The sequence below is a fragment of the Centrocercus urophasianus genome, unplaced genomic scaffold (genome assembly GCF_019232065.1).
Source record: "Centrocercus urophasianus isolate 14NV4802_14NV808 unplaced genomic scaffold, USGS_Curo_1.0 seq_13, whole genome shotgun sequence".
Taxonomy (NCBI): Eukaryota; Metazoa; Chordata; class Aves; order Galliformes; family Phasianidae; genus Centrocercus; species Centrocercus urophasianus.
In genome coordinates, this window is record NW_024884475.1 from 51,325,354 (window position 1) to 51,397,442 (window position 72,089).

Below are 72,089 nucleotides of genomic sequence, written 5' to 3' on the forward strand. Positions count from 1 at the left end.
CTATAGCTGAATAATTAAAGTTTTCATAAAGAAAGTTGTATTCATTTTATAATACTGCTTGCAAATGACAAATATGTAAATATCTTTTCAATAAGTTCAAGTTCATGCTCTATTAAGTATAGTTAGAAAAAAAATTTTTTTTAGAATGCAGTTTGTGTCTAATATACTCTTGCTCATATATCCATGCATATTTACTTGTAGTCATTCTCTTATGACCATATTTGAATGCCTGTAGCAAAAGCAAAGCATATAAAAATATGTTTAGTCTGTATTTTTACATGGACTAAAATTCCTGGAAGGAAAAAGTTGATACGTTCAAGCATTAGTCCAGTGTAATGATAAATTTTGATTCCCTATAGATTGCTTAGTGCTGAAAGAAAAAATACCCTGGAATCCTGTTGGCCTTTTTCCCAAAGGGCCTGACCACATTTACTCCTAGTTTCTGGCTTCATACAGGACTGTCAGTGAGAATAACTGCTCTTTATTCTGTATAAATCCTTGCGATTTACCCAAAGAGCAGTGCACGGCTGTGAGACAGAGGCAGGCAGGGAGGACAAAGGAGCAAAGAGGAGTGACTGGACTTGTACTTCAAGAAATGGTTCCTTTTTTTTTCTGGAAGTGGCTTTGTATTTTTTTAGTATTCCTTACTCCACAGCTATTGTGTGGGTTTTTGGTTTTTTTGTTTGTTTGTTTGTTTTTTCATTCTCTAAGACGAGTAGTGTATAAAACAGAAGACAGACTATGCAATAGCCTAAGTTTAATGTTTGAAAAGAATGTGTCTGTGAAAGTGTGTTTTTTAATTGAAATGATGTTCAACAGGGGCTTAATTCAGGTAAAGAGGCTGATAGGGAAGAAAAAAGAAAGCTTTGCATGGATGCAGTAAATAAGCCCTGGAATTTTTACATGTTTTATTTGCTGGAGAAAGGGCATAGTTGTCTAATTCTTCAGAGATGGCTTGGGTGTGGTGGACATTTCTGGCTCCAATCTCGGTGGATGCAGCGTTGGGTGTCAATAGCACGCAGAGCAGCACATCTGCATTTTCTGGCTGGGGTTAGTTTATTTCATTGCTACATCCGTTTGAGGGGAGTAGAGAGAGAGTGAATCTGCTCCTTAGGGGAGGAAATCCAATGAAATGCTTGTGTCGGAGTTGTTCTGTGCTCAGTGCCTAAAGTACATAACGCTCGAAGCATATAATTGAGCGCTGACTTCAGTTCTCTTCCGTATTAAATTAATTTATGTAGGTTTCTACAATAGTGCATTTTAATTTTATGGTGTGAGAGTGAGAAAGTAGTCTTCAGAGTAAAAGTGAAGGCATTCAGCAAAACCTGAGAAGACGTGTGATGCTCTCCTACCTCTCTGGCTGTCCAAGGATGCAGTGCAGGGGCTGTTGAGCCTTGGTGCTGGTGCTTCCTGCAGAGACAGGGGACCTGCCAGGGAATGATTCAGACCACCTGAAGCAAGGGCTGAGTTCGCTCCCGGGGCTGTCAGGAGCCTAGCTTCCTAATGTGTAAGCACTTCTGCAGATGCCTATAGGAAGTATGGAGTCCTCTAATATTTCTGAGCCGAAGGCCTTGAGTTTGCAACTGGTGGACCTATGAATGTGTAGTAAATCAGCACAGATAAGCATCAGGTTTAGTACTGGATTATGTTTGCTTGTGTGTTTGTGTCTAGTTTACCCCTAGAGCTAAATTTATTGTTGGGTTTATCATGCAGAGACATTAGTGGAAATCCTGAGGACACAGAAGTTATGGGCATTATTTCTGCTGACCTAATGCCAGGGCATATAAATGACGGGGCTTCAATCTGTGCTTCACTTATATGGAGGTTAAGCTAATCTCCTGTAGACTTCAAGGAGCATGAGCTCTCATATCCATAGAGAGTCGTCATTCTGTTTTCCCTCTTGGCCTTCTCCAGTAACTTTTCTGACTTTTTTGTTCTCTCTTTTATAGCTTAACATCTTTACTGTGCTATCCCACAGAATGCCTAGCACTTTCAGTTTCTCAAACACAGAAGACCTGCCTTTGTCATTCAAATCTCCTTGAAACAACTTTCTTTTCTGCAAAACTTTCCCAGCCAAACTTTTCGGCTGTGCTGTGATGCTCCCACTGCTTTTCTTTTCTTGAATATTTTCTAGTAATGAGATATGACAGTAATTTCAATTTGAATATTTCAAGGCATAAATCTTTATCTTGCATCTTCCTGAAATATGAGATGCGGTTACATTTGTTTGTTTGTTTGTTTTATTTTTATTTTATAATTTTCACCAAAACCAGTTCCCAGTATTGAATCATAGCAAAAAAATGAGCACGTTATCTGTGAAGAAATATTATTCTAATACAGGATGAATTCCCGCTGCAATCAAAGGAAATATTTATTGTGTTATGTTGGCATGAAACAAGATAAAAAGATTGTATGATCTATGATTATAATAATAATTATAGATGTAGTCAAAAATACCATTTGATATTATAAGACCTGATCCTATGTTTGACAGCTCTTTTTCTATTCATTTTTAGGCACTTGATGGAGGATGAAAGTATTGGCTAATCAAAACAAGGTCAAGAAGAAAGACCCATGAAGTATAAGAAGAAGGAAGAAGATATTTAGTTCGTAATAATGAGGTAAGATTAAATTACACAAAAATTCAGTGATGATGAAGGTACTTCTTGAAATAACACAGCTGTCCAAGCAGAACAATGCATATTCCTTTCAGTGGTCAATACTATTGCTGTAATTGCTTCAACAAAACATTTTGTAGCGCAAAAGAAACCTTGCCCCTGTATTTCAAAGTCAGTACAAACACTCTGGGTGAAGTTCTGGCCCCATTAAAGTCAGTGGCGAAACTTTCACTTGCTTACGTAAGCCTATGATTTTTCCCTCTCTAAAATTTTGCATTTGTTTTTCTTTTCAACTGGATGACAAAGATTTAAAAACTAAAAACAAGAAATATTCCATTTTTTAATGGAAAACCAAAATGTGAAAATTGAGTTGCTGCTTAGAAGGTTCAGTTCAGAAAAGTTTGGTACTCCTATTTTATTCACCAAAATTACTGTAAATCTACATCATACTTAAATGCACGCTGGTATTTTCTTTGGCTTCATGAAAAGGTGTGCTTCCTTTGTGGATGTGTATTCATCCTTGAAGTAGTGAAAATGAACAGTGCCTCTTGGGTAACCAATTTGAAATGAACTGAATTTGATCTTAGTCCCTTGCATGGTTTTTCTCATCCCTGTTTCTTTCTGCACTGCCAAGTAGTGATCCAGTAGGAGTTGACTTGTAGAACAGTGGTGCTGAGGACCAGTTTTTAGACAGTGAGAAGTTACTTTAGGCAAGCTCCAATTTGCTCCTATTGACTTACTGCCCATTAGCAGCTGGAGCACATCTGCTGCTTTGGCTTCATCCAGAAGGAGTCCAGTTTGCATATTCTGAGGTTGTTCTTGGATATGAACTGAAGCATGGTAAGTGCTTCAAAAGCTTGCTCTTGATCCAGACTGCATAATGTATGTGTGTATGAAGACTAAGCAGACACACCTCTTGTTGCCATAGAAAAATTTTCTTTACTTAGAACTTTCCTTTGCTTCTGTCTTGTCTTTCTTTCTCAATTAAATTACAGTCCTCTTGTGCTGTAATATTTTCTCTTTCCTGCATAATTCCATCCTCGGTCTTTTCTCAATCCATTTGGGCTAGTGCTATATCCTTTATTTTAAAGCAAGACAAGAGGCTTTCTTTGGCATATGGCAGGAGATATATCATCTATTACATCATAGTCAATCATGCTAACAAATATTTCCAGTCTGTAAATTAGTCTTCTTTATTATGGTCATTAGAAGAAGCATCTATCTTCTTCTCATATATTCACTGTTTTTTGCGATGATGTTGATGACCATTAAAGTATACTGGACCTCAGATATTACAGAGATGAAACAATAAGTTGACTTGCACTTATGAGGGTAGGCTTGCTAGGTAAACAAATACGAAGAGAACAGCCTAAAGTTGTGTTGAGTACTTATCAAAATTTATATGGTTAGAATAGTCTATAGTTTATTAAACATCAGTTCTGTTTAAGTAGTTCATATGTTCTAAAGGTGAGCACAATACAGTGCAAAAAGCAAGTATTCAATGAACTTCAATGGAGGTAAGCAAAGAGACAAGTTAAAATAAAGGAAAACACTAACATTTGCACAGACAAAAGCGAAGTGCTGTGATTTATGATCAGAGAATATTGAAAATACTTTAGGAAAGAGACATTGCTGAAAGATAATTTGAGTAAATCGATAGACACCGGTATCTGATGCCTGAGACTGAGAGGAGAGCTGCAAATTGTTTTCAAGTTTTCTTTGACTATTGCTGTCTTCTGCAAGCTTGTGTTGTCTTCTATTCTTCCCACAAATTGCACAAATAGTTTGTAAACTAAGAATTTCCTCACCCAAGAGAGAAGAAACTTGAAATTATTTAAAATGAAGAAGAGCCTGAATGAATTAGCAGTGATAAGCTTAAGGTACAGTACTTGCAGATGAGTTTAACAGTTGGACTACTTAACAGCACTGACATGTATTTATAGCAAGGCAGCTAAAGGCACATCACCTGGGGATTTAATAGGTTTTTACTCATAGAAGTTTGCATTGACAATAATTTGGCCTGGATCAAGTATTTCTTTTACAGCTAATACAATGAGTAACTCATTAGAGTGACAATGAGCAGGCTTCTTAATTGGAGAGAAAGTTCAGAATGTGGCAATGTGTGCAAAGGCACAACTCTGCCATCCTCCTCATCTCAGGATATATCCTTACTGCTCTTGTAGTACCTTACCACGCATCACTATGCTGCCAGGAAGCAACTATTAGCTTATCATTATAACCAAAATTGATACGGGATGAGAATAAACTATACACCGGGGGACTCATTATTTGTCTTCCAGATGCAGGGGGTGAAGAATATATGGGAGTAACTGTTTGCCTTACAATAGTAGTATTCTAATGGCCACAATCCAGGCCCTGACTAATATCTTTGAAATGCTGAGGACAGAAGTTAAACAGGCATCTAGATCCCGGACCTCGCTAGGGAACCACTAATTAGCACATGGAGGGCGAAAAGTGAGGGAAGCACTGAAACTTGAAACCAGGCCAAGAGAATAAAACCCACAGGGCTTGTGGCTATTGCAGGTAATAACAAAGGGACCGTGTCTATAGAAGGGCGAAGGAGAGAGTCCAGGGAAGGGTAAATCAAGAAACCAGAAGATCTGAGGAGGCAGATTGCAATCTGGCAGGAGAGGGTTCTGCTGCATGTTTTGGTCATGACTAAGGGAAGGCACAGTCACCGAGTGATGGAGCCACACGAAGACTTGCCTCGGTCTTTGCTGCATAAGAACGTGCGGAGGAATGACTGTTGGTGCAAGGGGAAGCCATGGAAAGCCATGAGTGCCTGTCCAGAAATCCAGTGGGTAAGAACGTTGCAAAACCTGACAAACACTGTTGGGAGCTTGTTTAATAGCTTTGCTGAAGGAGATTTTCCAGATTTCCACAATGCTGTGTTCTTCTCATACTGTCTAATTTGTCATTGTGAATCTTTCTTTCTTTCTTTCTTTTTTTTTTTTTTAACTTGTAAACATCTGAACACAGAACAGAAATTTCTCCAACTACACACGACTCTGCTGACTTTGTAGGCAAAAGCTCTCAATTTTGGTGTAATCAGTTTAAAAATTATGTTGAGCATAAAAATGTGGGAGTTTGAGACAAACGGGTGTCCGGGTTGTGTTCTATTTTCTGGATTTATAAAAAGCTAAATTTTGTAGGTGTACTATCTGAACAATAAGGAGAAATTCAAAGGAAAAAAAAAAGTTAGAAATAGAAGCATCTTATTAGGCTATGACAAAGAATTACAGGCTCGTCCGAGAGTATAAATGTCTAACACATATAAGTCAAATGGCTAATGAGATAAAGCTTCTATGTTGTGAGACCGTGGTAATTTCTATCAAAGTTCAGATTGAAAAAAGCATCTCATCACCCCCAGAAGCCCATGGAAAGGCTGCTTTTCTTCTTGCAGAGATTTGATTTTGTGTTATTTAAGAGACACCAACCAAAGCCAGGCCTGGTTTGCTGGACGCTGTAATACTGGTACAGTAAGAGAGAATCTCCATCATGAAAAGATGTGATATAAATACACAAAATGCAAAGGAAATGGAGAGAGGTAGAACGTAATTATCAATGTTGTGATGAAAGATGACACTCTGATTCTCTATTTTTGGCAGAGGATTGTTACTTTGGGAATAGAAGAAAAAGGAGAAATCTATGGAAAACAGAAAAGGGGAGGAGAGGAAGATAAGGACAGCTGGGGGGTGAAGCAGAGGTGAAGGGACAGGGAAGTGAGGGCAGAACAAGCTTGGATCAGAGGAAATCACCTCTGACTTTTGCCTTTGGGATGTCTGAGTGCCTGTATTCATGCTGCAAGGCAGGGGAACGGGCTCTGTCTGACCCCTCAGGAAGCTGTTCTCACTGCTTGAGAGAGCAAGATGGAAGCTTTTAAGCGTAAGGAAGAAAAAGTTTGTTGCATTTGAGTAAATGGAGTTGCATGGTGTGCAGGGTTTATAAGCACTGCAAAAGTAAGTAGACTCTTTTTCTATGCAGTGCACTAGAAGTTTCTTGCTAGGATTTTTTGCTGAAAGTTTGTTTGCTAATGTTGCGAAGGATACAAGTGTTGGAACTGAAACAAGTATTCCAGCAGTCATAAGAAGAACTTATTTAATGAAAATTACTGAAAAGTTTATCAGAAAATGCAGGAAAGATGAGAAGAAGTCAACATCTCTAAAGATCTTGCCGGATTTGTCTTTTTTTACCTATTATTACACAAATGACAAATTAAAAATGTCCTACACTGCAAAGCTGGCAGCTTAGGACTTCTGAATATATATCCCTACATTTAGATTCTTTCTTCCTAGCAAAAGTTCATCGTGTAGGAAAGAATACAGGGAATTTTGTTTATTTTCCTACAATTATAAATTCAATTTGATTATCATAATCACTGTAATATGATCTTATTCAGAGGCAAGATTAGTTCAACTTACTGCATATATAGGGAAAACTGCAGTAGTTGTGTTTGGTACACAACGTTACATGAATTTAGAGATTAGAGACTTTTCAGTAAGATCTGAATACAAATATTTGATTGCTGGATACGTAGCTTTAGCTTATGGCTAAGAACCTGCCTTGTCTGAGAATTGCTAAGAAATAGAAATATTTCTCTTCCTGCTATGAGTTGTCTTGAACATTCAAAAGAAATGTTTTTATATTATGTAAAGTGGCCGTCTTTCCCTGTCTAAACGCAGTCTCCTATTACTTACTGTTCATGCAGATTTTAATCCAGCACTTATCCCAGAACACTATGCTCAGTGAGTAAACACCTGCAAACAGAAAATAGTAGATGGGCAGATACAATCTGACTTCCTAGGAGATTCCTGTCAGCAGTCTTCCCTGTTCGAAAGTCTGAGCCTCCCTTTCCTTGCAACCACAAAAAAGCCAAGCACTGGGAAGAAGACTGTCCTGTGGCAAAGCAACTGTTTAAAAACTAATTTTTAGATTTTAAAGCACCACATCTCCTTGAGGGTTGCACTGTGTTGGCTGTAAACTATGTCACACAATCTTTCTGAGCATGGACATATCATGCTCCTGAGAGCCTGGTTGGGAGTTTTCATAGAATCATAGAATATCCTGAGTTGGAAGGGATCCACAAGGAACATTATGTCCAACTCCTGGCTCTGCAGAGGAGAATTGGTAGGAGAAACCACTAAATTTAAAACCTTATTGCTGAGAGCAGTGTCTAGATGCCCCTGAACTCTGTCAGCTTGGGATTGTGACCGCTTCCCTGGCACTCAAATTTGTACACTATTTTTAGGAAGAGTGTGGCAGCACATGCTCTTTTCCTTTCCTGAGGAGACCCCTCCTCAGGGGCCATGCCGTGGCCGTGCCTTGCCACCTCACTTGGTGATGTTTGTGGCCCCAGCTTATGTTGCTGCACTGGAGTGCAAAGAGCCACACTGGAGGCACCTGTCGGAAGGAAAGAAAGAATGCATCTCTCTAGCACATTTCCGCCTTGGGCCTCATTATAGAAAAACAAGGGCTGCCAGTTGGACCAAAGTTAAGCAAAGCTGGAAACTCTGCTTCTCTGGGAAGAAGTCCAAGACCACCAACCATCTCGAGGACAGAGTATTTTGCCGTCACATCATCAGGACAAGCTGGAGTCCCCTTGGTCATGGCTGGACTTGGGCCAGGGTTCTTCAGGTGATAGGTCAGAGGATTTAAAATTGTCTTGTCACAGTGTCCTGTTCTTCCCCAATCCCAATTAATGGCCTTGTCTCAACCCTTCTCACAATCAGCTCCACCGCTGTAGCTGGCTGGCCAAAGCCTGCACCTGTCTTCGTCCCCCCTAGCAGGCTGTTTTTAATTCACAGCCCTGGAGTCATCCTTCCAATGGCTGGGGTTAGGTTGCTGCATTTTCCAGGCAATTATTAAAAAATGAGATTGAAAAATGAGTTTAGCATATGGCTGTCGTGCCTCATTTATTCATTTATTTTTTTAAAAAGCTAACTGGAAGGTCTATCTACTGCTTGTTTGCCTTGCGTATCTGAGAAATGGAATTTCAATTACCATGTTGCTTTAGGAGCAGTTCATAATCCCTGTGTACCCAAGTCCTCTGTTCTTCATGGGTCGGGAAGAGCAGATAATTGGAATTTTTGCAGTCATCAAAAGTGATGTCAAGTGTAAAGACAAGATTGTTGTACGTGGAAACACACAGCTGTAGAACCAGCCATCGTGCCTTTCTGGAAGGAGACTGCAGGACTTGTTTGCATCATCTTGCATGGATTTGCATGGTGTGTATCTTCTGAGATAGCTATAGCTTGATTGATATTCTTGCTGAAAAGTTAAAATTACTTCCCAGAGCTTTTAACAGCCTCACGTTTACACAGAATATGAGTTTTTTTCACTCTTGGCTTAGAACAGTATTTTTTTTAGCCTCTTTTTGATTTGCAAACCAGTTATTTTATTTTCAGCTGGCAACAGCCATGTTTTCTGTCTTAAGTTCCCCAGTCACAGGGGTTTCACGTACCTCAAAATGAAAACTGCTGTAGTGTGAGGCAGGACAGTGTTTTCCTTATGTTGTTTTTAAGGAATCATGAACAGAGTGTATCCCATCTGATATATTTGTTTGCAATTACATATGGTAGTAAAAATAGTAACGATAGTAGAGTTTTCATAGTGGACCACAGTGCTGTTATACTGAATGTTGTACAAACACGAAAGTAAAAGTCAGTCCCAGCACCAAAGATTTAGACTTCAAGTACGGATAAGTGACTGCAGATTAAGGAAGGGAATAGGTCAAACAAGGCAGTAAGTCCATTCTAGTGCTGCTGTCAGAGATGCTTGTGGATGCCCTGATTGTTTACAGGAGTCTCTTCCAGAAAGGATTAATTGAGAAGTGAAAATTTAGGCAGTATTTCACCCTCTCTTATTTCCTACTGTCCTCCACATACTGCTTAAACCCCTCGCTTCTATGCAGCACAGTTCATCTTCCCTGGCTTTACCCATTTGAAAGCTCAATATCTGGTGTAAAATAAGTGTCACTGCTCTACCTCTACTCAGTGGGGAAACAGAGACACGGAACAAACAGACATCTATAGCAGCAGCTTTACCGTGGGGCAGGTAAAGTATTTTCTTAGCACCTTTTGTCTCTGTGGCTAGTTTTGTTGGGACATCTAACTTTCATACAGTTAGAATTAGCTGAAAGGAATCCTGTGCCAGGTCTCCTCTTTGACTAAATCCCTTATTAGGTATCTATGCTTTTTGAAGCATTACAAATAATAATTGTGAAAATGCAGTTAAACTTCAAATTCCCAATCCACTAATAGAAATGAAACTAGTGTAATTAATCTGTTTGGAATTAATTGAGTTTAATTCATGTTCAGAAGTGTCAGAAAGATTTAATCTGTATCAAAAAAAGGTAGTGACAGATGTGCGGCCGTCTTGTACTTAGTCTTTTTGCTTTCATATTCTTTCATCCCCTCCTTTTAATTTGGTGGGGTTTGTTGTTGTTGTTGGTTGGTTTTCTTCTCTCTCAGCAGAACTCTGTTGTTTCACAGAGGACACCATGGTGCTCCAGATGCCAAAACTACTGCTTCTAGAGATAATGTATTTGACCCTGAAGTGACCAGGGTTGAACAGAAGTTGTGCCCCATTTCCCGTTGTCGGTGTTACCCATATAACAAAAACATTTCTGTGATGGGGACTTAGGCAAAGAGAACCAGATTCTACATTTTTTTCTATGTCCTGAGGAAATTTTCTAAGTATAAAGGCCTTAGTATTGTTATTTTGGACAAAAAAAAAAAAAAATAAAAAATGCAGCACAGGTTATGAACACGTTATTCGTATAAAATCTATTTTTATCTAGAGTTGACCTAACATGAAATGCTGTCAATACTACTTAGTCAATACTGTCAGTACTACTGAGTGTCTTCTCACCAAATGGAAAGTAGTGAAAGCAAATAATTTTAAGTCTTCTGCACAGATTTTCCTACCAGCTGTAGTTCTGATGATCTCTAAGCTGCCGCTTTTATCTGGGTGTATCCACAGGCAGCAGTCTAAATGTCAGCCATGCTGACACAAGTATTTAACTGATGATCATTTTAGCAGTTACCACGATTATCTCAAAGTGACGAGCAGTCTCACCGATTTCCCAAGACACAAAAGCCTCTGGTGCCTTCAGTGCAGATGTCAGAACCACCCATCAACTCTCCAGCTGTCCTTTAATGCTGATATGTGCTCCCAGCGAAAAGGACTGTAATGCAAAGACCGTTAAGGAGATCGAGATGCGGTTTTCCATGTTGAAGTACCTTAACAAAGAGAAACTAGTAGTTACTAGGTGTCCCCTTAATCTGGCAAAAAAAAAAAAGTCTAGATAAAAGCAAGTGGGGATAAGCCAGATGTGTTTAAGCAAGGATCAAGACACCTCCTGTCTTGGTGAGTTCAGACTGAGATTACCATGAGGAACTACTGTTAGAACTCACACACAAACTGTGCTGTAAGTGTATGCTCATGACTGTGTTTAGAATAGCTAAGTGGCTGAAATACAGTAGCTTTCCAAGCACAGAAACAGCACAATAACCTAAGATTGCCTGCTGATACTCAGAATTTTGAATTCTTGTATGAGGTTACCCTCTCACAGCTATCATTATATTATAGCACTTCATCTTCACAGTCATTTTCTTCCTCAAACAGCCTATAAACCCTCAACCCCCAGGCCCAAACCTCCTAACTTCTTGTGCAGCTCTTTTCCTGCAACTGTTCTCTCTGCTGATCTCCAAAGCCTTTTCATTTCTACAGAACATTTTCTGATTTTGCTTTTGTTTTTCAGGAGCGATGATTCATGCCTTGTGGTGACACAAGGGCACTGAATGATAACATTACACAAGTGCCACACTTCAGCCGTCCCACTGAATTCTATAGGACTTTCTGTCTATTGGATCACTGGTAAGTCAGGCTCCATACACTGAAAGCATTCATGTTTCACAGAGATGTAGGAAATGCTTGGGCTGTGCTTAAGGAAACAGGAATTTTAACATTTATTTCAACTTCTTCCAAAGTTCATCTCACATTTCTGTGGCCATTTGTGTAATCAATTTGTTAGTGCTCGCTAGAAATTAGAAAAAAAGGATCTGATTTTTCTTCTGTATTTCCTGTAATTACTTCTATTTAACAGAGGTGGAATTGATTCTGCAAACCCTAGCAGATTTTTTTATAAGCAAAAATGTGAAATGATATCCAAGAAGAGAATTATAATTGAAGTCCTGTAGGAAAATTACCTCCCTGTTTTGTGTTTAGGACATGTAAAAATTACTTTGGCATTTCCTTTTGCCAGCAGAGGAATCCATTAAATACAGTGAATCTCTTTGCTCTTGTCGAGAAGACAGTAATAGAGAAGATGACCCTTACTAAAGGTAAGACACAATTTAAGTAATGTTACGTTTTGCTACAATGTTTGCATGCAAAAAAAGATTTCTTCATGTGAGCTTATTTTTCTTTTTTTTACCTACTTTGAGAAGGATTTTCACCAGTGGTTATAATGACCTTCAAAACATAAATTATATGGCTAAGAGCTCAGATGTGATGGGAACTGCCTTTTCTGTTTGTTTTTTCTTTCCAAATAACTGCTTGTTTTCAAGTGATCATCACAGCACAGCCTAGGTGAACTTGTGTTGCTGTAAACCCTGAAAGTAATACAGCAGTGGACTGCTTACCTTGGTGATATTTTTAGTGTTGGTGTCATTCAGGCGTTCAGATGGATAATGCTACATACTAAAGCATCCACGTGCTTTTACTTTGAGTCGTTAGGATAGACTCTGGAAAATACAAAGCAAATGCTGAACAGTTGCACTCTGTCATGAGTCAATTTTAGTTTTCAGCATTAAACTTTAGAGGGAAATTTTCTTTTGATTTCATCTGGTTTTTGAAAGTGTGTTTATTGTATGCATAGCACAGTTAAACATCCTTTGAAACAGAAGAGTTGATGTTCCTTTGAGAGAATGAATGTTCATAAGGACTTTCTTTTATCGTCATCCGTTGCTCTGAAAAGCCATTTCTTACAACATCCATAACTGCTTGGGTAGAGAGAGAAGATGCTCTCCAAATTATTTGCAGGTGCATTTTTCTAAAGCTTTGGGAAGTCATTGGATTCATTAATGTGGCACATTCCAAACTTCCTTGCAAATTTCTTGCAGAACCTTGTCATTCATTATTTGTACGCATGTACATGTATTTTTATGACTGTTAAAAATCACTATAATGAAGGAAAGAGATTTAGAGATCTAGGCTTATAATTTCACTGAATTATTGAATGTTTGGTTAGTATTTGATTTAAAAGAAAAAAGCTTTTCAACCCTATAGAGTGAATGTTGATGAATAGCATATTCTCAGAAACAAATAGCTTGTAAGCAACAGAAATCAAGCATGTATATGCCGTAGCAATCACACAGCATTTCTGATTTGTTGACCACTGTTCAACCACCAAGTTTGATAACAGCAGCAAAGAATTACACTAGGTTTGCCAAGGTCTGAAATACTAAGATGTGTGTCAGGAAAACTTCTTGTGTAAATCCCCTACTACTCCTTTTTTAAATAGAATTTTCCTGAAAAGAAAAAAAAAGAAGAAAGAAAAAAAGTACATGCTTCTTAAAATGTTAACTTCCTCTAAAAGATTTCCTCCACTTCAGGAACCTGGCATGCAGCAAACCACTTCTAAATCAAGCTGCAAGCCGGTACTGTAGAAAAACAAAGAGTTTATTGGTACCAGACATTTGTAAATAAGTAATTGACACTCATGCTATAACAATGAGCAATTCCAAAAAAAACAGGGAGCTGCCAGGATAAACAAGTTTGCAATGAGATCCATCCAGTGCTGGATATCCATCGGGGTCAATCCCATCAGTGGTGGTCACAATAACAGCTCTGGGACCAGCTGGAGTTCTGCAGCGCAGCCGTCTCCTGCTTTTGTCTGCTCTTCCATTCAGATCCCTAGCCACGGGCAGGCTGCTAGCTGTGGCAGTGGTGTCTGCACAACGTTCTGAGGGCTGGTGACACATCCAAAGCCTTGTGAATAACATCAAACTGTAGGCACTCTTTGGTAGCCGTGAACATGTTAAAAATAGCATTAGAAAATAGGGCATCTGAGCAAAAAGGTTCTGTTCAATGCATAGCAAAACATTAATTTAAACGGGAGAGTACAGACCTTCTGAATTAACTTTCTGTCACTGTTGTTTCCTGCAGCTTCAGGTAGATGCTGTGCATCAGACTGGTGAGCAAGGTAAGAAAGCATAACAACTTTTCTTTCTTAGTTTGATCTTAAAACAGTCTTAATGACAGCTCTGAATTGAGTGAAACTCTGCCCAATGCAAAAAAAAAAAAAAAAAAAAAAAAAAAAAAAATCCCAACCAACTAAAAGAACTTGCATTCACTTTGTCATGGATTCAATATGAGGTTAGCTTTGTGCATTTATTTTACTTTCCCCAGCATGGATGGTTATTTTCAGAACGGCTTACCATTTTTTTTTTTAAATTGTTTTTAATGAAGTCTTACTGTCTATAAAACTCTCTTAGAGTGAATGATTTTTGAAAGCTTTAGCTTAGAATACCTGTGTTTCTGCTGGCTTTCAAGTTCAGGATGCCATTTTTTAAGTAAGTGACTTTCCTAGAAAGAAAGGGAACAGGAAGGGATGACAAAAAATTTTCTTTGATTGAATTTAACTTTCTGATTGGGGTGAGGATGCAGGTTTGTGAAATTAAGAACAGGCAGGCAGGTTCTTGACTAGGAAAAGTTGAGGAATGTCTTTTCCTCATCCTCTTGTTCTCCTGTTCAAGAAGGTTTATGTGTCTTGTTGTTTTTCTTTACTGTTTTTTTAAATTAAGACATAGAGCAGAGAGGTCAGAAAACAGAAGATGTGACGAATTCCAGTGAAATGTGTTTTAGCGTCAGATGCTGGGTGTACACTGTTGAAAATAAGTACATGAATCTATTTTAATAACTGCTTTAATTAAAAAAAAAGTTTTAAATTATAAATACTATGGATTGCAAACAACATAAGACAAAGCAAATTGTACAGTAACAGAGATGCGCCCACATACATATTGTATATCAAATATGCGCTGCTATGGAGTAGAAATCCATTGTTTTTGGAAAGTTAGTGAGTATTTCCAAATAGATGTTGCATTGCTGAGGCTATTCTAGGCTAATAGGAAGAGTATTTGAATTGTTCAGCAGTAATCTCTTCAGTACTTGTGTCATGACAGCAGATTTCTAAAATGTTACTAAGCCAAAGCCGTTCTTAATTCCTTTGATGAGTGCAACAGGGAGCGAGAGCAATTACAATTATCTCTAAATTTAGCTGTTCTTTTATTCTTAAACTGATGTATGTTTCCCCAAAATGTTAACAGAGTAGCTTCTAAACACTCAACATTCAGCCTTGCGAAACTGCTTGCATGCCATTCAGTTCAGCTATGTTGCTCAGTATTTGTGGTGTGCAATGAGCCGCCTGTGCCTATTGTTTTTGTTCCCAGATTAAATCTCTGAAGGCTTTGGCTGTCTCAATCTCCATTGAAGTCACTGGGATCTGAAGACACTCACAACTTTCTTAGTATGGTGCTGTTTGCTGTAAGTGTTAATATGGTCAAAGGAAGACTACCCACCAAAGACTGTAAGCAACAGTAGCAAAACCTTATTATTTTTTACAAACACTAATGCTACCTGGGGACCATTTCATTCTCCAAGTGTACATCTGTTTGAGCAAAGGATTCCCAGAAACAAGTAACAAGAATATTGTGACCATTGCTCAATAACCACAGTTTTTATTTGGCAATAGTTATTGAGACCTGGAAGGGTTTTCCTGGGCTCAAAACTTGGCTGTTTCTTGTAGTGATGTTTCCAGTTGGGTTGTATGGATTATTTCATGTTATTAGAGCTGAATACTACTTATCTACCATTTCATATTTGCTAGTGCTTTTATCTTGCCGCAATGTATTTGTATGCTGTAACGTACAGCAAAATGCCATTGTAATTTTAATGTTGGGTGTACCCACTGTGAGTCTCAGATTCGTATTGCTCTGGGGAATGTGTCTGAGCTCTTTCCTTTTTAAGCCCAGTTGAAGGAGTGCATCCAGATGCATTAGTCTCAAATCTTATACTCAAATGTTTAGGTGGAAATGAAGTGTGATCATTGTAACCTGGCCTTTATGTGTTTGACCGCAATTCAGCCTACGCGGTGCCATGAGACAAAGGGTGAGCGGATGCTCTTACCTCTACAGCCAAAGTACACACATCCTTCCAGAAAGAAAGAACTCATCTTCTGAAGCAGCAGGTAAATAAAAGAATATGGGTAAAAGATTTGTGGAGAAATGGGAAAGGACATTTAATATATTTAATCTTATTATACATTTTTCTACATTAAAAGTCAACAGGCTGCAAATATACTTTGCTACAAAGCTTTTTGTAAGAAATATCTCTATAAGAAAATACATCTCATTAAACATTTCCTGTAAATAAATTATCACACATAACTGTGTTTTGTAAGAGGAAAAGGGAGAGGGTCAAACTAATGATAAAAGCTCAAAATTGCTGAGCCCATTTCTGCGACCCCACAGCTCCATTTGGATTACACTTTCTTGTACACATAGTTGCAATGAAGGCAACAGAGCTCCTCTGCTGAGCATGTGCTGTCAGTGTAAATAACACAGATTTGGTTCCTGCGCTTTTTCAATATCTTGAAATTATGCTGTTTCTGAACCTTATTTCTATTTTAGGTACAAGAACTCCTTTGAAATAACCAAAGCGGAGCTGATAGGACTGTGAGACTGAAGTCTAACTGAGACTGTTAAAAAAACCCAGAACCCCTTATGGCAGTTAAAAAATAACTCCAGTAAGGTAAGAGACTTGTGAATTACTCTTAATTTTCTTTCCTTTCTCTTTTTTAGACTCTTTAGTCTAAAGGCAATGTATTCTTATTAGGAAATCTAAGCCTCAGTGGGTGCATAAGGTGTAACTTTAAAACAACCACTGGTAGAGATGTATCAGTGGAAAAAGTGTTTTAGGTACAGGATGACATGGTCTCAAAACTACGTATTGGTGTATATATGTTCAGAACTGATGAAACAGAAAAGTCTTGTGTGTTACAAAATGTGAAACTAAGTAAATTACAAATGGGTAATTATAGATTAGCAGTAGGTCAGTTATAGAACCGGACTTCTTAAAAGAAATATCAGACTCTTTATCAACATCTATACACAAGAATTACTTGTGAACAAGTAAAATGGACAGAAGTTTAAAAAGAACTGTGAGGAAAAAAAGGATAGTCTCCATTCTTCAACTTCTAACTGCTACACAAACAACACAGAGTTGTTTCCATAGTCCAGGTACTTCCAGAATTCCTGACAGAAAAATCCAGAGAAGATCCCTTTAGAAGAGATCGAGTTCATGTTAGATACATGCCAGAAACTGGTATGCTGCATCATCACAGGATGCATAATAAGTCTTTTGTGGCTGTAGCATATTTTCTTGCATTGTTTTCTGCAGGAGAGGAAGTGCCAACTTTTTCTTTGCTACCTCTAAAAAAGAAATCCATTTGCAGAATGCAATCAGATTTAGCATTAATAGCAAACTGTAGCCCATTGCTACTATTGAAAAGTAAAACTTCGAGTTTATAGCAGTAAAATCTAAATTCCCCAACAAGCACCTACATCTTCTGGCACAATTTCGTATCTCTTAGTGTTGAATTTCTAACACTAAGATATTTGTTAGATATTCAACACTCCACTATCTCTTTGGAAATGTCTATAATGCAGGTATGTTTAGGAAAAGAAAGTATATTTAGGTCTAATGAGCAACTGCCTGTATATAATTCTGGATTCAGCATGCATGTATTTGTTCCATCTGTTCAATCCAATGTACACTAGCAGTAAACCGAGACAAATACAAGCGATTAAGTGCCCTACTATGACATTGAACTACATAAAGCATTTCAGTTCACCTAAATATAGAAAGAAAACCCTGTTTAAATGACTCTGATTAGAGAAACTGCTTGCTGTCTTGAAATGATGAGGTGGCAAGTTCTCACCTTTTTGTGAGGGCCTACAAAATTCAGGACTCTCGTAGCAGTCCTGCAAGCATTGCTTTCTTTGCTGAAGCGTCAGCCCTGCATGACAAGTGTATGGAGATTCACAGTAACTGTATTTCCATCCCTTGCACCTGCAATGTATAATATTTTAGTCACTGATAATGTGTTGACAGACAAGTCTTCCTGGAATGCACAGCTTCCTATAGGAGTACACTGTATACAATTTATTTAGCAGGCATTGCCACGGTGGAAAATCACTGCAGCCCTTATACTGGCCCCTGGAACATCATGGGACAACACAGCAAGGTAAATGGCATTAAATTTCCACTGTACTTATTTGCATACTAGCATTTCCCACAGACTGTACGAGTTATTTACAGTTATTTACTGCACAGTGGGAAATCTCTGGCTGCTCCGGTGTTTTCCACCAGCTTAAAAAGAAATGCATTTGATGTGACTTTTTTCTACTCCTACCTTGTTAATTTAGCCATTCCTCTTTCACATGCAGTCCTCATTTCCCAGCATACTGTAACACATTAAATACAGAAAACCAGTCACTTAATACTTAGTACTATCTACCCTTCAGATTTTCTGACACACGTGAAGTCTTGATTTAGAAGAAGAGGTTGCATCTTTCCATACTTTGCAAGACAGCCCTTTGGCACAGTCACATCGCTGGAAAATCTCTAGTCCGTGGGAGCCTTTCTTGCGCTGCTTGGTGCACACCTCCCCCTGATGCAATACAGGCTTGCAAATTTTGGTCCAGAAATGGCGAGCACAGCAGTGTCCCTCAATACAGTCTGATGACCGCAGGCAGGGATCGCCTTCATGTCCTGAAAAGAACAAACAAACTGTTTTACCTCAGGGGAAAATGGAAAAGGACAAATTCTGAGCTGCAAATGAAGCTCAGAAAAAGGAGAGATGACATTTCCATCTGTGGCTTTTTTGAAGGACATAAACACAAGAAAAGAGATGAATTAGGAAGGTTGGGAGGTTCAGAAAAGTAACTGTTAAGAACTGCCAGAAGACTTAGTAAAGAGAAATTCAGCTACAGGTTTGTAGACAAAATGACAAATGCATAATGACATTACTCTTACAAGAGGAGGATGTGCACAATCTTGTTCAACTGAAAAGTGAATTTTCATTCCCCTCTAACACAGGGAAGAAAGCAGATGCTATTTCAATCAGAGGAAAGTGGTGGTCAGTATTACCTCGCTTTTAGAATTGTGCTCTGAATTCTCTTAATAGAGATTCACAACCTCTGAAATTACTATGTATTGCTGGTGTGTGCTGCTGTATTTAAATAGCATAATGTTACTGATATCAGAATGGTGAAGTGCAAATGTGATCTTACCTTTAATGTGTGACAGCTTGGACTGCGCCCTCCCTAAGTTTTGCCATCCCAAATCCTTGCTAGCATAATGACTGTTCTTCTTGTTGCGTGGCCCCTCTAGTGCCGGGATGTGAGGTGTGAGGATGTTTTCAGTTACTGGTACACAAATACCTGCGAGGAAAAGTCAGTCAGTTGTAGATTTCAGCAAGAGGAGAAGCTGAGGAACATACTTGGGCCAGGATCAGTATTGAGACCGTTAAAGTGAGGGGGATGTTGGGCTCAGCTTCGGTGACTTTTGGCTCTGTCACTGATCCCTAGCCTGTCTTCACTACAGCTGCACTTCACTCCCTATCGCAGAATCTTGCAGTCTGACCTCCTGAAGACTGTCTTGGAGACATCTCCTCAGGTCTCAGGAAAAGAGTATGGGAATGTAAATAGTACAATTACAACAGAAACCCCAAGAGGGAGTAACTCAGGGATTCACTGGGTCTATTTTGCTTCCTTAAGGATATGGGCTCTTTGCAGATTTCCAGAGGATTGAGCAACACGGAAAGTAGTGCTGGAAAAATGCTCTGATTTCTTTGTCTGTGGCTTTGTCATTTGGGGGGCTTCTCTACAACAAAAGAGGAAAAAGTCTAGTAATAAGGAGGCCTTAATCATAAAAATACTATTAAAGAAAGTGGAGAAAAGTTTTAAAGATAGATACATTAAAAAACAATTAATTGCTAATGGCGTAGAGGAAATGATAACAATGACTTCAGGTATGGGTCTGTTTCAGGGAGAGGAGGAAGGCAAAAGAAGCAGGGGAGACTGAACAGCCTCTAGCATGGCACAGCTCTTGGATTCTGGCTCACAACGCACTGTCTGTTGGAGCCGATTCTCCTTTCCCTTCTCTCCTCTCCTTCCCTCTCCTTCCAAGCCTAGCACCATCCAGTTCTACATTAATATGACAGCCACGAATCCGGTCACTCTAATTTTACTCTCACGTAGCTGATATTTCTACTTGGCTAGTTCGGCACCAAATTGCCCTTGTCCAACAACACAATGGATAGATAACTTTTATACAGACTGATTAGACTGGTTACTTATGCAGTTTTGAAAATAAGATCTTAGTGTTTTTTATAAACAGAAGAAAAAGATCATTCAACAACTTTTCTAAGCCAAAGAAAAATGGGGAGGACAAGTGGAGCTTATAGCGTATGTTATTTTCAATATCTGAAGGGATTTTATCTTGGTTTAGAAAAGGAAATGCAGTCACAAGGAAAAATACCTCTGCTGAGAACACTCGGAAAATCTATTTTCAGTAGAACTGTCAAAATGCTGTTGGTTTTTTTTTTTTGAGGGAAAACAAGAAATGAGTGACGTACCGTTGTTGCAGCGATTCCCTGGGCAGCACATGCCATCTCTGTGGCACCGTTTCTTCTTCCTCCGGCACAACATGCACGCAGATGATGCTTGATGAGGACTGTGACAGTACCGCCCAACTTCACATTCCTTGTCATTGGTGCAAGGATAGATCTGGAGGATAAAATGAGAAGTTTGCAGTGACACAGCATATATACTGTGTGCAGTATAAGACATGCACATAGTACATTAAAAAAAAAAAGTTGAAGAAACATAGAAACATACAGGTGAGTTACCATTCACTAAGCTAAGAGATGCAGTTATCTTTACAGCAGTCTTGTCCTTGGGCTCTAGCTGCTGGTGGAGCTGGATCACTGCCTCAAGAATGACAAAACTACAACCCATTCCTTTTGTGGTTTCATCTTTTCTTGTCTTAAATATATGCTGTCACAACAGAACTTATATTTTTGTGTGTTTCAGGATACGTGGGTCTCTCATTCATAGACAAGAGTATAAAATTCCACAATGAAGGGAAACAGAGCCAGAGAGTGTCTCCTCTCAGTCACTGAAAGAACACTCTGCAACAGGTAACTTTTACATTTAGATCAGAACTCCAAGGAGGCATTTTTCTTTGACAAGTGCCAAATGGGATAAGAAATTCACATTCTCACAGTGAAGATAGAATTATAAAGGTTGGTAAAGACCAACCACCAGCCCATCACCACCATGCCACTAAACCATGTCTCTCAGTGTCACATCTCCTTGTACACCTTCCAGGGACAGTGACTCCACCACCTCTCTGGGCAGCCTGTGCCAATATCTCGCCACTCTTTTGAGATGAAATTTTTCTTGATATTTAACCTGGACCTCCCTTGGCACAACTTAAAGCCATTACCAAGTTGTGCCAGCCTATGAATTTTGAGGCAGTCCACATCTTCTCCAGACCGGTGCAAGCTTCTTCACGATTGTACCATTCCACTCCAACCCGTACCATTCAGACTCTTTGGAAGTGAACAACCATCTCTAATCAGCATTTAGCTTTGATAGCCTTTACTTCATTTAAGTACATACTATTCTCCTTAAGCTTACCAACTGCTGAACAACATCCCTAATATATATTTCACAGACTATGTTATACAACACAAAATCTCTTAGACATATAATTGCCTGAAAGCACAGACACAGACAAACCAACGTTATCCTGTAGAAAAATTGACTGATTCCTAAAAAGAAGATATGAAGGCACTGTATTCTCCCATTAAGAAGAGAAAGGTCAGTAAGTATTCCTACAAAAGAAGAAAACGTGATGCTTGAAAGAGACATAACGACACCACCATTTTCCAGGATCCCTTTTGCTGAATCCCAAGCAGCTTCAACTGCACTCACTGTCTGCATCTAATTTTAATTAATTAACTAATTAAAAAAAATTAAATTAAATTTATTTATTTGAAAATTAATTTAATGGGCATTTTAATTAATTTTAATTAATTAAAATTAAATTAAATTTTATTTATTTATTTAAAATTAATTAAAATTTTATAGATCTTTTTAATTAAAAATTAAAAATTAATTAAAATTAATTAAATTAATTAATTAAAAGTCTTTAATTAAAATGCCCAATCATAGATCTCTTTCCATTTCTCAAAATTATCCTTGAGGAAATTTCTTTAGATAAAAAGATGAGAATGAGGCATTTTCTGGAAAATGTTTACACCTCCTCAGCTGATTTTCTCCAGCATTTTAAACGAATCAAAGTGTTGCTTTTGCTGTTTTCAAAATGACTACTGCAATTATGTATTCAACACAAACAAAAATCTCAATTTTCAATGTAGAATGATTACTTTAAAAATATTTTTTAATCAAGTCTTGATTATACTGCTCTCAGAAAAGAAAAACTTGGACGATGTTGAGAATTTGCTATGAAAAATTGTTCTTTTAGATGGAGGACAGCCTGTTTCTCTGTCTTTCTGCTATTCTCTTGAAAACTGTAGAAGAAACAAGAGGTCAGACAAAAACACTAGTGCCTTTAGCTGGGAAGAACCATGCCGTTTTCCATATGATTTCATTAATTGTCTTCTTTTTCAAAATTTATTTTACAGTAACTAAAGAGCTGGCTGGTTATTTCCAGAGTGCTGCTGTTCCATTACTTCTGCCCTATGAATATATGCATCTTTGGAGAATGAATAGAGAGCACAGCTGTTTGAAGAACTTGACGTATGTAAAAGGCTTTCTCCCTTAACAGTAAGTATTTCCTCTCAAGTTCATCTTCATTCATCAAAGAAGGTCAAATCTTTTCGCTAGGAGCAGTGGTAAGAGACAAATGCAAATGCTCACCTTTGTGGTACTCAAGGTATAACTGGATTTCCTTGTTCTAGGAAACCAGACCTAGATAAAGTGCTCTCCCTTCAACCTTATTGGTCCTTTTCCTCATTTTTCCCAGCAAGAAATAATTAATCCTAATGAATAATTACAATATAGTTTAATCAGAACCCTACTAAACTAAATAACAGAAAATTCAGAAAAATTTTGTATGGATCTGTGCATGGCTTTACTGAGTTTGGAAAATATTAACACTGCTAGCAGAGGAAAATGCAAATAAAAAACAGATGAACAAGCTGTAACCTGGAGATGAAGGCATTTTATATCCTTGTCTGTCATCAAGACCTTCATAACCGCATCTTTTTTCCAATATGGGCATGTGGCATACACCTGCAACTTGTCAGCAAGAAACCTACTTGCAGTTTTCTTTGGTTCCTCAAATAGCTTTTTTAAAAAAAGCTGATCCTAAATGGTGCTAATGAATATCTTGCACACCATATCTACTGTCTGTTTTACTTTTGGCTGTTAGGCTGAGTGACATTTAAATGATACACCTAATTGCTAGATCTCAACTCAATCTTTAGGAATGGTAGAAGTTACATAAGACGCTTTAAAAATTGCTGAGATAAGAGACACAACTCCTCCTCAAGTGTAACTCTCGAGCCCTGGCCTAAGCAAAGATGACATTTCTGAAATTAAAAAGTAATCCAAAACATTTACCTACCCAAGGGAAATGACTGCAGCATACCCACAAATTGTCTTGTGTTACACGTAGCTTGGACAAAACTGTCAAGTCTCTTCAAAACTCTAAACAACCAGCTGCCAGCCAGCTCCATGAAAAACCTTCTTGCAAATTGCCTGATGCCATCAATTGCCTTGATCTTTCTTCCAAAACCACCATCTATTTGATATCCTAGTTATCAGTCACGGGGAGCTTTAAATAAAAGTGCCTACACAGCCTTGTCTCCTAATCAGTAGACATTCATTAGAAATAACTCATGCCTTCTGCAATACAATTAATCCATCTCTACAGTATTCACTGAAATACAGAAAACAAAATATAGTACCTAGTCTTGGCTAACAGCAGGGAAAACATGTTCATATTTGTCTCGTTGTCAGAAGTAGTTGAGCATCTTTGTATAAATAAATATATATATTTTAAAATACAGGAACAAGAAAGTATATTTGTAGAAAAGCATATACTAACAGTTGTTCATGGACAACTCAAGGTTTTCAGTTTCCTACCTCAGAGCCTAAAACACAGTCTTTACATTGAGAGAATAGCAGAGAACATTTCCTATACGCAATGCAAAGACCCAAATCAGTCCCAGATGGAGAGGGAAAAAGCAAGCTGTAAACCAGCTCTACTTCCCCAGCAATGATAACTAATTCTACAAGGCACTTCATCCTTTCACATTCTTCAGCTATACATATCATTTTCGGGTCGTAAATCTCTATTCACTAAACATGGCTTTGATATTATGGGAAACCAGATGAAACTGAGATAAAATATGCAGCACTCCCTGAAGCTGCATTTAAGCAATCTTATTTGTTTTTTTAGCCCAGATTACAGGCAGTCATGTTGTTGTAGCATGGTATAACCTACGTTTGCCAGTGATATTCACATTTTCAGATTGTTTACTCTGATGAAGAGCATTGAAGAAGACACTTTCTCCTCAGTCATTCCAATTAGTTTTGTATTCTTCTATAGAAGACAGATACTGAAATGGTGCTGCTCTTTCTGAGCCAAGGTGTCCACTCTACATCTATTGACCAAAGCTAACCTTTGCCAGCTAGGTTTAAGCAGCACACAAACATACATCTTTTCTCTTTAACAAAGAGGGAATATGAAACTCCGTTTTTGTCCTTCCTGAATTTACACTCTAAAGCGCAAAAGCACACTATGGAACTATAGAAAATGATGCAGATAATAGAAGGAAAAAACTGTTTTGTTTCGTTTTTTCCAATCCTTCCAGGACTACGACTAAGGCACTTATTTTTTTTGCATTAAATTCACAGTGAGGTTGAGGAAAGGAGTGACTGTCTAGCTTTCATATCCACCTAATGCCATTCCTTTCTTTTGCAGAGTGTACAGAAGTGAGGTTTATTTTTACCTTTGCCTTCTCCTTTTGCCAGAGATCTAATATAGCACCTTTTCTCAGCTAACTGGCAATGAGGCTTTCTTGATAGTTTTCCTGGAGCCATTTACTCTCTTGCAATGTGGTCACCCTGAACCACAGAGTTTCACCACAAGCTCAAATAGCACGAGTGCTGGAACCATTGTGCTGTGGAGTCAATCAGCCCCAGTCTCTCTGTCTGGCACTACAAAACATAATGCAGAAGCACAAGGGAGGAAGACAGATGCTGTAATGTGCTGAAGGGTGAGTGAATAGTCTGATGGCAAGCACTTTACTGAGCTGTGGGAGATAAGGGTTTGAATTTCAGCTTGGCCTCCAGTATATATCTGAAAACAGTATTCCCAGCCAGCGCCTTAGTCACCAGGCTCTCATTTGCTCGTATTATGAGATCTCATTTGTTTTCATGCTAAAGCTACTCCACACTGTACTATCAAGATATGTCAGAAGAAAACAGGAAGAGCAACTGGCATTTTCACCTAAGCTGTGTCATCACTTATCCAGCACAAGTAGTCCTAAACACCGCTGGCTTCAGATCTACCTCCAACACTGAGAATAGCTGTGCCTAAAAAAGTGATACAGTAGAACAGATATCGCTACAGACTTGCCCAGAAGCACCTCACTTTTTGCTTGTGTTTTAAATATCATAAAGTCCACATGCAGAGTCAGTCCTGACAGATGATCACGGCTACTACCGCTTCCAGCAGAAGCAGCAGCAAGGAGGTTACTCAGTACTCTTTTTCTATGGATGATGAGCAGCACTCGAGAAGTCTCACAAAAGGAAGGGGCTACAAGGGAAGTGGTGGAGTCACCACCCCTGGAGGTATTCTAGAGACATGCGGTTATGGTGCATAGCCTTGGTAGTGTGAGGTTGGACTTGATCTTGAAGGTCGTTTCCAACCTAAATGATTCTATGAACCATACGAATGATAAGACAGCTGTGCTTACTGTACTGAACACCTGGTCAGCTTCTCTGTCTAACAGTTGTCAAGTGCTGGTTACTAAGAGCTGTGCTAAAGAACAGAAGAAAAGCCTGTACAGCTGGAAAGTAAGAGCACTACGAATCTACCAGGTCAACCCTTCATTGCATACACAGTTGTCAAAAGGGTAGCAGCTATTGCAAAGTAGAGACAGAGGGCACCAGGAAAGGGACACACAGATTATCCTTGGAATAGCCTTGATTCCTAGGTATCAGCATATTAGAAATCAAATTTAGGCAACTACTCACAGGCTTGTACATCCCTTGTGACCCCCTAGTTACTAATACCCCGTGCAAATATCTATACCAGTAGGTTAGGCAGTCACATCCATAAATGCCTTTTTCTGCTGTTAAAAATAAATAATCTGTTTTTAGCTCACCTAGATTCACACACCATGAGACAACTGAACTGGTACTGCAACTTGGTCTATTACTCACTTTTCCTAATGAAGACAAGGTTGTTTTCCCTATTTGCATTATTTTTATAAAATTTAAAATAATGACTGTAAAGTGAGTGGAAGCCAACCTCTCTGCAGCCAGCATGCTAGCTGGTTGATCACAACTGGCCTGAGCTATAGAGGGGAGAACAACGTTTCCTCCCTCCAGCTACGAGATGAACAATAGAGCTTGTTGGTCATAGTCTCAGGACTAAGCACATTGCTTAATATCCCACAGCCATCAGGCATGATGTAGCAACCAACTGGCTCAATCCTAGTGATCACCTCTGCCCTGCCCAAAGCAGGACAAGGAGAAGAACTCTCCTTCTGATCAAGGACTTTGTCCCTCAAGAGTCAACACATGAAATAGCCACAGGGGTGCTGGGTCTGCTTTTGCTTTTCTCTCTCTTTGAAGAATTAGTTAATCCAAAGCTTTAACGAAATAGCCTACAGTCAAGAGCATTTACAAAGAATGCAATTTGTTGAATGACTCACTGGTTAGACCTGATCCTGAGTGGGGATCTCAACATCATTTTGTCTTTTACCAGATTTACATTGATGGAACAGATGCACACACCACATGTGGCCTGTAGAGCTAGATAAATATGTCACACGTAGGATTGTTCCCAAAAGCCAATTTAGAGGAGGAGTGAAGATTCTACCTGTGAAAATCAGTGAGAGGACCTAATAGGATCTCACAGGACACAAACCTTTGCAACAATGGAAATAAGAACACTTCACTCAAAACCACATAAATTGGATAAAGAAAAATGGAAGAAAAAAATAACTAACAAAGAAAACTCTCTTCTCCTATAGCCTTTTTTTTCTCCTGCAAGACAACTGAACTGCTTTCTCAAACATATTCAGACAATCCATGTCTAACTGACAAACTTCGCTCCTCTTTCTCCTAGCTGTGAAGCGAGCATTTAAATTAAGATGCGGATGGGAAATGATTGTCATTTAGTACTATTTTGTTTTTAATCCCACATGACAAAAGAGCTTATCAGCAGCCATCTGGAGAAGTACAGTTTTCCCACAGCACTGCTGATGTTGCTATTTTCTATTCTTAGCTCTACACAAGCATAGATGATAGTGAGGGATCTCACTGTGCACAAGCATATTGCCGCAGTTAATTTATCCCATGGAGGAAATCACGCTGTGCTCTCAGACAGCTCCAGACATGGATCCTGACTCAGACTGATCTCACCAGAAACTCTCAACTCCCTGTGACTGCTAGGGCACAGATTGTTCCTGAAAGTAAAACTCTCTGTAGTTGCAATGGAACAAATTTACTCTGTTGAGCTGCCATGATAAGCTTAACAATTCAGTTTTTCTTACCAAGCCTCTTTCTTGTTAAAACAATAAACATCTCTGACCCATTTCTCTGCCAGAGCTAAAGAGAGAAAAGCACCATCTGCTGCTGCTAGATTAAGCACAGGCACTTTCTTTTAGCAATAACTTATTTTTAACTCTTCAACTTAAAACACTGCTGTTATGAGGTCTGATTCACAGACTGACATAGTGCTACATCATGCATGTGTATGCTGCAGCTTCCAAAGATCATTCCTTCCAACTGTGTGGCTAATGGCCCTAGAAGCCTGCATTATTAAGACAATAAATATTCATGTTTGAAAGTAATACTCGATCTACTTCTAGACCACCAGGGGAAGAACATGCAGTAGTCCAGCTCTCATGATGTGCTAGAGCCAAAGAAAACTCAGATCTTAACAACCCTAAAACAAACCTCAGCGAGGTCTCTCTGAACAGGCAAGGCTGCAGGACTCACGTGGGTCCTGGCTCAGGCTTTCCTCAATCTCATCAAAACGTCGTGGAAAACAACCTCCTGTTCTGCAAGCATGGAATGAGCTGTATTTTCAAGTAACTTAAAGGCAAGCACACTATACCCAAAATGTATTCGTATGTATGTTTTTATGATACAGAACAACATAAAACTAACATATAGTTAGCATATACTATATCTATGTATCATAGTTCCCAATGCAGCACAGCTACGGGTCTTCCTGTTCTATCACACCTTTAAGAAAATTATCGACCTCAGAATCATATTGGTGTCACTTTACTGAATCATCCCATTTCAAAGAAAACATATTGCATTTCCCCTGCACTGCGCACACTGCATACATGTGCTCAAGTTTTCCCTCCTTCTCATGTTTCATGACCTTGGGATTACCTAGCAGCGCTTCCATCTCAACATTTGGAGAGACCAGGAGCATCCTATGTGCAAACACGATTCTTGATTGGTACCTTACAAAAGACATGATTAAAAGAAGGTTCAAAAGTTTGGGGTCAGTTTGACTCCCCATTTTACGGGCATTGTCACTGCATGATTCGTACTGCCTAGCAAACGACCAGCAGTAGTGTTACAGCAGAGAGCATCAAAACAACGTTAGGTAATCTTTGAAGCCAACAATGTAGTGATAAATCAGTGTGACAGGAAAACTCTAGATCTTGATTTTATGTCATTTTTGAATGCATCACCAAAGATTGCTTGAAGAATAAAGGTTTGTTAACACACGCTTTGTTCTATGTCCAGCCTTTTCAGCAGACTGTTCTTGGCCTTTTATCTCTGCCTTTTCCCCACCCCTTTTCTGATGATTTTGCTTTTTAGTTTTGTCTCTAATTGGCTATTTATCATCTGTTTCAGAGTAGGATTCTTCAGGCTTTTTGATCAGTATGTTTACTGCTATGGATGAACAGTGGGTTGCCAAAAAGAGCTTTCCCTCTGAATCTATTAATTCTAGAAGTATGGGTTATTTTATCCAGACATATTACCAGATGGAAACAGCAAGCTGATCCTCCAGCACAGAAAGCACCAGGCATTAAACTACAGGTAGATATTCAGATATTGTGGTTGGGAGTAGAATAACATTGCTGGAACTGGCAGCAAGTTGCTGTTTTTGAACACCTGGGTCTGGATGTCCCCAGGTCATGATGCACTTTCAAGGTGGAGCTTTTGCTGGGAATCATCTCTGTGCAAGCATACGTTCAGCGAGAAAGATGAGATTTTACCTTCTACAGAACTGCTACTGAGGAAATGAACTTCCTTTGCTTTTAAACTTTCACAAAGTCTAGAAAAAGAGGGAAACCCTGTCATATTGAAATCAGTGCAAAAATTCCATTTGTCTGCTTTAAAGTCTGGAGACAGAATGCTTCCAAGTTAGGAGCATTTGTGCAATGCCTGCAGTCCTCATCCTGGAAATTATTCATAGGTATTCCTTGCAGAATACACTTTACATTGCAGAACGCACAGCATTTAAGACACCAGTTTTCAAAATGCAGTTTCTCTAGTCCTCCTATTTATAAGGACAGCTCTGAAGAAAACATGAGTTCATGTCAGCTGGAGAGACAGCCAGATGCTGAATGTCTGAGAGGGATGAACCGCAGTCTCCACTTCAGCAGACTGCTGACTGCAATCTGACATTGATACTGAATGTCAGCATTATTAATCCTCTCCCTGATGGTCGTTTATGTGGGAACACCTGGCTCATATGCCTTTCTTTCTATCCCAGTTCTTTCTCTACACATCAAAAACCACTGTCATCTGAGATTCAAAACACCTCTGCTCTGTCTCTTCCTACTCTACATGAAACCCTCTGCAGTGTGATAGTTGTGACCACTCTTTTGGAGGGGGAGGGGTAGAATGAGAGGGACCAAGCCAAGCATCTCCAACTCCAAAGCAACTACGAAGAATGGAAATCAGGCATCAAAGCAAGCTAGCCCAGCTTTAATATCAACACAGACTATGCACCGGATCCCATTCTTCTCAGTGCAACTGCAGGAAAACACACACTATGAGAGCCACAGCTCCTCACCCTGGCCTGCTGCAGCAGCAGTTGTGCATGTACAGGGGGCCAGCAGTGCCCATGCACAGTGGGACCACCTGCAATGGAGCAGCTGCCCTGAGGAAGGGCTTGGACACAGAACCCTGCAGCTCAGGCAACGTCTGTCTGTGGTTGGACATGCTCTGTTGCCTGTTTGACTGACTTCTCAGCTACAGTAAAAGCAAAAATTGTAATATGAGACTATTAAGGCAAATTATCACACTCTACTCAGAGGAGGACAGAGACAGCAGAAAAGGAAAGGACCCTGACAGACAGTGTCATTAAAAAGTCATCGTGCTCTTATTATATGATTAACTTAGAGCTGCCGACCCAACTTCAGCCTGTGGTAAAAAGCTTAGCAATCAAGGTTTCAACACTATTTACCATTTTTTTTCCTGTTTTTTTAAAACGCTCCTAGCTAATTTTGCACAAACAAGAAAACATGAACAACACAGCAAGGCAAGAATAACTTGTGAGTAAAACCAGATGAACACTAACATATTTACATAGTGTAATGACTTCACTATTAATTCAAACAAACCCAGGCCCCAATTCTCAGAAGACAGAGCTGAGCACATGCGGTCCAGGAGGCAAGAACAGGGTGGCTCAGACTGCACTGATGTCTGCAGCCCCTGAGCGAGTAGGGGCTGCTCAAAGTTTCAGTCTACAATAGCCACTGAGGGACCATCTTTCATTCCAGACATCGTACTCTGGCTACACCCTCTTCTTGCTCGCAGATTAACTATATATAGATCAGATCTGGTCCCCATCCTCAGAATAAGCTGATTCTGCAGCAAAGAATTCTATTTATCCTCCTCCCTGCTACATTTTACTGTACCTTCTGAAAATACATCTTTTCAAGCACACTTTTCTGGTCTGAAAATAATATTCTTTATGTGGAGCTATGGAATCTCTTCCTTGTTCCTAGATGTCTTGGAATTTAATCAACAAAGTCATTAAAAAGCTTAATCCCCTGTGCTTGGCACAACATCAGTCTGAGAACAGTCTCTCTGTAACAGCCTTTGGAATAAATATCCATGCAAGATTTGTTTTTTCCTTATACTGGTCACCCGCACTTTACAGTGGGTGGCCTTTCATTTATCCCATTACTGTACTTCCACTTCTGAAGCTAAGCCAGACACAGCAACCTGATACTACTTTTTTTGTTCATGCAACTCTATTGTAATGAAAAGTTCCACATATAACTGATAATTCTTAGGAAAGCCAAAGTAACAGGAATCATGGTTAAATTGCACTACCTTCTTGACAGCTTTTATTCTGAAGGATCTGGGTTTTCCAGGAGAACACTTTGTTGGCAAGCATTTCTCACATTTAGATGCCCCAGAAGGCAAACATAGTCAGCCCATTCCTGAATACCTCTGGTTGGTTTTGTTTGCATGACAGCGCTGCCCAGAGGCAGAGTGTAGATGCTGTGCCTCCCTGTGATTGTGTGGTCAGTTTTTTAACTGCTACTCTACTTGATGAGAGTTGGTTTTGTTTGCTATTTTTTCCCCTTTTTCTTTTACACAGATAGAAAGAGAATAGAGGAAGTTAAATGACTTTGCTATGCCAAGCCCACATAAGAAGTCCACATTACACAGGCAACTGTTTTTCAGCCACTGTGCAGTTAACAGTAAGATTATTTTCCTTTTTCTGAACTTGTACCCTTCCTTTCAGATGCACCAAATATAAGCGACTCCGTGCCTTTGACAATTATCCTCTTTACATAGGGTACGATACAGATCAGGACAACCACCCAGTCAAATATGAAAAAATACATTCCTACTTTCAGGTCTCACTCATGAAGTATACTGTATATAAATAAATTGATTACCTGAAGCATATTTTACAGTTGAACATACTCAGCCTATTCAACAGCTGCCATACATTTCTTAGAGCACAGCTTTCCTTAAGTTCTACTCTGAAAGCAACTGTTGACCATGTGACTATGACAAAGGAAGATTTCCCCATTTACTTTGTTAGTGTTTGTTAATAGATTTAAAGGAGATATGATTTATTGTTTTCCTTGTATTTTGCATGCAATCCCAGATGAAGAAGAGGGAAGAGGGAATAAGAAGATTTAATTGATAGGTGAAAATATTTATGTCTAGGTCCAGAGTTATTCATCTAGCAGCAATGAAGCTATTCAAGTGCTCAATGTTCTTTTTTGTTTCTGCCTGTAAGAAAACGAATATTTGCAATAGCTTACTATACACAGAGCATGATTTACCTCTTAAGCAATGGATTATTGTTACATTGCAAGGAGGCAGAAAAGCAGACCAGACCGATGTGAACGAAAGGTATTTCATTGCTAAAAAGTAATGAAGTAATGCTAGATGGCTTTTCTCATTTACAAGAAAGGTATTTTTCTATATAAAGCAATTCCTTTTCATTTTCCTGCTCTTCAAGCTCTCCAGGAGACAGGGCTGTACAAAATGCATTGCACATGGTACTGGTGGGACCACACATCTCCATGGCAAGGTGCCCTTTGAACCACGTTCTGGAATTATGCTCTGAAGAGCCCTCAGGCTCAAGGATTTCTCTCCACTTGCACTAAGCCTGCACTTACACTGATGGACTGCACACCTCTGAGGAAAGAGCAAAACCCACTAGGCAGCTCTCCATATTTGCAAGATTCTCAATTCATCTCAACGTTTACAAGTCCTATGAAAAACAAAACAAGAACAAAAAAAAAACCCACCGAAATTCAGACATTGCAACCTCTCGTGTAGACCACTCAGTTCTGAAACAGGAACAATTCCTATTGGCTTTAGATATTTTCCCAAGAAGGAAAACAAGGCCATAGTTCTAACATAACAGAGCATCACCGTTAAAATGTTACAGCATCTTCTAAATCAGTTGCTGCTGCAACATAGCATTTTGAATCCTGTCCAGATGAGAAAGAGTAGAAAGTTCTCTCCCTAGAAAAACTGAAATGGTATTTTCATTGCTATTCGTAGTAACAGTGGCAACAAATTTATCAGCTTCTACTGCATCCTGCTTTACAGGTGCTAATTCTCCTTTGGAGTGCAGATGCTTAAACTAACAAAGGCAGGAATAACTCCCTTCGTCCCAGGGGAGCTGAAGACTGCTGCAGAATCCCATTTCCCGCAGTGGGAAGCTGCTGCTCTGAACTCTCCTGTAAATCACTTTCCAGCACCTGGTCTATCTGGGGCCTTGCTGAAGTTATGCTGTTGCAAATTTGCATGCATACTGTCATAATGCATTGCAAGCTCTGGTTTTATTCCTGAAAACCTGCTCTTGGTCCCTTTGGTGCACCTTTCTCATTTTAATCAACAGAACCTCATTTAAACATGACATTTTCAGAACGCTGCTGAGCGACAAGACAGTGTTCCTCCTTAAAGGGCTGGCAGTCAAAATACATACTGTGAAAAGACATGCTTTGTCCCTAAAGGAAAAACATCTTCATCGTTATAATTCATAGAATCACAGAATCGCTTGGGTTGGAAGGGACCTTAAAGACCATCTAGTCCGAACTCCTGCCAAGGGCTGTGTGCCCCCTACCAGATCCTGCTGCCATCCAGCCTGGCCTTGAGTGACTCCAGGGATGGTGCATCCATGGCTTCTCGATGGAGCCTCTCTGGCTGTGGCCTCATGGTGAAGAATTTCTTCTTTGTATCTAATCTAAACTAGATATTCCTTGTCCCATCATTACATTTCCTGGTAATTTAGATGATGTACCAAAGTTGTTATTTGAGGGTGTCAAGTTCTAGCTGAGCTAAAAACAATAGGCATAAAGACATACGAATTGATATTTACCAATTACTTAAAACTTAACCTAACTTGTAGATAGTACATAGTGTACTTACTAAGATTTGATATAATTTAAATAAGTTTGTCTAGGTTTATTCAGTGGAAAAGATCTCTTTTTCAAGTAAACCAATGCAAACATGCTGAGGCCTACAGATTGAATTTGTAAAAGAGCATCACAGTCCCTGTTATCAGCGTAGACACAGGGAGAAGTCCCTCAGTAAATCCTACAATACAAGTACTGATCATCAGTTAGGCTTCTGTGTACTGTAAAACATTAACTGAATATGCAAATACTACTACATTGCTTTTATGACATTTTTCTAGAAAATTTTTAGAGAAAATAAATGCTCTTCTCCAAAACATTCCTGTCCAAATATTTTCATATTTTCTCCCAGTTAATATTGACAAGATTAACCATGCTTGATCATGAGATTTGGAGAAATAAAGGAAGAAAATCACACTAATGCAGTTAGACCACTTTTCCTTAGAAACAGAACAAAGTCTGTCTACACACACCTTCAAAGTCATTGAACTCAATATTTCTCTTCCAATTTTTCAAGATCTAGTAACAAAAAATTGCAAAATGAAGTGGAAATGGAGACACTCATAAATATCAGCATTAGCAGCAGTGCTACAATCAATTATACCAAGAAAACCCAGCAGTTTGTAGACTAATGGCCAGAAGGGACTGCGTGCTAGGAGCAAACTAAAGAAAAGAGATCCCCTGATGCCTCTTTGAGCTACCTACACAAACCTTTGCTAACCTTCTTTCCTTGTTTCTTTTCAGTGCCAGCTTCTTTTTACTCAGGGCTAAGCCACAGTTGTTTACCATATACCAAAAGATTCAAGTTAATTATCTTAAAGTCTCCAAGTCAAAGTACATATGGTTTTGAAATGAGAGTCTGTCTTAGGCCTGTCTTTCATGTAAATACACACACACACTCAGCTGAATGGAAAATGCCTGCATGTTACAGATTTGCCAAGGAACGTGCAGTAGTACCCTTATCATTCTTATCGGGTGTAACTCAAGAAAGGCTTTTGAAAAGTTCAAAAGAAAAGCAGCAAACTGTTGTTTTAATGAGGCTCCATTAGGCAGAACTCTGTTCATGACTCTCCCAGATCATTGTTTTCATTAGCACGCTACATGAATAACTGCAAAGCTATTTGTACAGCACTGGTTGCTCGGGTGCAGACTCCCGCTCTGAGAGGGCTGTCTTTTAGATGTGCAATCCAATGCTACTATTATCTCCTATGGAAAAAAACCCAACACACTGGTGCAGAAACCTGCAGAATGGCAGTTTTGTGGCTGGCCAACAAAGGGTCTTTCCCAGCCAAAATCTGACAATGCCTTCAAAAAGTCAATTTTGTACTTCCAGTACAAAACTCTTGCAAAGCTTAAAGAACCTACTTTTATAGGCTAACCAAGCTTATAAATATTTAAGTCATTAAACACATTTGCAACTCTAAAAATATTTTTAAAACCATTACTGCATTCAGAAATAGCAGCTGTACAGCACTCCATAAATCTACTCTCTTTTCTGCATGCTTTGAGCAAAATCTTTTTCAATTTCAGAGTTAAGATCTCAGTTCAGTACTTGTAGAACAAACACATCTGAGAGAATAAAGCCCACTACTTTTTGATCCCAAGCCTTTCTTCATACGTAATTACAGCTAAGATTTAGATTGCTCTGTGCAGCCACAAAACTTACTCTAGCCCAAAACTCCCACATTCCCTCAATTATGGCTCTGAATATCTGGCTCCTGGTGGGAAGACAGAAAATACCTTCAGATCTGTAAGTCAAGCCCAGCTGAGAAAGGTGCTGGTTCGCTTTGCCTTCTGCTTTCAGCTCTTCCTTTACTACCGAATTTGAAGAGAGGAAGGGAATCTTGTTTCCAAAAGTCGGAAACTAACAACACTTCAGGCAACAAATGTTACTTCCAAAAGCTCCACCACTTTTTAACATTAAATTGAAACATTACCCAAGAGTTTAGAACTGAGAGGTTGATGCAAACTCTGAGAAGAGAATCACCAAAAAACACAAGAAAGAAACAACTTTTAACAAACGAATAAAGAATCTTCTTTTCTATAAAAGCCTCAAGAATAGCCCATTAGCAAAAGGGCAAACTACAATAAAAAGTGCTAAGAATGAGATTTGGGTGCTCTTCAGAGAGTGGTTGACATCCATAACCAACACTTTCTTCTAGAAAATCCTATTTAACACACATCGGGATATCACAGGTTCTGCCAGGCTATCATGCTACCACATTCAGGATTTCAAGCTTTTGTGCTTGAAAAAGCGTACCATCTATCCTATGTGCACATGCTAAAGCATGAATGCAGCTAACTGATGATTTCTTTTTTAAAATGTCTTCACATCTCTGAATCTATATGAGCATATAGTGGAGAGATAACATGGTGGATCACACTGCTGTATGATGAGTAACAACAAAATGCCACAAAGAACACATAATTTGCAAGTATCTTTATAGCAACATCATTTGTACTTGTAATTTCTTTCAACAGTTTCAGACTAGACCTGTGTTGTCCTAAGCAGACTAGGAATAGGGACTCCAGTGTAAATGCCAGAAGGGTTCAAAATTAGCTTTGTAGTGGATTTACAAAGAATGAAGTCCAAAGCCTTTTAGGATATGTCAAGAAACAAAATTGAAAACACAGCTATTCCAACAAAGGATCTGTATGTACTTACATACCAGATATTGGCATACTTGCCATGTAAGAATTGGGTTTGGTTAACATAGTTAGGAAACTCTTCATTTAAATTTTATTTGTATCTCTCTTTTGAAAGGAGCTTACTATTTTCTTTTTTCTTTTATGGGCCACCACATTACATGCAACCAAATGTACCTATTTAGTGAAAATGGGTTCCATTAGTATGTAATCTTATCCTTGCATTGTTTTCTTCTGAAGGAAAATAATGGGGAACAGGTGGTGATGCTTAGTATCAGGCTCCTGTTTCTAGAATTACAATCTACTGGGAGCCACCAGCAATCTCTGAGAGCTGTCATAAGCACTCAGGAACTAGTAAGATCCAGAGCACACTCAATACATTAAAGCGTCTTTTTGAAAATTTAAGTAGGTGTGACAGGAGAAAACTGGCTGACTGGCACAAGGATCCTAACGTGTCCCTGCAAAGGGTCACAATTTCCTTCTGCATCCCACAATAAATAACTCAACCTGGCCTCCATTTCCACAGCAGAAATTAGACATTTTAAAAATTCAAATAGGTACCACATGCACTATAAACCTTTCTGGTTTAGCATTCAAATGGAACTGCATTCATGTTGATGGAAAATATGGGATTTAGATTCTCCTGAAAGAATATTAAAAAGCTGTTCCTTTACACATATTTATCCCCCCTCAATGTCACAAAAATAGCTGTGTCGATACGTATCTCCTTGATTTAGTTTGAAAACCAACTGATGTCACACTGCACAAATAGGTTTACCCAGTGGGTCTCAATACCACATGACAAATGGACATTTCTTTCAAATAATTCCATTTGACCAACCACTACATTTTCCAATGCATTCTTTAGAGTCAGAAATAACACAACAGCATCACTGAGAAGGAGCTAAACAAGCAAACTAGCATTTAAAGCCATTCTTTAAAATTTGGCATCAAAGCTGAGGAGACAACATACATTTGGCATGGCACATTCCAGGCCCACAGAGCTTTCAAAAAGCACTTACTGAAGGCTGTCTGGTATCCCTGACTGTTCTGTACCACATCTGCCAAGATACACACTTGCATGAGGAAATAGTTTATGCAGGTTTGGTCAGTGGCATTGTAGTTTGGGAACAACAGAAATTAAAGGAAGATAAAATTATTTGCAGGGCCAGATTTTCTGTTTTTGGAAATTGGCAGTCACCCACTGATTTCCACAGGCAGATGTCAAGTTACACCTAGTAGTCATATTGTATTTCTTGCATAGATATAGAACGGCAACGTTACATTATGATTACTACAGTTATTTATTTTGGAATGCCTTAATCAACGTCAAAGCAGTTCCTGCACATTGAGGTCAGTAGAATTTGGTCTAATTTCAGCAGATTTGGGGCTGGAGCATAGGTATATTTAGCCCTCTTCGGTCTCACCTCAGTTAACTTTCCTCTAAAATAGAAGGCAGCACGACAAGCTTCAATTCTACAGAAATCACATCCCCTTTCAACAGTGCTCAGCAAATTCCTTTACTGAACCTGATTTTCCTCAAAGGCTTAATGCAAGGAGAATCCCCTTTTTCTCAGAGGACATTCCATAAGAAAATGACAAGGTGCCTGTTGCTTTGAAGACACTACATCAGGGAAGCTGCCTTACAGAAGCCGGACAATCTTAGTCCACAAACCCAGGAGAGATGGCAAAAGACGAAAGTGTTAGGAAGAGGATGGCAAATGCATTTATTCCCTTTTTTGCATCACACTAACAACATTTTTTTATCCTTAAAATGTGCTTTTAGGATGAGTAGCAACTTTTTTGTTTTGTTTTTAAGGAACAATGGGTTTGCAAAAGAAGTCTCAGTCTTAATTAGTTTCTCTACTTGAAATCAGGTTAGAGGTGTAAGGGATTACGTTAAAATGTCTCATCAGATCTATTCAGAATCAGCAGAGTTCTTAATTTTCTTAATACAGTAACCATTTCCCCACACTGATGACTCCAGCTAACCTGCATCCAGATACAGTAATGGAAATCCCTTTGGGCTTTTTGCAGCACCATTAAAGTTCTCAACTAGAAGACAATCACAGAATTATTATTACCAGTGATGACTGAACCATCAAAATTTCACAGCTTTATCCTAGGGAAGGGTTCATCTCTAGCAGATGAAATCATCTTCTTACTCATCTTGTGAAATGACTAAATTTAAACTTTGAGAAATGACACACGCAGAAGTTGATTGATGCCATTTTTCAAGAAACTTGATTCAGAATCACTCCAAACATCTAACTACTCTTCTACAGGCATATAGAAAAAGTTGCTGTGCTTTTACCAGTAATAAGAATGAATACTGACTTTTTTTTTTTTTGTGCAGGGACTAAATGCCTGATTTTCATGAGTCTCATTTGGTGCTCAGCTTTTGTTACCTTCAATGGATAATGTCTTTACCATCTTTCTTCAAAGAACAGAAATCTTCATTTTCAAAACCATACGTTGCCAAATGCATCTCTCATAAACTGTATCACTCTGAACTAGCCGGGGAAGGGTACGTACACAGGAATATACATATTACATGAGGGATGGAGTTCATGGTACTGTGATGTCAACAGTTTGCTGATAAACTCATTACTTTTGCCAGATTGCATTTCTCCATAAGCAGAACACGAGTACTTCATGGCAACACACTTTGTAGACAAACTGCATTGCCCTACATTTGACACAGTCGTTCACCCCTCTCAGTTTGTAAAATCTGGATCCAATTTTCAAATGAAAGATCACTTCACTGAACATTTATTTTTACTGTGGAATTACTTTACCAATGTTTGGCGAATAGGCCCTTTTCAACCTTGGAGGTTATTTATTTAGATTTTTTTCTCTTCAAAACGTTGGTGGAAAATGTTTGCTCGAGGGGCACCACATGCTTCTGATCTGATGGCTGACTGACTTCTGCTGCCTAAAAAGCACCTTGTCAGCAAGTACAAGTAGAGACGGAAGGTTAAATGGTTGATACATATCAAAATGAACCGGGAATCACAGCCCCAGCTTCAAAAGCCTGTCAGATAAATTGAGCTGCAGTCTAATTTGGAGTCCTGGGAACTTAGATTCCTGTATGCTAAGGAGTTTGCAGAAACAAACTACAACACTGCCAAGAGATAGATAAGGAAGAACTAAACACTCCAATGCGAAAGCTGAGAAGGATGAACCCAACGACAGCCTGCTAATAAAAGAGCAAATATAGGTTCCCAAAGCTAATATTTCTCCTAGCTGCAATAAATCGCAATGAAGGAGAAAGTTTCTTAGAATCTTAGAATTCTTAGGTAAAAAAGAAGGGGAAGTGAAGCAGTCTCAATGAAATCTTGCTGTTTCCATTACATTTTTTTTCTGTTTCTACTTAACAATTAACTGCACTCACTCAAGTTTTGAAGCTTCCAGCAACACTGGAACCGAAATATTTTTTTTTTAAACATTAGAGTTCCGAAACTAGATGTGTTAGATATGTACCTCTAAAAACAATTATTTTCAAGGTAAGTTTAGGAAAACTACTGTATATTTGACAATATCATTTTCAACCACTGTGCTTCCTACTGGATTTTTTGACAAATAACATCATTCTGTATTAATTTCATCTGTGTCCTTCCTCCCTGAAAACACTCTGTAAATTATGTAAATTGTCATCTAAGTCATCATCCTCCGAATGTTTTGAGTTTCTAAAAGTATGTATTTATCTCAGAAAAGAGCATTTCTACACACTGGGGAAATTCAGGTGGCTTTTTTTCTTAAGCAAAGAAACGTCACTGCAAAAAGAAAACAATCTCCAAAACTCCAAATCTGTGTTACTCTCACCAGTGCATTTCCAACAGCAATAGCAATGCTGTGGTGACAAGACGCAAGTAGCAAACCACTATTTTGATTATGAAATTATGCACATCTGTATTGCTTTGGGTTGCTGACATTGCACCAGGTAGAGGGGACTCGGGACCTTCTCTATTTGCGAGCCCTTCCTTATAGAGGAGATATAGAGGCTATCAGATGCCCAGTACCAATACAACTTTTTCCTTGAATTTCTTTGTATGATATCTGCCCGCACTCTCTTTAACAACAATTCTTTGTTTTAAATATATCATCTTACAATATCCCTACCCTGAAGGAAAAATGTAGAGGTTTGGACTTATTTTTGAAAATGCTTGAGTCGAGAAGTGCCATAGACAATGGACTAGAACAGTGAATCAGTTCAGTTGGAAAAGACTCGATCATCAAATCCAACCATCCACAAAACACTACAAGTCCACTGCTAAAACATGTCCCTAAACACCACATTCACATGTCTCATAAATGCCTTCAGGGATGGGGGACTCCACCACCTCTGCCGGCAGCCTGTTCCAAACCCTTACCATGAAGAAAATATTCCCAGCATCCAATCTAAGCTTCCCTGGGAGCAACTGGAGTCCACTGCCTCGTGTGCTCTCACTAGTTACCTGAGAGAAGAGACCAACACCCACCTCAGTGCAACCTCTTTTCAGGTAGTTGAAGGGATCGATGGGGTCTCTCCTGAGCCCCAGTTCCTTCAGGTGCTCCTCATAAGTATTGTTTTCTAGATATCTATGACCGCTAGGTAAGCGGGCAGATTTTCAAAAGCCAAAAAAAAAAAAAAGGTGTTAAAATCTGAGATTTTTACAAGCAGCCAAACACAGGATAGCAAGTTGCTTCTAACTCTGCTTTAAAGAAGGGAGCTGACTGGACTTGGTTGCAGCTATCTGAATACACATACCATCTGTGCCACAAACGTTAAAGGACCCATAACGTCAATCATGAGTCACAGGAGATCACATCTTGCTCTCAAGTACAGCAGAGAGGCAGTGACTCTGCCAGTCTACTTATTAAGTGTGGGTGGTGGGAACTGTGTTTGAAGAAGCAAGTATTTTAAACACATGTATTAACCATGACTCTTGACTGGTTGGGAGCTTGCAGCTGGAAGAGGAGATCAAAAGAGTTTTCCGGTGCATTTTTGTTGTTGCTGTTTGTTTTGTTTTTAATACTAACAATTCATTAAACTGGAGCTGGTAACAGGAGACTGCATCTGGGGGGAGTGGCAGAGGAAACAGTATTTTCAGGCTATGTGAATTCCCACTTTTCCCTGATGTGGAGGGCATCCCTGTCTTCAAACATCCCCACAAAACTACAATATGTATTTATGAAGTTTCTATAAACTATGAAGATACTCCCTACCTATAATAATAATTTAAGAGAAAAGCAAAAAAGCACTTCAGTAAGTAACAAAGGAAAGCCATTCCCAACCCAGAACCTTCAGTCTCAGTGGTAAATGGCACGAAAATGAGAATCCTTTTTGCAAATGTTTACTTCCCTCAGCTGACCAAATGGTAGCAAAATTGTTTGAAAAGTTTACCCCCACTTATGTGTGCTACATACTTTGTAAATCTGTCCTAAGCCTTTGTCTATTTCTTCTTTTTTTTTCCCATTTCCTTTTCATTAAGTCATGTTTTCCATTCACTGCAGTGATCTCACTGGAATATTTAACGTCTAGTCCAGAAGTCTCCCTGAATGAAAAACCCACTCTGAAGTCCATGGGATTATTCACCCCGATTTCAATGGGCACTGTCCTGGACCTCAAGCTCAGCACAGCATTTCCCCCACTAATATCTATGTATGCATCACAACCGAGGTAAACAAGGCAACATGAATGCCTACATCAAACCACATATGCTTGTGCTACTTGATTAACCTGGTAACAAGCTGCATTATTTATGACACTGATAAGATACGAATTGATGATAGTGATTTATGATGTTGATAATAAATTCCTGATAATTTGCCACTGTGTTTAGTACCTACCAGTGCAATTTCTCTTCCCTGCATTTGTCTCACTTCTGTTTGAACAGTTCCATATGGCTCCCACAGCATCATGGGGCAATGAGCTGTATCATGTGAAATAGCAGTTCAGGCTGTCTGAAAATTGCACACTGTCTGCTCTTGGTTCTTTTAGGAAAAGAATGAGGGATTGCTCCCCACTCACCTTTTCTATACCATTCTTCTTCTCCCATGGGAATCTCTTTCCCAAACTGTGTGATGCATTCCATTTGATTTCTTCTGTGTCAAAGCAGTTCTGCTCTGAACACTCCCACATCTTTCCCTTCCAATCCCATCTTCCTTATATCCTTTTTACAGAAATGCACAGTTACTCACGATGAGCAATACGTTTAACTTAAAAGTAGTACAAAATGACCTTTTTTGTTCTCAGCTCCTGATGTTCTGCTTGGATTTTTTTTTCTTTTCCTGTCTCCCTTTGCTGCTGCTTTGTGATACCTACAGTGAGTCTACTTAAGAAGTTATCACTATGTGTGCCTAACTATTGTCACGTTATCCATACATATTACTTTATACCTACAGAAAGGGAATTTTACCCGTGGTTTTATGTCCCAGATGCTCAGCATACTGAATTTTACTGCAACCTTTTGTGGTCCATTTCAGTTCTTATCGTTCTGGATACATTTCATTAAAAACTTATGTGCCTCACTAATTCTGCTTTCCAGATAAATTTCCAATATGTTGAACAGCATCAGACTCCAATGATTTGTATGAAACTCCACTTACATCCTCCCTGCATCACAAAAACTGGCCATTTAGACCTGCTTATTTTTTTTCTGTCCCCTTATTTCTTATTAGATATTCTAATCTACTGTGAAAGGGGTTATCCCTTGGCAATTCAGTTTCTTTAAAGCTTTTATACTTAAGCTGGAGCTCTGTTCACACATGTATTAGAAGAGCAGTGGCAAACTGCTTGCCAGAAACAGCATCATTTGAGTTTGATCTGTCATTAGCCTGGTAAGAGAGCTCTTTTGAAACATTAACCTTCATGTTATCTTTACAAATACGATTAAGGCTCAATGTTAAGAGAGCATTTTAGGAGGCAGTCGGGAAGGAAGAGGAGAGCCTCAGCCTCACACATGTTAGCAGGACAGTAGAGTATTTGAGGTTTCTTCTTCCGGAAAATATTCAGGTGAAACATACTGTGAAAATCAACTTTAGAAGAAGCAAATGTTCACAAAATGTCTTCTCGCAGCTACAATTTACGTTAATTTCCTGCCAATGTGGTCATTCTGGATAGGAGGGGATCAAAAGTAAAAGCAATGCAAAACTTTACTAAGCTTTCCCAGCCTACAAGCACAAAGACTTCCAGTGAAACCAGCAGTCCCAGGAGCATCTCAGCTCCCTGTCCTGTGGTAACACAGACATGTGTTGTATGACCAACAGCGCTGCAAGTTGCCCTCAGGGCTCGTCCTGTATGCTTATGCCACTTCAGCAGCATGGATTGTCCCCAGGGACATTCTGCCCACCACCATCTTCAGCTCTCCTACAAGCTCGACTTCCCTTCAGTTGAGGGTAAAACCTCAAATTTAAGTGCTGCATCTCAAAAGACTTGTATGTCAGGGAAAAAAAATAAAATTCAGAAGCAAAACAATACACAGAAATTGAGACCAAGTACTGACCAGTAGAGAATACAATACAGCCAGAAATACAACCAGAAGGAGCACTGGAGGTTGAACCAGAGAAAGAGAGGAAATCAAATCCAGAAACGAAGTGTCAGTGTCAGTTGTGCAATCTGTTTTCACAGAATCATCTAAATCTGAGTTAGTGAATTCCACTTCAGCTTTTGCTCCTACCCACCACGACATACACGGTATCTGGGAAATGTGCGAGGCACATCTCTGCAGAACAGCATGAGTCCGGTGCCTCCAAAAGGCCGAAGTCAATACGTTCCTGTGTCAGATGCATGCACCAGGGTAGCCATCCCAGCTGCACAACACATGATGTGTCAACTGCTTTACATAGGGTGGGTCAGGAAGAGGCTCATTAAGGAGAAACTCTACAGCTCTGCTTGCAACATCTTTGCATCCTCGACCAGTTTTACACCAAAGCCAAAGTGCACTGTTTTCAGAAAAGGGTTATTCTACGCTGTAGACATCTGTACAGAATGGTCAGATGAACAGTGTCTAGTACATTAGATGGACATATGCCACTCGTCTTTCATATCATTATTTCATCGTTAAGGAGAAAACATACACTTAACTTTTTATGTAGTAATATTTACAACAAAGCATTCCAGTGACCAAATTCTGATTATCGCACATAGGTGATGACAGACAGAGCTTCTCCACGAGTACACTTTGCAGTGAGGGAGTCTCAGCCTAACCATTTCCTCTGAGCTGAATTTCTCTCCTGTCTGGAAAGGCCATGACCCCACTCCCTAAAGGTATACACAAACTAATTCCCTCAAAACGGTCAGTGGAGTTCGGTACACAAATCCCCCTTGAAATTCATCCTATCTGTAAACTAAGAGCTAAGCTCTGAGGTGGCTTTCCACAAAAGTGCGGTTCACCAATTGGCTAAGACAGGCAATGACAGCACATTTTACAAAGGCTGGAGCATTTGCGTGGCATTTCTGGGCAGTGTGAGCTTGTTCCTGTGGGCACATTTTTTTAGTGCATCCGCTGGGAAGCAGTGTTGTTGGATGGAACTGAATTACATCACTGCCTTGATTACTGAACAGTCCCCACTGTGGAACTTCCCCACAGTGGACCAGAAATCTATTCCTGAATAACTGAAGGTAACATCACATAGCTGTTACAAATGATAAACAGTTTGGTTTTGCTTTTCCCATCCTTGACCCTTCTGTTCACCTTTCAGCTGTAAAATAGGCCATAGCATTACATGTGAGAAACAGTGTAAATCCCAGCAAGGCCAGTGGCAATTGCACTCCTGGAACTCCTACATCACTCTCATATCTGCTTATACAATGAATACACTGGCTTCTATTTATCCTAAACCTTTAAAACAAAGCTAAAACTGTATTATCCTACTCTTGATCTGGTTCTACCAGAAGATTTTGTAAGTAACTCTTTGAGATAAGCACCTGGAAATAGACACCCCGTCCAGCGTAGAATGTTACCTTGGCTAGTATGTCCTGCCTGTGATACAAGCCTGTTTATGAAAAATGAAAGATTTTTGGAGTGCTAATTCCTGCTCCACAGACAATCTGCAGTCTATCTGCTATTCCTTTTTGGCTTTATTTTTAACGGGGCCTTAAAACATATTTTTCCTTAAAATGACAACATTCTTTTCTGCCCTCTTTGTTCGTGGGGCTTTGTGTGCTCATAAACAGTTTAAGAGTTCCCTTCACACCTGTGATGCACATGTGTGCCTGCAATAAAGGCTCTCTTCTCCATCCTGCACTGATAAACTTAACAGCACAGTGTTTAGGAAAAAGCGCTGTCCTTGTGACCGCAATAAACAGAAGTAAACCCAAACCTACAGCAGCGACACTAAGGTCTGAGCTAGGAGAGAACTTGACCCGTGAAGCTCATTAAAAAAATCTGCTCTCTCAGGTACTAGGGGTGTCTCTAGTTTGCACTCTGGGATTTAAACTCTCTGTAACCTGAGTTCATTGAAGTGCACTGGTAATAGAAATCGCCACTTGTATTTCAAATGAACGTCTGCCTATCAAGTGTCTCCATGCATTAAAGTCTTGAAAAATTCTACAAATATTTTTTCATGAAGCCATCCAAAGTCTGGATGGCTTTATTAAATCCAAGCACTGGGCCAGATATATGCTCCTCAGGTTAGCAAAATCAGGAGGGAAAATTAGGAAAAGTTAATCATGAAACTTTGACTTTCAAACTCATTCTTTCAAGCAGCCTATCCTTTCTTCAGCACTCCAGCCAGTCAACCTTCCTACACTTCGAATAACATCCAAAGGTAAAAAAATTTTACACACACACTAACCATAACAGTGTTGCCTTTCAGCTTATGATCTGTCTACCTCTGCTGTTTAGTCAATGCTTACACCAAGATGCATACAGATAAACAAATAGGTTAATAAAGCTGAAAATTCCTGCACGAGACCTTTATAAAATTTTGCACCACTTAGCTTATTTTACGTGTTTATACCATACAAAAAATTAGAACTTCCTATTTGTCACATATTCTAGTCTCTTCCCTAGAGCAACAAAGGGACAGAGTCTTATTTCTTCTCCTGGCTCCAGTGTGGGAACAGAGAGGCTGTGGGGAAGGCGAGCAGACCTGCAGCTCCAGACCAGGCAGCAAATCCTGCTCAAAGATGCAGCAGCTTGCATCATCCCAAGGCTTTTGCTGCATCCTTCCTTTGGCTCCCTGTACTCCGAGTTCCTTACTTGGAAAACTGTGCCAAAAATGCCAATTAACATAACCTGAACGATGCTAGAGCCACACTGCTGCTCAAAACCAGCTCACTCAGAAAACGCCCCCTGGAAACTCATTTACATAGTGGGGAGTAGATCGGCAAGACTGCCAAGCCGCGAAATCTCAGCTGCCTGCACTGCTCCTGCTGTCCAAGCTCCAAGTTGAGGTCTCAAAAGGAAGAAATCCCCAAGTTGGCCTGACCACAGGACTCAGTCTATTTTAACTTAAGCACAGGTCCAAAGTCTAAGAGAAATTTATCTTCACAGAGAAAAGCTTAATCTTCTGGTTAGACAACACCACACACTACAATTTGATACTTAATAAATACTCTCTTTAAGCTAGAATTAGAGCTATAATACTAGTATTCACTTTTTCACTTATCCTTTAAAAACAACCGAGACTAAAGTTCAATTGCAATGTTTTGCAGCTGCTGTGGCAAGGACCCCCTCGGAAAGTAATTTCCAGAGGATTCTTGTTGTTAAAAAACCATTTCCTCAGTGAGGAATGGGGTGTCTGGAAGATAGCAATGGGGACAAAACTAAGTACAGAAGTTTAAAAGCATTCTTGAAGAGCATTTAAAAAGCCCTGTATTTATTCAAACAACTGCAAAAACATTTTAAGCTGTTAAGCAGTATAGCCTCTCCACCAAAATACAGACTGGTTGGCCTACCTTTGGATGGATGTTTTTCCTCATTGTTCCTAAAAAGTCACGTGGCAGCACCAGCACTTGCCTCCACCCAGGAGAAGGTATAGAAAACAGATGGCAACCTCCTGTTTCCCCCAGTCCTCCCACAGCTTCCAGCATTTCCATTCTCAAATACTGACCCCACAAGAGCTTCTGCCGCAATATCTGGTTGAACTACTTTATTATGAGTAATATACACTGCAAATTTAGTTTTGTTGGGAGTAACAGGAACCGAGAAGGTCTAGAAGAACAACTTCAGCCTCACTGAGTAATCTGCAGTGTTTAGCTCACACATCGCACAATATGGTTGGTTTGGTAGGTCAGATGGCATCATTATTGCTACCTGAAAGGATGAAAAACTCGTATTTCAGAATTACAAGTCTGATAAAATTTGCAGACTATGCCAAAAGAGTGAAACACCTGATAACACCTGATGTCTTCACATGTACTTGATTGTACAATAATGATGCCATAGTATTTATCTCTGGAAACACTGCCAAATTTATCATCAGTAAACATACCAGCTGTGCCACCTTTGCTGGTCTGCTCAACAGTCACCCTGTTCCCTGGTAGATGACAGCCAGCTTTTTTCTCCTTCCCTGTTTTTTTTGTTATTGTTATCCCTTCATGTTACTCACTGTACTCTCTCTCTCTCATGTGAATGTTGTATGTTAACCATCAAATCACAATCTGGAACTCCTTCTTTGGTAAGGAATGTAATTGTTCTCCCCACCCCTAATGAGGAGATGGTCATTTCACAGCTCCTCTTCCCCTCCCTCCCTCCTGAAGAGCAACAGGGAGACAATGCTTGAGAAGGAAGAAAAGTTCCCACCCCACACTCCTCCTATCAAAGAGACATAGGTGACTCACAGCTCAGTCTCTGTATCCTGTGCAGCCTAATGCCCCAAGGTAGAGAAGTGGATAAACTTTTATTTTTATCACAAAAAACAAGAGGGTGTCCTAAGCAAGTTCCCTACGAACCAGAAGGGTGGAAGGCTCTGCTCTTTTGCTTTTTCAACCCTAAAAAGAAGAAACAAACAAGAAAGGCAAGTCTGTGCTGGCCCTGCCAGCTTAGGTCAAGAGAACATTTAGCCACTTTTAACCCAGATGCTGCTGAAGACACACTGACGAGATAAAATGCATGCCAAGCCCAAAGTTCCCTAACACCACCTTTTGCTTGCAGCTCTGCATCATGTTGGACAGAGGTTTTCCTACTTCAAATCTATACTCTGTAAAAACTTGCTATGAACAGAGATCGTATACCCTACCTGTGGTAGGGGAGCTGGGACTTGATGATCCTTGAGGTCCTTTCCAACCCAAGCTATTCTACAATTCCACAGTATGAGCAACAGTACTGCTGTGTTATGCTTCACATGAACAGACCCACAGTAAGAAAATCACACAAGGCACTGCGGCCCACCAGAAAATCTAACCATCACAGGATCAGATGGAGTATTTCTTAGAACTTGGAGCATTAGAAAGCCCTCAAAAGCTGCTTTTATTTGCAACTTCAGGAAACAACCTCACTAAGCTATGTGAGATGGGAGCCTAGCTCCAATTGAAAAGGACTTAGATATCTATGAACTGACTTGAATACTTGACACTGGCCACCTGGAGCACCATGGTGTCCTCTGTGAAACAACAGAGCTCTACTGAGAGAGAAGAAAACCAACCAACAACAACAAACCCCACCAAATTAAAAGGAGGGGATGAAAGAATATGAAAGCAAAAAGACTAAGTACAAAACGGCAGCACATCTGTCACTACGTTTTTTTGATACAGATTAAATCTTTCTGACACTTCTGAAAATGAATTGAACGCAATTAACTCCAAACAGATTAGTTACACTAGTTTCATTTCTATTAGTGGCTTTACAAATTACTTGCTCTCTCTCCCCTTCCAGAGCCCTCTTATGCCAAAATACCAAACTTCAGCATCTCTACAGGCTGTCCTGAAGAGATTCACCATTTTGTGTAGGAACACACAATAAAGAGCATCCAAAAACAACTCTGTTCTGTGGAGGGAAAAAAAAAAAAAAAAAAGGAAAAAAGGAATTGTTTTTTTTCTCATGAGATGCATTACTTTCAGAGTAATTTCTATCTTTCTACTTAAGGTTGAGATTCTAGGAATAAACATTTGCCACAGCAACACAGACATGTTCTGTTTGCAGTTCCTTTTAACAGATCCCATTGTCATCATTTTAGACTTGCAGAGAGATCGCACTGACAGCAAGTCTCTGCTTCCCTCCCTGAGAGCTGCCAAAATGCGCAGAACTGAGCCCTGTCCTCTCGCTCCCTGGCCTGATGAGTACGCTTTAGAGGCATGCACAGCCTGGTTCACACTTACATGATGCACAGAGAATGAGGCAGAGAGCTTGCATAGTGAAGCAACACCTCATTCGCGAGCATGTGCAGAGCAGTCCACCTTCGCTTACTGCTAAAATCACTAAAGCAGTGCCATTTGCACTGCATATGTGCAAGATGCATGTCTCCAAGATTCATTACTGCGCATATGAAAATTCAATCATATCAAAGCTTAGCTTTAAGAAAGTCCCAAGGGGCTGAACCATGTGCTTATGTACTTTGAGGGGGAAAAAAAAACAACCCTTAATTTTTTTTTTCTTTTTTTCTTTTTTTCTTTTTTGGTAGCATTGCCCCAGTTTTTGTTTGTTTTTTTTTTAAAGTAAGAATAAAATAGATGCTGAATGAGTGAACTCCACGCTCCTTCTGTGTGTTTATATCCATCCATTTCATAAATTGAGTTCTGTTTCTGTGCAAACACAAGTGTATATATCATAGATGGATTTAGAGTCAATCGCAAGAAAACTAGCTTTAATGAATAAAACTGATTATTTCATTTGAAAACTGCTGTGCTTTCATCATTTAGCACAACAACACGTATACTTTCATGCTCTTTCTCTCTCTACTTTTTGTGGTTCTTTCAAAGGCAGATTATTCTGCAGTTTGCAAATCCCACACATTCACCTATCTTCATTACAACTTGAAAATTGCCTTTTTCATGATGCTTTTTATGAAAGTAAATTTGTAATTCAATCAAAAAGGGAATCGTACTGAAGGAAAGTGATGGTTTGGGTTTGCACATCTTACACTTGATCAAAAGAGAACAGATGAATGTGTATGTTCTCTAAAATACTTTTTCAAGCAAAGTTCATTTAAAAAAAATATACAAAATGAACCTGCTCTTCCTGGCTTTTGAATAGGCCATTCACATCCATGGACGTGAATCTCATAGAAGTTGGTTTCAACTTAGAGATACCAGAAATGCAATGTAACTCACAGTTGAAAGACAAGGATTTTTGAAGTGTCAACCCTCAGTTATCCAAAGCAGAATCGAAACGCACACGGAGCTGTACTAGTGGAGCTAAAGCATGGAGGCAGTCCCTGCTGTTCTTCCTCATTCCAAAACATCACACAAACCTTGACATTCTTGGACCTGTTACCAACATCTGGTGGCTGCCATGCAGACCCTGTTGGCACCATGCACTGCCAGGCCAAGGCGGGGCATGCTGCTGGCTGCAACCTCCAGCCCAGGTGGGAAGGAAAGGTCTCTGCTTTGAAGGTGCTCCGCAAATTAGAATTTCTACGTGTATAATAAAAGAGGTTTTTTGGATACAGTCTAACAAGAACTACAGAGCTGAAGAGAGCCATGCAAACAAACAGAAGCAGGAACTTCATGAGACTCCTTTGTGGAGTTAAATTTCATCAAAACAGCATTTCTAGAGTGATGCACATGTACAACTGTGGAAGGATAGGACTCAGCTGAGAAGCCATGAGATACAAAGTGCTTGCAAGACATAGCCAGTGTTGAGATAATTAAGGACAAAATTAAGCTTGTGCTATACTAGCATCTGCAAAGCATCAGTTAATCAAACAGTGTGCTAATCAGTCATTTTTCTGAGGGAAAAATGTAATCGAGCTTCCTCATCTTTTGTGTTGTCCTCAGACCTTGACAGATTTTCCAGACAGAAACTAAATTTCCTTAAGTATTTGCACACCAGGCACTGCATCAGAACCCGAGACATTTTCTCGGCGCTACTGCAACATTAGTAGAAAGTAGTTCTAGAAAAGCTGCTTTATAGGCGCTTTTGTTCTGTATTAAGAAGTCAAATAATAACAACAAATTAAAGTGGGCACCAAAGCATAACCCAGGAAGGAGCTAATACTCCACATCCCATTTCTGCAATCAAGAGACAAGCCACTCAACTATTTAGCAAGACTGCTGCCAGTAAGCCAGTGTCTCCCAGATTCCACAAAGAAGAGCAAAGAATACATTCTCTAGTGACCTCTGCAGATTTAGCAATCCTGTGCTTTTTTTGGTTTGGGTTTTTTTCCTGGTCTTTTTTCTTTTTTCTTTTTCATTTTTGGATTGTTGCTGGATGTAACTTCTAGGTATTGTAATCAATTTATTTTTAATTCAATGGAGAAATAATTCATACTGTCTTGGTTGCTAGCTATTCAAGATATTGTGGTTGCATTTTTGGTGTCTTTGGTACATTCTTCTGTAACATTCTCAGGGCACTGAAGTCAATTACTAAATTTCATGCTGTTTTACTTGCTACAAAGCACCATCCAAGCATTTTCTAGCAAGTCCTTGTGGGTAACTACATCCTGTTTAAGAAGTGCATGCATGTCTGCGTATTGATAGAGATGAGGTCAGTATCAGTGTAGCCATTTTGATTAATGCCTTTATGCTTTGGTCTCTGTGGGTTTAAGTCTCTTAGCACAAGAGTAAAAAAAAAAAAAAAAAAGATAAATCAAATTAAGCCAAGCACATCTGAAACACAAAGACTTCGCTGGTATCTGTCCGTCATGCCTCTGTAGTGTTATAACTCGTCCCAGCTTTTCTCTCCTTTTTCTCTGTTCCAAACCTCATTCTCTCTCACCCACTCTGCAGACATACCCATCTCCCTTCCTGGCTGTCCCACTTCTTCCCTCACTGCTGCTGCTCCCGCTGTGCATGTGAGGAAGTGGGAGGGCTCTTCCTGGTAGGAGGCACAAACCCAATAAGCTAGTGGTGGGGGAAATGGGAGATGCAACCTGTCAGGAAGAGAAATGCAAGAATGGCTTTCAGCCAGGGCTTGGGAAAGGTAGAAGGCCATGGAACCTACATGTTGAAGAAGGGAAATGGCTGGAAATGGAGCTCAGTAGCTCTCAGCCTACCACATCACTGTGATGGAGGAGGAAACCCCAGTGCTGATCTAGGGAGGAGGAGAGAGGGAACACCATCTGGAGGGAAGAAATCTGAAACGTGGTGAACTGAAATTGCTACAGTGCCACCATAAAGAAATCTATGAACAGTTATGACTTGCAATCCTAATTATGATATATGGGCATTTCCCTTTCAGGTTGTGTCACTGTAGCAGAGCGATGTCACAGAAGAGCTTTCCCTACTAATGCAGTGAAAGCTGTACCTAACATGCAGAAAAAGTAACACTGCCAATCTGGCCTCTTTTATTTATGGCTATATTCACTGCATTTTATTTATTGAGAGAAATGATGTATCCAATATATCCATGACAACTTTCTAGAAGTGGCTAACTACCAAAATGTTGGCTGCTCCCAAAAGTCATTCCTCTAAATCAAGTTGTGAAAGGAAACTGGTGGCAGACAGCATACAGAACTGAGCGCTCTGAAAAGTAACAATCTCACATGCACTGTACACTCCGATTTCTGAGCATACTTTTCTCTTGTGCACATGCTATAGCCACCTTGTGATTCTCTGTGAAAATGGGAAAACATTAACAGTCTGCAGAAAGGGAAAACGGGAGTGAAAATGAAGAATAGCAATGACAGTGAAGTCTCACCAATTTAGCATGTCAGTACTCCTCATTCTCTACTGATCCAAGGCAGCAAAGGGAATAAGAACAGAAAATAAATAATATTCCTTAGAAAGACATAAAAAGACAAGTCATAGTAAAATCCACGCTTGACCTGACAGTCTCTCCAGCAAGCCAAATCTGCTTACTTTGTTCACAAAAAGTAATTTCTTTAATTTGAACTGGAACTTTGCCTGACAGCAAAGCATAGGATCTTCCTTTTCTGGGTAGATGCACTGTAACCACCAGCTGAAATACATCAACACTTCAGATAAGCCATGAACTATTGTATCTGTTGATTTATAGCTGATTAAAGACTCCCAAGTTGCTCCTAGTCCTGAGAATTAATGTATTGAAGAAACCCTCTGCAAGCGTGTTGGTCTACCAAATAGGTTGCTGGCTGGTGGAGCTCCCAGCAGTTTTGGTGGCAGTCCTCTGATTTCCACTGCAGGTATCAGCAGATAGGTTACTGCACACCTCAGAGCTGTCACAGCAGCCCTTGCAAAATCTATTCAAGATTCATAACCCTACTCCTTAGTAAAATTATTTCCTAGTTGTGCAAATTACTCAAATCACATTACCAAAATATGAAAGATACTTCCGTTTTCAACATATTATAAATTCCATTAATGCAAAGGATTGTTTTAGAAAGAAAGGCATACACATCTCTATTCTTTTGGCAAATGGCACGCAAAATTTCAGTGCAAAGTCCCATAACCTAAACAAATCAATAACCAATCTAATAAAAGAGTAATTTACAGCAATTATTACAATGTCATGTCCTGGTTGAAACCATGTGTCAAACCACCGTAAAGAATGCAGCGGCTTACCAACCCGGCAACTAGAAGCAACACCAACAATAAAGTCTTGTAGCAAGAGTAACTTTTTCTTTTTTCCTTCTGCAGCAATTCTGTGTTAATTGTTTTGCCTCAGGGTGGAGGATCAGAAATAATACCTCCAATTACTGCTAGTAAATCTGAGTCATTTTCATGATGTACAGCAGTGTGAGAGCACACAGCTCCCAGGGACAGTCCCAGGTAGAGAGAAAGGAATCATGATCAACAGCCCTGACAGGAGCTGAGGTTTCACTCCCTGAGGAGCCACAGCCACCAATCCTCAGCGAGTCGCTTGAGGAAGAGCACAGAGAGGCTTCCTCAGGTAAACTCACGGCAAGTGCTACACACAGGATATCTTAATGCGTGTGCCACCTCTTCCAGGATTACAGACACTTAAAATGCTTTCTCCTGCTTGACGTACACCTTGAGAGTTGGGTTGCCAGTAGCTAGAAATCTATGGCAAACAATTCATGTTTACATGGGCAAAACCTTCCAAATGTAACTTGTGGTCAGTGCACCCTGTTTTCCAGAAGCTAGGTAAATTACACCCAATCATCCTCATCATTGCGATAAATATACACTCAAGAAATTAGGATGGTGCTCTCAGAGAAAGACGGCAAGACTTCTCCAAAAGGCAAAATTACCCATTGCGAGTGGGCTGCACAGCACAGCCCCACAAGGATCTGCACTGAAACACATGAGACAGGTAACGCTCACTTGGAAAATGGCCCTATGTACTGACTTTTGGTGAATACACACTAAAGAAAAAACAAGACAAACGCAAAAGAAAGCATACCATGCTCCTGTATTTCCTCAAGGTGATTTAGCATGATATTTATTACAATCTGCACAAGGAAAAAGTGCAGTACTTCAGTAATATGAAACTTGAGCACAGCATCTGTTACTAAACTTTGCTCAGAGGTAAGGAAATGCAACCAAATTCTGGGTGAATTATAAAACAATTGGGTGGCTAGGGAAAAGAAAGCTCAGAGTAGTTTAAAAACAGATTTACTATGTTTGAAAACAAAAACTACCATCATTATTATTATGCCTGCACACAGAACCAAATGCTAACGTTGAATTATTAGGAAGCTGATATGAAATGTAACAAATTCAGTGGGTCATTTGAATTTTCAGCTTCTCTGCTGTTTTAAGGAAAATGTAGGCAAGACAGAGACCCTTCGGGCACTGAGTATTTTGCCTTTTTAGTCCTGAATGCTGGCAGCTTTCTTGCTGCCACACTGTTTGTTGCTTATGAAAAGCAGCTGTATTTTGAGGTACTAATAATACCCAATAGTATAAAAACTGTATTTTCTGGAGAAGTCTAACTCCTTCAACACCACAAATGAGTAACATTCACACCATCCAAACTGAGGCTTGATGGAAGAGAACTAGAGGATCAATAAGGATTGACAGTTTAAAATACTGCTTTTTAGTCTATCAGAAATAAAGAATGTTTTCTATCAGGCTCTCCTATTTTCAGGTAAGCTTAGGAGGAAAGAGACAGCATAATTCACAACCAAGTCCAATTTTGGTTTTGCTTTTTTTCCATATAGTTGCTATAATCTTTTATTTTTCCTTACACTCAAACTTCATATTCAGGACCACAATTCACCGCCTATCCCAATTCGTTGTAACTAAATAAAACTTCCACAACCAATGGAGTGTATACTGCACAAGAAACCTAGAATTTATTTTCTATCACAATAAGCAAATGAACATGGCCTAAGCCATACTACCGGAACAGAATGCCTGTTCATTCTCACCACAGGGAAAGATATCAGAGATTAACTTAGATTAACTTACTAGGTAAGATTTTTAGAAGCAAATTTGCTTCACCACTAGAAACATCTTTTCACCTTGTATTCAGATTTTCCTCATCTATTTAAAATTCTATTCATTTATTGTCTGAGATTTAACAAGAAGTTTCTTCCTTTACTTCCAGCTGTAGGCAGACAAAGAGATACTGAGGATGGTTTTCATTGGATTACTCTTTCTTTCATCAGTTACTGATCCTACAGATAAAAATTAAAGGTTTAAGACCTTCCAATGACTACTCTCACAGTTCCTAACACCTATTTTAATATTATTTCATGCCAGACAACCCTGAAAAAGTTAATGCAACACAGTAAAGCTTTGGAAGCAACTTGAGAGGGAGACTAGCAGTTCTTTGCATATAGCACGCAGACGGACAGACACTTGAGCAATGAAGCAACGTCCTACCTCTCCTTGCCGGTGATAGTGCTTGGGAGGTTTTCTTATCTGCTCTAGCATTTTCCCCTTCTTACTGCTAGCAAGCTTCAGTCCCTGGTGGATGCCTGCGGATCTGTTGGTTGCCTGAGTTGGAGCCTCCCCCATCAGGGTGGACTTGATGGAGTTCACCTTGGAGCTGGAGCTGTCTAGCTGGGAGCTCTCCACGATCAGGACCGCGGCTAGTAAGAGGAGGCAGCAGGAGCACTTATTCCACATCAGCACGATCATCTCCCCTCCCCCCAGAAGGCTTATATTTTTTCCTTCGATTTTGATTTTTTTTTTTTTCTTTTTTAAGGAAAAGAGGGGGGGGGAAATGTTTGGAAAAAATATCTCCCAGTGTTGTTAATAAGGCAACAGATTTCAATGCCACACACTCAAGGAGCTGCTGTTCTGAGAAAGACGGGAGAAAAGTAATAAAAAAAAAAAAAGAATTCCCTATGAAAAACAAAAACAAAAACGTGTCAAGTCTACCGACACTGAGCAACTAAGCGGGTCTGTGAAGTGGTGGCTTTTTCCTCCAGGTTCTTGAGAAGTCCAAGCAGTTTTCTAGTAACTCAGAGCAACAGGCTGCAAGGCAGTGCAGCCGGGCAGCTGCCGCCGGCACAGTCCCCAGCACGTTTGTTCAGCTCCAGAGGAAGGGCGGCGAGCAAGTTACTTCCCCCACTCCTCCTCTCCTGCTGCATAAGCCAGCAGAGAGGAAACTCAAACCAGATCCAATCCAAGCAGCACCGGCAGAAGCTGGGCTTCGTTTTCTTTCACTCTCTCTCTCCCCCTTCTCTTTACTTTTTATTCCCCTCCTCCTTTTTTTCTGTCTTTTGCCCCAGCCCATGCAGTCAGCGGGAGCGAAAGCACCATGTCTCCTCCTCCTCCTCCTCTTCCTCCTCCTCTTTCTGCTCCTCCACCCCACCCGTGGCAGAGCCATGAGGCTGGGGGCAGAGGCTTTTGGGCACTCAGGCTGCCCAGCGATCCCCTTGCACCTATAGGGAAATCCAACAGCTGCTCACTGGCTCTTATTGCTGCTTTTCCCTTCCTGGGATCCACAAGGCAGCCTGCTTGTGCCAAGCACATTAAAATTTCAGACTAAAAATTTCATTTTAATTTCATTTCAATAATTCATTTCAATTTTTCTTGTACTCAGCTTCATGTAAGGGGTAAGGAATGAAAAACTAAGTAAAATAAGTAACTCCTGATGACATTTACAAGGAAATGTTTCAAGAAGACCAGAAAGCAGTTTGCAATCTCACAAGACAGTAATAAAAGCCAGTCCTTTTCGACTGCTTTAGACTTGACTTTTGTCACCAAGCCCTCACCCCTCTCAAGCCCCAAAGCCAGTGCAAGCAGCTAGCAGAATGGCAGGAAAGGCTCCGGCAGGCAATTTTCTTGGAAGCTGACAGCAATCAACACACAAACAAATCTGTAAAAGCACAAACAGGCAACTTGGACATGTATGAGCAGTGTATGTGCCTGTGTGCACGGGCATCCTCACGCAAGGGAGGAAGTTGCTCACCCACCTGTTCACACAGGCCCAAGCTGAATGGGGAAACATAAACCAGTGACAGCTCCCTGATTTCTAATAAGAAGTCAATCCTAAATTTCCTCTTCCTATTATCACTGGCTGACAAAGTCACGTTTTGTGTTCTTGCTGGGAATAACACAAGTTACAATTCATATCTCTTCATCATGTTCTCCACATAAGTCACAACAGAGGCTTAGTGCTAATCTGCCCCGCTTCATATATGGTACCAAATTCATATAACACCTGCAGGATTTGGTTCATTGGGTGTTGTAAGACCACATGTTGTATCTGTGCTTTGGCTGTGATATAGCACATCTTAAAAAAAAAAGAAAAAAGAAAAAAAAATAAAAGAAATCTGCCAGTGCTTGTTTTACAGAGGAAGCAACAGAAATTTATAAGTCAGCAATGGAGCACTGACCACCAAAGTCGCCTTGAATAAGGGAGGATTACAAAGAAGGTAAAATAAGCGGATGAGACACACAACGAGAATCCATGACAATAAGAAACACAATACGATGACCTCATGCAAGTATCATCCAGCTCTTCTTGAAATACATGGACATGTGTGGTACTGAAGAGAGGCACGTAGCATGTAAAAGGGCCAGGCTGTAAGCAGATTGTGTCTGAATTAAATATCTATTAGTAACATAATAAAATTACATAATAAATATAAGAAGCAAGTTGCATTCAAACTTCCTTGAAGTAAATAAGAAAGTCCCCGTAAATTCAGATCCTTCAAAAATGTGAAGACAATGTGGAAGACAGCTCAAAGCTTTTCAGACATTTAAAGACAGATACCCAAACTCACTTTTTTTAATCACTCTGGATTCAGTTAAGGATGAAGTTAATAAGTCATCTGGATTCAAATGACTTTAAAGATATTAATTTAAAATTAGCAGGTATCCTTCCAACAGAGCAAGACCTATCTTGTAACTTGCTGCTCTGATGGGAAGACAGCTTGCAGCATTTCTAAAGAAACAGGAACAGACTTGGCTTTGCTGTCCCAACAGCTGAATCCAGAGGCAGCAGCAACCCACCTCACTGCAAGGCGTCTGCTGAGCAACAAGCTGCACAGTCAGAAGGCTCAGGACTCTAAACCTACGTTTTGGAGGAAGTCTTTTCCTCTTTCTCTTTCCTTCTTTCACAAAAGCCTGAAGGTGACTACTATAAGATCTTGTTTGTCTCCACAGTATTTGTGCAAAGAATAGATAATACTTGTAGAGAAATAGGGTATGTGATATTTTGATTTTTGCTTTTAACCAGCATTCGGCCCGAGCTTCAAACTGGTCAAATGCAGACTCCCAAACTTCACTGTGGATTTCCTATGCTCCTCACTGCAGCAGTTCTTAGGCTTTTTAAAGACACAGAACTACCTCACAGTATCAACTAAAAAAAAAAAAAAAAATTGTATAGATGCAAAAATACCAAGAAGGATCTGTAATTTTCGGACATATGGAGGCACTACAGTCTAGAATTTCAAAGGTACAAACAGCTTCTAATGCATGTAAGTACCATGCAGGATCTACCAGAGGAACCAACTACAAAACCTCATACCTTTAACAAAATGAAACACACAATGCAGAGGCTGACCTACTGATGAAAATTAGGCAGAAAGAGAGTCTGCCATCAAATCCTCCACTAAGTTTGAGTGGCCAATTTGGAGCAGCTAAAGACCAGGTATTTGTGTCTGTGTGGTTGATTGCTGGGGTATAACCTGGCAGGTGACTCAGCACCACACTCAAAGAGTGAGCTTTCTCTCACTCTTCCTCTTCCCAGTAGGAGGGGGGAGAGAATTTTTAAAAAAATAATATATATATATATATATATATATATGAAGTAGAACTTTTGGTTTGAGATAATATTGTTTACTAAGACTTAATATTTACTAAGAGAAAAGGATAGTAATTATGACAAATATATATATACATGAAAGTATGTAACAAGCGATGCACAAGCAATTGCTCACCACCCCTTGATCAATGCCCAGCTTGCCACCTAAACAGTGGGAGAGAGCAAGATGAACTCCCACCCCCTTCAAAACTTATTTCTCGTGATGTCATACAGTATGGAATTATCCCTTTGGTCAGTTTAAGTCAGCCATCCTGATTCTGATCCCTCCCAGCAACTTGGGCCCTTTGGTGAGAATGGCCTTGGCTCTGTACAACACTGCTTAGCAGCAACTATAAATATCAGTGTGTTATCAACACTGTTCTTCTCCTAGAACCAAAACACAACATCATACCACACACTCTGAAGAAAAAGCTCTGTTCCATCTGAAACAAAGACATCAGGCAAATGCTTGTGAGCAATATAATCTTTTGCTCAAATCCATATCTAGCAGCAAACTGTACAGAACAATGGAAGAATCATTACCCTGAAAATGACACTCAGTGCCAAATGCTATGTAACATACAAGACAGTCATTAGAGTGACATGAGAGATCATCTAGTACTGCATTACAGAGAGCAAGCCTGCTCTATTACCTATACAATCATGAGACTTCTTGGGTTTGCAGGTAGCAAGACACCACCATCTCAGCACCTCTCAGCCAGACCCTGTGATTCAGAGAACTTGTGTGCTTATGGCCACCAAACACAAATTGCACCCACAGGAGAGTCCAGGTCCCACCCCAGAGGAGTGCAGGTGGCTGGTTGGCATAAGCTGTCCTCATGAGGTGGCACCTCCAGTGCCTAGAATCCATTAACACAAACATTCATTAACAACCAGTGAACATCCAGCTGCAAATATTGAGAACTGCCTCACTGAGCCACAGTACTGATGAAATCAACAATTACAGGTAATTGTTAAAAGTATTTCAATATGTAATTACGCATTTATACCTCTCTTAGGCTAAATTTACATACATTGTATAAAAAAGTAGGCTTTTCTTTTGTCTTATTTGCATCTTTAAGGAGGAGAGACAACAGACTAAAGTTTGAAATTAGAACCAAAACAGGCATTCATACCCTGAACAAAAGTTGGAGGATTAAGTGCTCCAAACATACATTTCTATTTTACATATGCTTCAGTGTTTCCTTTAATTACACTTACAAATTTAATGGAAAAAAAAGAGTGGCCTTAAACAAAGATTTTCATAGAATTTTTCCAGGCTCACTACTAACTCTTGCCAAAATCAAAAAAGGCCAATGAAGTATTTCAATATGTTGATACTTTCATTGAGAATTATTAATATTTTAACTGCTTTTCTACTAACTCTTTATTTTTCTGTATGAAGTTGTGTCTGCCTCTTTATATGTTTTGCCAAGGAGTTCAATTAGATTCATTGCAGTCTTTCTTCTTTTCTTCCTTTTTCATTTTTGGGAGGCAGATGATGCGATTTGATGGAAAAGAAGAGCAATCTTTTTTCTTTTCCTGTTTTCTCACCCTGCCCCCTACCCCCCTTAAATTTCTTTTCTCCTTTTGCCTCTGAAACTATTTTTAAGATGAATTGTTTGGAAAATGCATAGTCTAGAAGAAGTGAAGATAAAAGCAAGAAATAATGGAACATAAGAAATTAATATATTCAATTTAAGGAAGAAAATGCAACACAATAAAATGGGGAGATCCTTCACTAGACCTCCTTCAAAGGGCCAAAATAGCCCATTATAAACACCAACTATGACAGGCCAGATTATAATCCTGTATATTTTACAGCAACTATATTTTAGGCCCCTTGACTTCAATTGAACTGTTTTTGATTCATACCAGCTTTAGTTCAGACTAACGTCCTATATTTTCCTTTCTCTTAAATAAACAAAATTACCTGTTCTTCAAATTAAATCTGTTTTTAATTTTATTTAAAGCATTTTGGGATACTTCTTGTATGAAGGACATTCTCTAACATAGAGGTGTATTGTTTTTTTGTTATTATTTTTTTGTTTCACCAGCTGCACTGAATTTCCATTGCCCCTTACAGCAACTCTCACAGCTTGGCTGTGATTTCCCTTAGCTCTGCCCCTGGGGCCTACTCTGTGCTTTATTTAATTTCTTACTAAAAATATGCAATCAAGACAATCAAGTGATAGCCAGTTTTTCTAAGACTGCAGCACAACAGTACATTTTATTCCAAAAAGCACATTTAAGGAGTTCCTTCCTCTCCTCTGTCCTTCATCTCTCTGTGGGACACCTTTGGGATTTGCCTCTTTATTTCTTCACCATCTTTATTTCTTCACCACTATTCAGCTCAAATCAAACTCCAGCAAGCAACTCTTTCCTCCCATGGGGAAGGCTTTACACTGGGGTACAGGGTCAGGAGAGTGCAGGCACTGGATGTCGAATGGGGACAAATAACAAGAGGGGCCCTTTCCCACCAAATGCTTCATGTCCTAGGACTGTAGCCCCAGCAAAGTGCCCAGAGGATGGGTTGGGGTGTGCAATTCCCAAAAGAAAAACAGATGGGTGCCAGCTTCAGAAATCCACAGTAATGCAGTCTATAGCCACCACAAAACCCTTCTCTGCAGGTGGTATTTCCATATTAGCAGCAGGGGAACCATTCTTTAGAACTAAATCTGTGTTCCCACCAGTATTTTAGAGGGCAGGACGTATGAGGAGCAGCTAAGGACACTTGGTTTGTGCAGTCCAGAGGAGAGGAGGCTAAGGGGAGGACTCATGGCAGCTGCAGCCCCTCACAAGGGACAGCAACAGGACCAAAGAGACCAGCATGGAGCTGTGTCAGAGGAGGGTCAGGTGGGGGTTAGGGAAAAGCTCTCCACCAGAAGGTGGTTGGCATGGAACAGGCTCCCTAGGGCAGTGGGCATGGCGCTGAGATGCCAGAGTCCCGGGAGCTTTTGGACAGCCCAGCCATTCATGGAAGTGCTGCATGGCCCAACTGAGCCGCAACGCAGCCTTAGCAGCAGCCAGAGCAGAAGGCACAACCTCAGCCCTGAGAGGCTCTAAATCCTAATGCTATGCTCCTCGTGAGCAGGAGGGAGGCAAATGATGCAATAAAACTGTTTTGAAATATTTATGATTTTTTGTCCTGCTGATCATTTTTTCTGAAAAGATGAGTACTGAATGTTATTGTTATCCCTCATAAATAGCTTCTTTTCTTCATTAAAACACTCCAGAATGGTGTTGCAGTTAATTAACGACACAGTATGCAATTGGCACAGTCACTCACAGCTCGGGATTTCAATCAGCTACTCTGATGACCATTTACCCTTCATAGGGAAAATGCCCACTCCTGGAGAGAATGACAAAAGCAAAGGGAAAGACTCCCAGACCAGTGAAAATAACAACCACTGACTAATGTTGTCAAACATATTAACCAGTTAATTAAAATTACTCTAAGCTATTTAATTATTTTTGCCAAAAAACCTTTGCTACCTAACTGAACTAAACAATGGAAGATGGTTGACTTGATATGGCAGCAGCTGAAATTTCAGCATCCTTCTCCCAGCTGCATATATTGAAGCTGTTAAAACAATAAAAGCAATTATCAAGTTCATGTACACTCATTTTCTTTGCGATATTCTTTGCAATATTGGAGCCAAGTTACTCAAATTTTCCAAAGAAAAATAACTGTGAGGAGAATTCCCTTCTCAGGAATGAAAACAGCAGAAAAGGCTGAAAAGGGAGTTAGAATGGAAACAATTGTGGAACCTTAGCTATAATATGCAATGAAAAAACTGATTGCTATTTATTACATCTATTCTGTGCTTTCTGATAAAAGCAGTCTCTATGCCAAGCAGACAAGCATACAAAACTGCAAATGTAACAATATCATTTGCTTTGGTTTAAAAACCTGACTTGAGCAAACACTTCTGAAGCTAGAATGTTTCATCTACAGACTGTCAAATAAAATCTAACTTTCAGAAGAAGAGTAGCCTCTGCTTTGCCTAAGAGGGAGCTGAGGAAGGTTACGTCTCTGTAAGATTGCTCAATGTTATCCCCTGCCTTTATTCAAGAAAACAACTCGAAGTCAGAGATGCTCTTCTAGAGAAAACTCCCACAGTTATTGGGTTGGTTTTTTTTGTTTCGTTTTGTTTTTTTGTTTGTTTGTTTGTTTTGTTTTTAGTTTATTGCTGTAGAAGGAAATTATAATATGACACAATAAAAAAATCCTCATCCGCAATACAAGAATTTACAGTGGGTTATCAGTTCATTAAATAGCATTAAATCACATTCTGTCCTACTAACAGCTTGACATCTACTTGATAAAAAAAAAAAAAAAAAGAATCTGATAGCGACCACTTATGAGCTGGGATTGTTTCTATTCAGATTTTTTTTTTTCTGTTGAAGTTTTTTTCCATTGAAATGCCAACATAAGGACTGCTTCCTATCTCTTATAAACGTATGCTTTTTCCAGGAGATGCGATGCTTGAAGAAAAATAGCATTCTGTGTGCAATTTCCACAAAAATGGGGAAAGAATGAATAAGCATTTCCCTCATTTATAGCAGAGAAAAGCACTTAATGTCAGTGCCATAGGTAACCCTTCTCTTTGCTGTCTGTCGGTGAAAGTGGACAGAAAAAAAGAAAATCATAGAATCATTAAGGTTGGAAAAGACCACTGAGAACCTCTACTCCAACCCTTCACCACCATGCCCACAAACACATGTTGAACCAAAGGGCTCAACCCATATTGTTTTGTGTAAACAACCTAAGCTTCCATCCCAAAGTTTGGCTCTTGTGTTCCAGGACCTGCTGTGTCCCAGATTCTTTCAGCTGAAAGAGTTACTGGGACTTCTTTTTTTTTTTTTTTTTTTTTTTTGCCAGCCTTACTTAGCATATAAATCCTCTGAGCCTAATCAGAATCATTTAGTACCTGTACCTTAAGTGGTGACGCAAAGTATCCTCCTAAATGAGCTTCTCATTTAAGTCAGTGGACACTGATGCTGTTACAGGAAGAACAGAACTAGTCCTTTTGCCTTTTTTGCTAGTATCCACAATAGGCAGCTTTATTTTTCTGTGTAACAAGTACCAGAATACTGAGTGTACTGGTTGCCAAGAAATGTAGAACAAACAGACTTACATGTTTTTCCCCTGATTTCCATCATTTGACCTTTGCTTTTTATGTTTTAGAAAAAAGCTGCAATTTTATTTACATGTATAACCTAGATGAAATGCTAGTTTGTATGTAGAAAACTATGTGCATCTTGGAATTAGATTTTCCATTTTTTGAAAGCAAACCATAATGGATTAATGGAAATCTTGAAATGTTAGGTTTTAGGATGATTCTCATTTCATATTTCTGATTCCTTCAGCCCAGACAAGTTCTCTTTGGGCTCCCTAGAGACATGAGATATTAGTTCATAGTCCCCAACATTAGCATACGTCCTGACATAGTAGGTACTGAAAGGACTCAGACTGCCCAGTTCAACAGCAATTTTGAAACCTGCAGAAGTACCAGGAATCAAAGAGAGGATGAATGATTAACACAGAACTCACATGACAGGGAACTGAGCAAAAACTAATGTGGAAGAGGAAAGGTGTGAGGAGAATAAACAGGAAGAAGTAAATTAAACCATAATCTAGGGATTTCTGTGGATGTTTTCTAGTAGTTTTTACCACCTTGAGGTTTCGAACATGCAACTCACTATACTGATTCTTTTTTTTCAGTAATCAGACTCATCAACTTTAAACATTTCACTTTCATTTAGAAATCTCACATCTTTTACTTCTAGGTATCTGCTTAAACTTGGTTCTCACTGCCTGTATGCAAGAAATACATTACTTCTTTCACCCCATACTTAATGTCTGGCCCATACCACCCTCCTAATTTTACATTAAAAATTAGTTTTCTCTGATGCTATGCAAGAATGTTCTTAATCTTTTTTTACCAAGGGATTTTCACAAAATCACAATAAATAGTCTACAATATTGAAATAGAAAGGAAGTAAAGAGGAAAGAAAAATTAAGTGCCAGCTTCTACATATGGTTTCTTATTCAAATAAGGTATTATTTCTGATGTTAATTTTCCAATTCCACATAAATTTAATGAAAAAAAAAAACTTAGTCATGCCTCCATGCATCACCAGAATGTTTGTGCAATACAGTACCGTAATACTTTACCTAAAACTGAGTGGCACATGGTTCTTCATGAAGAAAGTGATAGAGAGTTACTGCTAGAAAATATGTGGTTTTGTTTGTTTGTTTCTAACAGACTTATTATCTAACTACATGTCATTTTTGCTATCTCCACCTGCACTGGTTTACAGATGACTCAGCACCACCGGGGGAGGAATAGGGAGCATCTTTGTGGAAATTACCCTTCCCAATTCACATGAACCCAACTGCAAGGCGAATGCTGCTACCCACCCAAGATAGAAAATTCCTCCCAGAAGAAAAAAATTAATCAAGATATTAGAGGCTCTTCCTCACCTACACTAATTATACCGAAATACTGAAAATTTCTACTTAGTTCCTTAACATCGAAGTTACAGGTGATAAACCCATCACCAAAGCATTTGATGATCTTTTTCTCTGCAGTAACACAAATGCCATGCCTAGTTTTGACCTGGAGGTTGACTTCGTTTTCAATTACACTGATCAAACTCACACTATATTTAATGTTTTCTATCTGTAATTCTTGATGTGATTTTAGGAACAGGGAATACTTTGCTAATACTAACTTGAAAATTGGCTCAGATACACATCATTTTTTTTCCCTATAGGTTCACTGTTCAATTCAAGGCAGGGGATAATGGTTAACACTTTCAGAAGCCAAGCATGGTAGCGCCTATGTTGCAATGCAAATGCAGCTGAACTGAGTTAAACTTTGCAGTTCAGAAACTGACTTGTCAAAGTGTTCCTGAGATGAGGAGAGCCTTCTCAAAAAGTAGCTTCCCCTCAAAACCAAAGACAAGTAGTGTGCATCCCTGCCTCTTTTAAAACCTCTTGGATTTGCTTTGCATACCTCCTGCTGCTTGTCAGATACAAGCTTCCCAAGACACGTAAAACTATCTCCATTTCACAGTACACATGGAACAAGAACATACGTAACCTGTTTTCTCAAAACACACATGCTGCAAATAAAGATATCAAGTGTAGTGACATTACTGCATCGCAGCTTAAAATAACATCCTGTGCAATGCCTGTATACTGTGCTATTAGCTCAGTTTTGGATTTTCTGAATGCTGGGTGTGCTTTCAAAGAATAACGCTCCAGTTCCTGTACAATACATGAGTGTACTGGCTCCTAAGCTGGGAAACAAAGTTAAGAATGTGTGGGTTTTGGCTTCAAAATTAACCATGCTTTAGTAATCTAGTATACTAAACTGTTTCTTATTAATGTATCATGCAAATACTCTCCAGTCCTCCCGCAAGTCTGACACTTTCCCAACATATCAATAGCAAATGTTCTGTGAAATGCAACTTTTCTGATGTAGGCCACCCTGACTTTCAGTCTGATCTCAACCCACCATCCAAATCTTCATGGCAGAGGCAGAGTGGGGTTGTTCTTTAATAAGGGAAACAATATTGGAAAAAATTGTTTGATACATCTTGTTTAGTTTTCTTCAGTAAAGAGCCAACCGTCTCCTCCCCTCCACCCTTCCTTTTTCCTTCTTTCTTTCTTTCTTTTTTTTTTTTAATGACAGCTGAACAGCTTGTGTTTTCTGAATCAGAACACAGGTTAATTCAGGGGGGTAGCTGGCACCAGCCCCTCATCAATGTAACTGTTTTCCTTGCAGTGTGATATTGAAATGTGTGCAGACAGAGGCAGAAGGCACCCGGGGACATTTAATAAAGTATAAATGAGCTTCATAGAGGTTCTGTGAAGCCTGTCCCCCTCTTCCAGAGCATATTTTTATTTAATGCTGCTGTTACCTCACCTGGCTGCAGCAGGTCCCTTCCCTGGATTGTAGGCATGGCTAAGCCAACAGGTGGTAGCATTGGAAGCTCTTTAAGTGAGTTCATTGAATGGCTTAGGTTGAAAGGGACCTTAAAGGTCACTGAGCTCCAATCTCCTGCTGTAGACTGGTTCTCCCCCCAGCCTTGAGCACCTCCATGGATAGGACATCTACAGAGTTGCCTGGGTGCAAGAAGGCTGAAGGTTAGGCTGCCCACTGTTTGGATGACTTTGTGGCTTTCTCTGGGCTGACAGTTGCTCTACCTGGGCTGTCACAGGCACCAGCCTGGTTCTCATGCTCCATTTCAAAGCCCCTCTCTGGAACACAGGCTGTAGGCTGCGGCACAGACAGCACTTGGGTTTGTAGCCCAGGCAGGAGACAGCTTAAAACCACGCATGAAGGGCAAGGGAGGAGCACATTGTCAATTTCAGTTTAGTTTTCATGTGTTCATGTTTTGCATCTTTGCTCAGTAATTAAAGCCATAGTGTTATCTAGTCTCCTCTGCCTCAACCGTCTCATCTTTCAGAGGCTTTTTATAGGCACTGTAGTAAAACAGAACCTCAAGGAAGGATTTTAACCTCTTCTGATTTTAGTCATTACAAGTCCAAAATCCAGCTTTTCACCTCCCCTTGTTCTCAAAATTATCTGCACAGATGCACTCAATTTTTCTCCCGTAAAACCTACAGCTCTCCAATGAAGTTACAGTAATGACATTACACAGTCCCTCTGCTGGGCTCCTCACTGCTAGGCCCAAGAATTGCTGGACCTTTTTTTTCCTGTTATCTTCCAGATGTAGCTGTCAGAGGGAGAAAGAGGGATGGTTTGGAAGAGTGGATGAAGAGTGATGGTTTGGAAAAATACAAACTACTGCTCAACCAAGTTCTGTTTGCATTGGAAAGAGATTGAAATAAAAATCTAGGTGAAGTCCAGACTTGACACAAGACTTTCAAAGCAATGTCTTCTGTCACATTTATTGTCTTTAACCTACCAGTGCAACACCTAAATCCTCTCACTAGAGAAGACAGGAAACAGTCACAGCTGTAAAGGACAAATGGCTTTGCACTCAGGCATGATACAAGATACAAGAGAGGGAGGAAACCAGTTCTATTAGACTTACTTCGATTACGTCTTTTTTTAACTCCCTAAATTGAAAGCAACTGGAAATATTTAGGAAATTCGGGAGATTTAGCTCTTGTTTATACAGCAGATGAAAACAACTGACCCAAATGCTTCTATATTTTGAAGCTCCAAGGTAAAGAAATAGTTTATTTATTAAAAATAACCAGATCCTCTAGTTTCTATTGCCTACAGAAAACTAAAATCTGAAATAAATTGTTTTTAAAAATTGATTTCCTTTAACATGTGTACAAGATTAAGTGGTTACAACTAGAAATGCTAGATATTCTGAAATATTTATAGGGAATATCTGAGTTGCTTATTCTGGCAGCTTCCATAAGAAAGGGGATCAGTATGGTATTTGCATTTCCCTCCCCCTAAAAATATTAAAAAAAAAAAAAAAAAAAAGAACAAAGAACTGGATACAATTAATTCAGTCAGTCTATTACAGAGCATACCCCTACCTCCATTGGCCAGTAAAGGCACCACACATATATTAAAAGACAGGCCTAAACTTCCTTTCTAAATCGAATCAGCACTTGAAATAAGCAGACAGCAAGTCTATGATTTCCCTATGTGAAATGCATTTATGCCTGATTTATATCAGGTTTATTCTCTTAAATCAGAATTTCTTTATTGCTGCGATTATCCAGCACTGTCACATGCCCCCTAGTGAGCTACACAGCAATTGCACCTTCCTGAGTGAAGAACCGCCGTTTCACTCGAGTTGCCTCAATACGCAACTATGCACTATTTCTCTCAAAGGTACTACAAGCATTTTGAGCTCGAGTCTCCTGAATCCTGTAGTTCTCCATGAGTCTCTGCACTGAAGGCAGGAAATGAAATAATTCAGTATCTTGAATTGGGCAACATAAATATCTGCTCTAGTGAGCAATATTTAAAACAAAGCTAAACGTTGGGACTACAGAAGTCCCAGTGCTCCATAGGAGCTAAATAACAAAACTCAATGTTTCAGTAACTCTTATGAAAGAGTTTTCATATCCCAAGGGACAAAAACCTCCTAACTTGAGAAACAAAGGTGCAGGACGCTACCGATTTAGAAGCTGTAAGAACTGTACCAACAAACACAGTACCACCAGCTATGTTCTCTCTACAGACACACTGGAGAAGCAGACTGAAGCACATTCCCTCTGAGGAACGTCTTCATGCCTTTGAACATCCCCTGTGACAACACTCTGTCTTGTGCCCTTTAATACTAGATCATTTGTCCACCTGTAGACAGTTACCATGCAGAAATAGAGCCCTGCTAGCCGAACAAATGTCAGGCCTGTTGAGGAAACAGTATTCACAGCAGGTTTGTACCATGTTAAAGCAGGGCTGATGAATATTTTGTATCACCAGTGAGCTTACATCAAAGACATCAAGATATTTCATGGGCCACAACATGGGCAGCTCCTGCTTCAAAGCAATGCTCTTCCTCTGGCTAGATATTCAGGTCTCAGCCAGCAGCTTCACCATTCAAACAGATTAATTTTTAACATATGCTTAAAATTTTAAAGAACTGAATTCAAATACAGGATTTAATCAGAGCTTGCTACAATTCCTTTTTGCACATTTGTGTCCCTCTGTCCATCATTACACTCAGATCCTTAATAAGATCGATTCTGTCATAAAAACAATATTTGGTTGGGTACTAATAAAGACTGATTCATATGAATAACAATTGCAGTAGCTACTGCCAATGGTAACAATAAAGCATCCTCTTCACTTCATGCAAGTCACAAATGCACAGAACATATGACTGCTGTTTTATGAAAAAGATTATTATTTTCTGAAATTAACAAAAAAAGCGCTATATTTATTTTGAAAGCAACATAAAAATAAACACATTTAGCATAAATCCCATTTCTCTAGATAAGCTCAGAAAGTGACATAACATCAGAAAATTTAGCTGCTGACACAAAGATTGAAAATTACATTTGGAAAGTCAGTCTCATCCGAAAGGTATAAAGTGTCTTTTGGAAATGTTAATTGATTTTTTTTCTTTTTTCTTTTTTTTTTTTTTTTTAACAGACGGGGCACTGTTGTATTCAAGTTATGTGGTACAAGTGGTTGCTGTGCACTATTTTGTGAGACTATCAGCTTTAAAAGCAAAAAGCAGCACAGCAAATGTATTTTCCAATTTTCAGACTTTGGAATGTTTTCTAGCCAATAATTCTTGACCTATACACTTCTATAAAGTTCTTCTTCAGCTATGATAGGTTTGGCTGTGCACTCAGCTGGTGCTTTAAATATAATTCAGCCTCATTGTATAGAGTCACCTAATTAAAGAGATGCATCTGTTGTAAGATTCTCTTTCTGTTGGGAATAGCAGCTGGATTATAAATATGTTTTTGACTTAAATCTATTTTCTTTGCAGAGGAGTTGATGTAGGAGTTAATACTACTGTCCAAAAACCTTGTCATCCCAACTGGAGTAGTATTTGGAAATTCTCCCTGCTGGGCAAAGACAAATTATCTTTATGTAAAGATGCTTATCTGGATACAACAAGGTAGTTATTCTGGGAAAAATTATGGCTGACAGCATAAGAAAGTCTGGTTAGTAATCCAAATGACATTCTGGAATATGCAAACAATTAAGTAACAATGCCTGGACTGGACCAGATCAAGACAAATCAAACTCCACTGGGAAATTCACTGGCTTAAAGAACATGAACTAATCTCAGGAATCCATCTACAGATTAAAGATGAAAGCAGCTTTATTACTTTGCTTATAACCCTTCAGTCACATATCACAGTTTTGTCTTTTGTGGATGCCTATCTCTTCACCCAATATCTAGCCTGGATCTTCAGCCAATACTCTATTACTAATAATAACTAATAGTTATTCTTTTATTTAGATTAACATAACCTATAATTTACCAAGAAAGTCTGATTCTTATCAAAAACGGTCTCCTTTCTTTGGAGAGTTCATCATGCACCATAATCAAAGGAAAACAAACAAATTTTTACTGTTCACATTAGAAAACCAATAATTGATTAGCATTTGTTTTCACAGCTTTCACGTAGAAGTAAAGCTCAAGCTGTACATTGAGACATATATCTACATTTATATTTGGGGGAATGAGCATAACTTCTGAGGAATCATCTGCCCACTTTCCCATTGGTACTCCAGAAAGCCAACAATCTGTAGATAACTACCTGCTTTTGGAAATCTTGCCAAGGTTGCCTTGACCTGATACATGCAAATAGAATTCATAAACGTACATTTATTTCTAAGATCAAGCTTGCTGTCTCACCTTCCCATCTTAGTGAGAAGCAAAACTTTGGAATTAATCATTTCATTATTAGCCTCTCTGTGCAAATATATTCTTTTCATTTCCTTAAAG

The 72,089-nt window shown here is 39.4% G+C and overlaps 1 protein-coding gene across 3 annotated transcripts; it reads right to left on the reverse strand.

The window, feature by feature from the left end:
* Positions 1-14,611: 14,611 nt before the first annotated feature.
* Positions 14,612-56,548, reverse strand: DKK2 (dickkopf WNT signaling pathway inhibitor 2). Of its 3 annotated transcripts, none has more exons than XR_006167828.1 (5): positions 56,291-56,548; positions 20,344-20,494; positions 18,998-19,147; positions 18,118-18,476; positions 14,612-17,774 (listed from the first exon to the last, which is right to left on the reverse strand). XR_006167828.1 is itself a non-coding variant. In XM_042812841.1 (4 exons), exons 1-4 carry the CDS (start codon positions 56,546-56,548, stop codon positions 18,226-18,228), a joined length of 810 nt encoding a protein of 269 aa, XP_042668775.1. In that variant the 3' UTR covers positions 14,612-18,225. The 3 variants fall into 3 exon arrangements, 1 of the variants encoding a protein (XP_042668775.1); XR_006167827.1 differs by having other exon boundaries at positions 14,612-15,879; positions 17,644-18,476; XM_042812841.1 differs by having other exon boundaries at positions 14,612-18,476.
* Between the last annotated feature and the right edge of the window lie 15,541 nt (positions 56,549-72,089).

Excerpts from the sequence above, each read along its gene's own strand:
- DKK2 (XM_042812841.1), bottom strand. The coding sequence starts at position 56,548 with ATGATCGTGCTGATGTGGAATAAGTGCTCCTGCTGCCTCCTCTTACTA. Across the intron at positions 20,495-56,290 it reads ACTATCACCGGCAAGGAGAG|ATCTATCCTTGCACCAATGA; the intron begins GTAGGACGTTGC and ends TTTATCCTCCAG. Across the intron at positions 18,477-18,997 it reads CAAGCTGTCACACATTAAAG|GACATGAAGGCGATCCCTGC; the intron begins GTAAGATCACAT and ends TGTTCTTTTCAG.